This window comes from Humulus lupulus, chromosome 3, assembly GCF_963169125.1.
Source record: "Humulus lupulus chromosome 3, drHumLupu1.1, whole genome shotgun sequence".
NCBI classification, from domain to species: domain Eukaryota; kingdom Viridiplantae; phylum Streptophyta; class Magnoliopsida; order Rosales; family Cannabaceae; genus Humulus; species Humulus lupulus.
Window position 1 is genome coordinate 217,268,383 of NC_084795.1, and position 72,089 is coordinate 217,340,471.

A 72,089-nucleotide genomic window follows, 5' to 3' on the forward strand; every position below is an offset into this window, starting at 1 on the left:
ACATTTGCCACAGAAATCCAACAAACTGCTACACGTAAGCTAAGGAACAAAGAAAAGAGTGGGCCTTCCTAGTTTGTAGCTAAACCATCTAAGCTACATTCCAAAATGTTTGATAAGCATATTGAGACTTTGGGTCTCGAAGGAGTGAATGTGTTATGCCCATGCCCTGATCAAAGAGCCAATAATCCTGGTGGAGCCTACTGTGCCTGGTCTAAGTATCATATATATGCACGAGCCACAATCCCCTTGCATCCTTTCTTCAAATCAATAGCATATTACTTCAATGTGTCTCCCTTCCAGATTGCTCCTAATGGCGTAAAAGCCTTGTTTGCTCTCTACATTCTTTACCACTTCTAGGGCTGGAACCCGCCTTTCCTTATGAGGTACATTACTTGTTCGATTTTAGGACTAACCCCACCCACAAGAATACATGTTTTTTTCCACCTCTTTCATAGGCAAAAAGGGGTTAAGTACCTTCATGGTATAGCCCATAAATCGAATCCTGGGAAGTATTACACGGAATACTTCCTAACTACAGACATTAAAGCCAACAACCTGGCTTTTACACATGTCGGCCCTTTTGATCAACCTCTCCCAACCAGGGAAATGTATGCTCGAGCAGAAGAACTTGCCAACATGCCTCTAGAAGAAAAGGACGTTGAACAGTTAGTCTCCTTGGAAAATCTCCGACTAGTGGGATTGTTACCGAACAATCAAGATATTGCTACGGGTAGTACGACTGATGAAACAAACACGACTGATCAGTCCAACGTTGATACCAAAGTAGTGACTGACCAATTTTCTCCTGTTCCATCCCCTCATCCACGCCGACCAGGTGGTCCCATTATTAGAGAGCCTCCTTGTGAAAATCCTCACTGACCCGCCTTCCCTATTAGGCCTGGCAAAGGCAAAAGTATCGAGCTCGATAGAGAGGATAGCTCATCGTCGGAGGACGAAGACGAGTTTTTTAACGAAATTCTGAACTCAGGTTTTGCTGACAGTGATCGTAATTGGATTTTGTGATGAATCTATTGAATTTTATTTTTCACTGATATTTATTTATTGTTTCTGCTAACCCATCTTTTGCTTCATTTTTATGTAGATCCAACCATGTTCAAGCAATTCAACACCCTCTCTGCCCAAAAGAGGAAAACTGGTGAAGGCAGCAACTCAACTCCTCCAAGCAAGGTTATAAAGACTACACCACCTAGCCAGGGAAAATCATTCGACCAGTCAGTCATTCTCCCACGCCTGGCTCCTCCATCAATTCCCTTTTCTGCTACTCTACAGGCTACTCGGTCAACTTGCTTAAGTGAGCCTCTTCGCGTCATTGGTGAATATGACAAAGAGTTACTAGACCATACCCTTCATCATGCAACTACAATTCAGAATTTCGAGACTCTACCTGTAACGCCCTGGATAGCCAGGACCGCTACACTGTGTGTTTATAAAGTGCCAGACTCGCTAATCAAGTCATTAAAGTAAAAACGTGTTATTGAAATAGTAGAGGAACTAGGGTTAAAAACGTTTTGGTCTCAAAAGATACATTTTCATTGCTAAACATTGTTTATGTACATGGGATCCCAAAAATGACAGTTTAAAAGCCATACTACAAAAGTTACAAAGTTTATATACATTAACAGCCATACTAAGGCAAAATGAGCAGTTAGGTGATCTCTGTCCTGACACACTCCTCGATCGTGGTGATCGAACGGCTGGCTATGTACATTTCACTTCGGAGCTCTCCACCTCAGGACTGGTCCAGCTTGCTCTTGCCCTTACCTGCACCACGTAGCACCCGTGAGCCAAGGCCCAGCAAGAACACATATCAACAATAGAACATGCACATTTAGCTGTCAAGACAATCTCACATATGGCATCTCATAAACTTCAAGCATATCAATAGTCAGGTATTTCATTTACAAAGCATATCAATAGTCAAGTATTTCATATACAAAGCATATCAGCTCATATAACACAATGCACAAATGATAACCAGGGCTAGCGCTCACAAGCCGCTCCCTCTGTTATCCTTTCGTTTCTGGCTCCCAGTGGCCAATTCGCGTCCCATGCGCTAAATTCATGAACGGTACTCTTAGACCACTTACACATGTCCCTTGGCATAATACCAACGATGACACAAAACAATTCTCGGGAGCACTTAGTCCCATCACAATCATACATTCGGGTGCAGTGTTCTTACCTTTCAATTTACTGATTTCCGATGCCACGTAACCACAAGCACGGTCCTCTACCCCGAGCCTCTCCAAATTCCTAATCAAAACACAAATATAATATTCTCTGTCATTAACCAATCCAAGACTACCTCCCCGGTACCTAATCCACACTGTCGGAACCCCCAAAACCTTAGAATAACACCCCGGAGGCATCCCCCGAACCCCCAGAGCAAAGACCTAAAATTGCAAAATTTAACTCCCTGAAATTTGCCTTGTGCCGCGGCACCACATTCCTTGTGCCGCAGCACCCACCTCCAGAGACCCCTAGGCCGCGGCAAGCAAAAGCCGTGCCGCGGCACACCATCGCAGACCCAGATTTCTGGGTTTTCCTTCGCATTTTCCCGAGCCCCAACCTCACCAAATCACCCCAAACTCTATCCTAAGCCCCAAAACCAACTCTAAACCTCTAACAAACCTCACAACAACCCAAAGACATCATGCCCAAGCTCACTCACACCTTCAATCCTAAAATTCACTCTTGAATTTCCCACTTGACAACTCAAACCAGAGAAATTATGAACTGCTTGAACTCAAGCACAATCCACACTTCAAACTCCCTATACCTTAACAAAACAAACCTAATAAACATACAGAGACCTTACCTTAAGTGATAGGTTCAACCTCCAGCTCTTGATCTCCTTCCCCCTTGGTTCCCAATTCTGAAATTACATAAAACCAGCCACCAACTTATCTCAATTCACCTTCCTTAACTAAAATTCAGACTTAAAACTTGGATATAGCATAATCAAAATCTTACCTCTGAGTTTTCTTGGCCTAAGCTTGGTTGATAACTTCAAACATCCCTTGATTCTCCTTCCAAGAGTTTAGATTTCTGCTTCTCCTTTCTATCTCCTTTTTGCTCTAATTCTAGGTCTCCTCAATTCAGCATAACCAACTCCCAAAGTGTTATACGTATATGATATTCCCTCTTTAGCTGATAATCATCCATCCTACCAAAATGTCTACTCTACCCTTCCACTAAAACCCCTTCCAAACTTAACCTCAAGGCCATACTTGTCTTTTCACCAGTTTTGCAATTCTACCACTTTCCCCTTAAAACTTGTTACTCTCTAAGGTTTCTAATAGTTACGCAGGTTACCAAACCACCAGTTACCATTATCTAGTTTCCTAGGACCGTCTTGGCACGTGCATCACGTTTGTTTCACAGCACCCACACAATACAATTCACATATCATTATTATCACATAATATAATTCACATAGTCATTTAACATGCTTAAAATCATAATCATACATCTTAATCATAATAATCACACATAATTCCCATCATGCCCTCCCGGCACACTAATCAAGGCCCTTAAGCCTTATTAGTGAATTTGGGTCGTTACAACTATCCCCTCCTAATAAGAATTTCGTCCTCGAAATTTACCTGAACAACTCCGGATACTGATCTCGCATAGCCGTCTCAAGCTCCCAGGTCGCCTCCTCGACCTTGCTGTTTCTCCACAGCACTTTAACCAAAGGAATTGTCTTATTTCGCAACACCTTGTCTTTCCGATCCAAGATCTGAACTGGCCTCTCAACATAAGCCAAATCTGCCTGCAATTCCAGATCTTCATGCCTCAATACATGAGTTACATCTGAGACATATTTCCGAAGCATGGAGACATGGAATACGTTATGAACTCCAGACAATGATGGTGGCAAGGCTAACTTGTAAGCCACCTGAGCAATCCTTTCCAGGATCTCGAATGGTCCAATGAATCTAGGGCTTAACTTGCCCTTCTTACCAAACCTCCTCACCCCCCGCAGAGGTGAAACTCGAAGAAAGACGTGATCACCAACCTGGAACTCCACGTCTCTACGCCTAGGATCAGCGTAACTTTTCTGCCTGCTCTGAGATGCGAGCATCCTAGCTCGGATCTTCTCTATGGCCTCACTCGTCTTCTGGACCATGTCCGGTCCCAAGTATCTCCTCTCACCCATCTCGTCCCAATGGATGGGCGATCTACACTTCCTCCCATACAACATTTCATAGGGAGCCACTCCAATCGTTGACTGATAACTATTATTGTACGAGAACTCAATCAACGGAAGGTACTTACTCCAAGAACCCTCAAAGTCAATCACACAAGCTCTGAGCATATCCTCCAGTATCTGGATCGTCCTCTCAGACTGTCCGTCAGTCTGAGGATGAAAAGCTGTACTGAACTTCAACTGAGTTCCCAAAGCTTTCTGCAAACCTCCCCAAAACTTGGAGGTGAAAATAGGATCCCGGTCTGACACAATAGACTTAGGAACCCCATGGAGACGTACGATCTCTTTCACGTACAACTCAGCGTACTGATCTACAGTATAAGTTGACCTCACTGGAAGGAAATGGGCTGACTTGGTGTATCTATCCACTATCACCCATATTGAGTCATGAAATCCTACTATCCTGGGTAGACCTCCTACGAAATCCATAGTAATATCCTCCCATTTCCACTCAGGAATACCCAAAGGCTGAAGCAACCCTGCTGGTCGCTGATGTTCAGCTTTCACCTGTTGACAGGTTAAGCATCTGGCAACGTACTCTACCATATCCCTCTTCATCCCGGGCCACCAATACAAAGTCCGTAGATCCTGATACATTTTTGTGGTACCCGGATGAAGCGAGTACGGCGTCGTATGAGACTCATCTAGTATCTCTCGTCTGATCCCCTCGTCAGCTGGAACACAAACTCGTCCCTGATACCGTAGTAAACCAATCTCTGAAACAGAATAGTCCTTGGCTGTTCCTGCTAAAACATCCTCTCTAACCTTCTGTAACTGAGCGTCTATCAACTGCCCCTCTCTGATCCGCTCTAGCAGGGTCGACTGTAGAGTAATATTAGCCAATCGGCCCACAACCAATTCTATTCCCGCTCTAACCATCTCATCTGCTAACTCCCTCGAGATCTGAACAGAGCTGTACAACTGACCTGGACCTCTGCGGCTCAATGCATCAGCCACCACATTGGCTTTTCCTGGATGGTAAAGAATATCACAATCATAATCTTTCACCAGCTCCAGCCAACGTCTCTATCTCATATTCAGGTCCCTCTGTGTAAAGAGATATTTCAAGCTCTTATGGTCAGTGTACACCTCGCACTTCTCCCCATAAAGGTAATGCCGCCAAATCTTTAAGGCAAAAACCACTGCTGCCAGCTCTAAGTCATGAGTAGGATACCGCTGCTCATACTCCTTCAGCTGTCGTGATGCATAAGTTATCACCTTCTCATTCTGCATCAGCACACAGCCTAAACCCAACCTCGATGCATCACAATAAACAACAAACTTTCCTTCTCCTGAAGGCAAACTCAACACTGGTGCAGTAATAAGTCGTCGCTTCAACTCCTGGAAACTACCCTCACACTTGTCTGACCAAATGAACTTTAAATTCTTTCTTGTCAATTCTGTCATCGGTGCTGCTATCTTCGAGAAACCCTCTACAAATCGCCTGTAGTAGCCTGCCAAACTAAGAAAACTCCGCACCTCTGAGGCGTTCCTTGGCCTCGGCCAATCCCTAACTACCTCTATCTTAGACGGATCTACTTTAATCCCATCTGCACCTACAATGTGTCCAAGGAATGTCACTTCAGGTAACCAGAACTCGCACTTCTTAAACTTAGCATATAACTGATGCTCCCTCAACCTCTGAAGAACCAATCGAAGATGAAACTCGTGCTCTGCCTCTGAACTGGAGTACACCAGGATGTCATCGATGAAGACTATAACAAACTGATCCAGAAATTCTTTGAACACTCTATTCATTAAATCCATAAAGGCTGCTGGGGCATTGGTCAAACCAAAAGACATGACCAAGAACTCATAATGCCCATAACGCGTCCGAAAAGCTGTCTTAGGTATGTCCTCATCCTTGATCCTCAGCTGGTGATAACCAGATCGAAGATCAATCTTTGAGAACACCATCTTACCCTGCAATTGATCGAACAAGTCATCAATCCTCGGTAGGGGATACTTATTCTTAATAGTTAACTTATTCAGTTCCCGATAATCAATACACATTCTCAGAGTCCCATCCTTCTTCTTAACAAATAAGACTGGAGCACCCCATGGCGAATAGCTAGGTCTGATGAACCCTATATCCAGAAGTTCCTGCAGTTGTATCTTTAACTCTTTCAATTCCGCTGGTGCCATCCTGTATGGTGTCCTCGACACTGGCTCTGTCCCCGGTGCTAACTCAATAACAAACTCAATCTCCCTACGCGGCGGTAACCCAGGCAAATCCTCAGGGAACACATCTATGAACTCACAAACCAGTCTGGTCTCCTCCGGTCCAACTGATGAAACTTTGGTGGTATCCACCACACTAGCCAAGAAACCTATACATCCACCCTGTAGTAAATCTCTGGCTCTCAACGCAGAAATCCTGGGTACTCGGGGTCCACACACCGCTCCCACAAAAACAAAGGGATCCTCACCCTCTGGCTCAAAAGTCACCATTTTCTTTCTACAATCAATGGTAGCTCCATAACTAATAAGCCAATCCATACCTAAGATCATGTCAAAGTCCTCCATATTCAACTCAATCAAGTCCACTGACAACTCTCTACCATCAACTAACACTGGCAGTGCCCTAACCCATCTCCTAGACACCACCAGCTCTCCCGTAGGCAAAATTGTCCCAAACCCTGAAGCTCTAACCTCACTAGGTCTACACAATCTATCAATCACCCTATCAGAAACAAATGAATGCGTAGCACCAGAATCAATCAAAACAGTAAAGGAAGTGCCAGCACTAGAAAGCTGACCTGTCACTACCGAGGGGCTAGCCTCGGCCTCTGCCTGCGTCAAAGTGAACACTCGAGCTGGAGTCAAGCTGTCCACTTTTCTTGCCTCGCCCTTCTTCACTGTTGGGCAATCTTTCCTGAGGTGTCCCACCACCCCGCATACATAACAGGCCTTAGCCTGACACTCGCCCAAATGGCGTCTCCTGCACCTCGGGCATTCTGGGTAAGTCCTCCACGTTTCACCGCCTCCCCGTCGACCACCCTGAGTACCCCGACCTCCTCTATCAAACCTAGGAGCAAATGGGGCTTCTGGAGTCTTTCTCTTCAAGTCACTAACACCTCCACCTCTACTAGAACCAGAATACGGAGGCACCGGTCTACGGCCCTCCCTTCTTGCTGCATTATCCCTCCAAATCCTATTCTCTGCTTCCTCAGCAGTCAAAGCCCTTTCCACAGCCTGGGCATAGGTAGTCACTCCAGGGACTATGGTAATCCTCACATCTCGAGATACCATAACATTCAATCCTCTAACAAATCTGTCTAGCCTGGCCACATCGGTAGGCACAAGATCCGGTGCAAACTTTGCAAGTCTATCAAATTTCAAGGCATACTCCGTAACAGTCATACTGCCCTGAACGAGGCCCACAAACTCATTCACCTTTGCTGCCCTGATGGCAATGTTATAGTACTTCTGGTTAAACAAATCTTTAAACTCTTCCCAAGTCATTGTGGCAACATTTTTGGTCTGCGATACCACCTCCCACCAGATTAGGGCATCCTCTCTCAACATATAAGTGGCGTAGGCCACCCTATCCTGTCCTTCTACTTTCATAAAATCAAGTGTGGTGGTAATCAAGGTCATCCACTGCTCAGCTTTTAGTGGATCTGGCCCACCCTCAAAGATCGGGGGCTGCTGCTTCCTGAACCGCTCATACAACGGTTCCATTTTATTACCAACCTCAACAGGCTGTACCACAGGTACCAGCGCCGGTGGCCCAGCTGGGGCAACACTCCCAGATGGAGCCTGCTGCAGCATTCTGATCAACTCATCTTGGCTCTGAAGCCTAGCTTGCATTTCTGCCATTAACTGTTGCCAGTTCTCAGGGACTGGCGGAGGGGTTGGGCCCTGATCATCCTCTCTAGCCCCAGACCTGCCGGCTTGTCGTGTTGATTTCCTTGAACGCATATCTATTCAAGTCAATATGCAAACAACGACTCGACAATTAGGCTAAGATGACAGGGTGATAATCTCTCCATAATCCACCACCGAGACTCCAATCATTCACAGGCAAACACGTATAGCAATTCATTCAAATATTCATCCACATACACAGCAATGCTAATAAGCACGCCTCAATAACATCATGCAATAGTCAAGGGCCAGGCCCTATCAGAATCTCATGCTCCCTATTCATCAGACAGATATCAACATTCATATCTCACTCAAATCATTTAAACACATAATCATACATATACAGTTACCAAACCCTGAGTTGAGCTTGTCTCCCGCAGCGAATGTACATACCCAGCCAGTCTTCAGGACCCATAAACCTAGGACGCTCTGATACCAAGTTGTAACGCCCTGGATAGCCAGGACCGCTACACTGTGTGTTTATAAAGTGCCAGACTCGCTAATCAAGTCATTAAAGTAAAAACGTGTTATTGAAATAGTAGAGGAACTAGGGTTAAAAACGTTTTGGTCTCAAAAGATACATTTTCATTGCTAAACATTGTTTATGTACATGGGATCCCAAAAATGACAGTTTAAAAGCCATACTACAAAAGTTACAAAGTTTATATACATTAACAGCCATACTAAGGCAAAATGAGCAGTTAGGTGATCTCCGTCCTGACACACTCCTCGATCGTGGTGATCGAACGGCTGGCTATGTACATTTCACTTCGGAGCTCTCCACCTCAGGACTGGTCCAGCTTGCTCTTGCCCTTACCTGCACCACGTAGCACCCGTGAGCCAAGGCCCAGCAAGAACACATATCAACAATAGAACATGCACATTTAGCTGTCAAGACAATCTCACATATGGCATCTCATAAACTTCAAGCATATCAATAGTCAGGTATTTCATTTACAAAGCATATCAATAGTCAAGTATTTCATATACAAAGCATATCAGCTCATATAACACAATGCACAAATGATAACCAGGGCTAGCGCTCACAAGCCGCTCCCTCTGTTATCCTTTCGTTTCTGGCTCCCAGTGGCCAATTCGCGTCCCATGCGCTAAATTCATGAACGGTACTCTTAGACCACTTACACGTGTCCCTTGGCATAATACCAACGATGACACAAAACAATTCTCGGGAGCACTTAGTCCCATCACAATCATACATTCGGGTGCAGTGTTCTTACCTTTCAATTTACTGATTTCCGATGCCACGTAGCCACAAGCACGGTCCTCTACCCCGAGCCTCTCCAAATTCCTAATCAAAACACAAATATAATATTCTTTGTCATTAACCAATCCAAGACTACCTCCCCGGTACCTAATCCACACTGTCGGAACCCCCAAAACCTTAGAATAACACCCCGGAGGCATCCCCCGAACCCCCAGAGCAAAGACCTAAAATTGCAAAATTTAACTCCCTGAAATTTGCCTTGTGCCGCGGCACCACATTCCTTGTGCCGCGGCACCCACCTCCAGAGACCCCTAGGCCGCGGCAAGCAAAAGCCGTGCCGCGGCACACCATCGCAGACCCAGATTTCTGGGTTTTCCTTCGCATTTTCCCGAGCCCCAACCTCACCAAATCACCCCAAACTCTATCCTAAGCCCCAAAACCAACTCTAAACCTCTAACAAACCTCACAACAACCCAAAGACATCATGCCCAAGCTCACTCACACCTTCAATCCTAAAATTCACTCTTGAATTTCCCACTTGACAACTCAAACCAGAGAAATTATGAACTGCTTGAACTCAAGCACAATCCACACTTCAAACTCCCTATACCTTAACAAAACAAACCTAATAAACATACAGAGACCTTACCTTAAGTGATAGGTTCAACCTTCAGCTCTTGATCTCCTTCCCCCTTGGTTCCCAATTCTGAAATTACATAAAACCAGCCACCAACTTATCTCAATTCACCTTCCTTAACTAAAATTCAGACTTAAAACTTGGATATAGCATAATCAAAATCTTACCTCTGAGTTTTCTTGGCCTAAGCTTGGTTGATAACTTCAAACATCCCTTGATTCTCCTTCCAAGAGTTTAGATTTCTGCTTCTCCTTTCTATCTCCTTTTTGCTCTAATTCTAGGTCTCCTCAATTCAGCATAACCAACTCCCAAAGTGTTATACGTATATGATATTCCCTCTTTAGCTGATAATCATCCATCCTACCAAAATGTCTACTCTACCCTTCCACTAAAACCCCTTCCAAACTTAACCTCAAGGCCATACTTGTCTTTTCACCAGTTTTGCAATTCTACCACTTTCCCCTTAAAACTTGTTACTCTCTAAGGTTACTAATAGTTACGCAGGTTACCAAACCACCAGTTACCATTATCTAGTTTCCTAGGACCGTCTTGGCACGTGCATCACGTTTGTTTCACAGCACCCACACAATACAATTCACATATCATTATTATCACATAATATAATTCACATAGTCATTTAACATGCTTAAAATCATAATCATACATCTTAATCATAATAATCACACATAATTCCCATCATGCCCTCCCGGCACACTAATCAAGGCCCTTAAGCCTTATTAGTGAATTTGGGTCGTTACACTACCCCGTCAAAGCGTCGAAGTTGTCCTTCACAAAGGCCTTGCTCAGATCATGAGTGTAAGCATCTTATCAAAAATATTTACTTTATTATTTATCACTCGTATCTTAATATTTCCCTGTTATCTATTCCAGGGGCTTATCACTGTTAGTCATGCCCAACGCAGAGCAGTCGACTATAAAGAGTTGATCAAGGTCTTGAATGATCAGTTGGTGGAATCTCAAACGAAGATTGAAAACCTGACCAAGTTTGAGAAAGATCTTCAAGACAAGACTGAGCAGGCAGAGAAAACACTTGCTGACCGGGATAGAACCTTGAAGGAGTTGACTGATGAGAACAACAAGCACATCCAAACCATCAAGAGATTAGCCGACCAACAGGAGAAGAATATTGAAGAGATTGAAGAGTTGAAACAGGACAAGAAAACTGATATGGCTCGTTATGAAGAAATCTGCTTCAACTGCTTCTACCAGATTTGGAAGTTAAACAAGCCTCTCAACCTCAACTTTCTCTCAGAAGAGGCAAGAGTGGAAGAGCTTGCCAAATGCGAAGCCAAGGTCGCCGAGGAGGCAGCTAATCCTGCTAGTGTTGTGCCTGCTTCTCCTGGTCTATCGTTCCGACTAGAGGAGGCTCCAGACGCTGATGATGGTGTTAACCAACCATAAATTAGTTTACCTGACCAGTAATGTAGCGTCCCAAATTCACTAATAAGGCTTAGGACCTTGATTAGTGTGCCTGGAGGGAAATAAGTGATTTATTATATTAATGTGTGAATTTGATGAGTATGTGATTAGAAATGCATGTTCAGGTGAATTAAATATGCATGTGAGCCCCATTTGGTTATTAGGGGCATGTTAGTCATTTTTAGACCATTGAGGGCATAAATGAAATATTTGTGATTATTGTGATCTTTACCACGTGTGAGTGGTGATATATTTGTGATGCACGATCCAAGACAGTCCTAGGGAGAAATTTAGCTAGAAAGTCACAACGGGGTCAAATACCCAGCTTGGGAGGAGCCTAGGGGTGTTTTGGGAACGTAAAATGTGTTCTGGATTTATGGAGTAACGGGTAGTAGTTTTGTAATGATTTGGACATGTCGAGATTAATGGGGATTTATAAGGCAACTTGGGGACTTAACAGGGTATGGTAAATGACTAAATTTCCCTTGGGTTACCTAAGAGGTTAGGATAAGTTTAAGGGGCAATTGGGTCTTTTGGTGAGGATATACATGGTTTAGGTAGGCAGAGGGGTCTAAGGAAGTCACTGGAATTAAGGGATTGGAAAGAAAAAGAAACAAAAACTCTATCCTCACTCTCTTGAGGCTTAGAAGGTTTTGGGGATTTTTGAGGAGAAAGCTTTGAATTTAAGGCTGAGAGTTGGGTAATCAAAGCTAGGAGCAGGATTATAGACAGCTGAGGGTCGAAACCATCCTTGAGGTAAGGCTCTCTGCTCTGGTTTTAATGAATTCCTGCCGTCTTTTAAGTGTTTTCTTCAAGGTTCAAACTTATGTTTTGATTTTGAGTTTGATGAGGTTATGGATTAGTTTCTGGGGCTCTAGTGCAGCTTAAAGTGTATTAGGATGATTGTGGGACTCAATTCTGTTGTTGGGGTGTGTTTAGAATGATTTTCAGGAAAGTTAGCTCGTAAAATTTGCATGGGATTTCTGGGTTTTGAGCTCGCGTCGTAGCCTTGTTCATCAGCGCCGTAGCCCACTTGAGTTTTTAGGCCCGTTTACCCGAAAATGGCTCTTGATGACATGGCAAGAACTTATTACACGTGGTTGGCACATGGTAGCATCAAAGTGAAGAGGTGTTGTTCGCCTATCGACCATCTCCTTGTTGCTTCATCAAATCTCGCAATTAGATGCGACCAACCTGGTCGCATGTTTCGGTTTATTTCCTTTAATGATATGTAATTTTGTAATAACTACATTTATGATCTTTTTTCTTTATTGCCTTGATACGCTAATATTAAAGATAATTAAGGCTCATTGGCCCATGTAACCCTCTTGAGCCTATAAATATGAATGAGAAGGCTCAAGGAATGGACTTTTGACTCTTGGCACTTTTAATCTTTGTATTCAGAGAGAAAAGCATAGTGTAATTATCCACCAAAAAGTTGTAATTCTCCTAAGGCTTGTGAAACTCAAGAACCCTAGTTCTTTGATCGCGACATTGGGATTCAACATCAATAATATCACTAAGTGGACATAGGTTATTAACACACAGTTGGGGCCAAACCATTATAAATCACTTGTGTCATTTCTTTACCATTTGATTCCATTCTTGATTGCCTTCTTATTTCTTTGTCGTTATTCTGACTCCGTGTCGTTGGCCAAATTGAGGGTCAACATTCTGGTGCTTTCGTTGAGAGTTTGATAATGAAGCTTTAAGAAAATCAAATGGCGAAGACATCCAAGAGAGTTGGACAGACCGCTGGCGTTGCACCATCTCAACCTCCTCCTCCAAATGTGGCTGAAAATGAACCACATTTGGAATTCGAAGAGGAGGAATTAGATTTGGAGACGCTGAGGGTAACATTGGGGGTGTTGCAGGATGAGTTGGCCAATCTAAAGGCCAATCAGGAGAATGCAGCGGAGACCATGGCGCTGCAGCAAAGAGAGATTGAGCGTCAGCGCTAGAAGCTGAATGAGCGGCAGGCAGACATGGACCATTGGCAGAGGGATGCCATGGCCGTTCTTGAAGCAGCCATTCAATTGGCTCGAGGACAGGCTGCACCGGCTTCTCAACCGGATCAGCCATCGAGTGCGCCACCTCAGCGGGCTCCCAATCCAAGTTCTCAACTCCAGCCAGCAAGCCCTCAAAGGCCGGAGCAACCACCTGTGGCTCAGGATGATGTCCCAATTCGGGATCCTCGCAGCAATCCCCAGCGCCAGAGGCAGAATAGGGTCGGGCAGCCGCCCCGCAGCCCTAGACGCCCAGGGGACGAAGAGCCAAATCCAACGAGCAGGGGGCAACGTCCTTCTGCCAACAGAAGGCACAATGAGTCGGGCTCTGCGGTCAGGGGCCCCCCACGTCATAATAATGCACGGGGACCCCACGACCAGCGCAGGCCTCCCCCTGACGCTCGAGAGATGCCAGCCCGAGGAGAAAACAGCATGAACAACCAATCACGCCATAGCCGGCCACAGTTTAGAGACGGCCATAATTATAATGAGGCCGATTCTAGTAGAGGGAATGTTGGTCGGAAGAATGAGGAAAAAGGTGGAGACAGAAACCCCCCACCTAGAGAAAATAGGCCGGCGAGCCATAACGCTGGGGGGCAACCTCGACAAAATAACGTCTTTGATCGGCTAGGATTTAGCGAGCAGAGGCACAGGGATGATGATTTGAGGGACATGCTCAATGACCATCGCGAGAGGCATAATGAGCACGCTCCTCCAACACCGGTCGCCCCAGTGATCCCAGATGTGGTTCAGGCATAAATTGATGCTCTGAACCAAGCAGTACAGCAGCTGGTCGGGAGTTGAACATCCCACATAGAGTACGACCAGAGGAGAGGCACTCCGTTTGTGCAAAGGATTGTTGTGGCAAAAACCCCCAGCAAATTCAAAATGCCAGTACTGCCAAACTTTGATGGGTATGGAGACCCAGTATCTCATGTCAACAAACTTGAGATACAAATGGATATTCAGAAGGTGTTGGACGATGTCCGCTGCAGGATCTTCCCTGCCACACTATCTGACATTGCCCAGGAGTGGTTCTTTAAATTCCCTCCTGCTAGTATAGTATCCTGGGAGATGTTCGTGAAGGAATTTTACGGACAATTTTATGCGGGTCGCGTGCACCCCACTGATGCCAACCAGCTGGTTGAGATACGCCAAAAGGAGGGAGAGCCCTTAAAGGAGTATGTCTAGCGCTTTATGTGAGCAGCAGCTGGAGCCAAAACAGTAGGTGACGAGGGAAAGATGATGGCCCTAACTGCCGGGGTCTGACGCCATTCTCCCTTCTAGAACAGCCTAAGAAAGAACGAGGTAAAGAGTACCCAGGAGTTCTTGGATTGAGTTGATCAATACATCAAGCTTGAGGACGCAATTGCCAACGAGGGGAAATCTTCTACAAAAGATAAGGGACTGAAAGAAGAACCCGCCAAGGCTACCAATGGGTCGGATAAACCCAATGGCAACGATAAAGGCAACAGGAACGGAAATGGCAGAAATGGTGGAAAAGGGGTGGGCAATGAGCCGTGAATGTCTGACAATAAACGCCCCAAAGGCAATAGTGTACGCCCTAAATATCCGCACACTATTGGCGAGATAGGAAAGGGCCTAATTCGATCTGCCACGTGTAAATTGTCCACCCGGAGTTGTTTTGTTACGAGCCTCCATCTGTCCAGCCCGAGCTGATTAGAGAGTTAACTGCTACTCGAAGGCATCGTGTCAGCAGTATGAGTGTCACGAGCTGGTGCCACATTAAGCTCGTGATGCAGCAGAGATCTAACACCCGAATCCTTGTAAAGTCAACCACGCAATATAAACGTGCATATATCAGACATCACATGTCTATTTTATTCCTGATTTCTCGGATGCACAGTATAAACGTGCGCATTCAGACATCCCGTATCTGATATGGGCCAGGCGGCCCATTACCCATCCTTACCTGTTGATTAGACCTCACTTCCCTGTAAGGTTTAGGAATTAATCATCAGTGTCGCAGAGATGACGTGACGGATAAAGAGATCACGGGATGACCCCATTGCCAACCCAGATATCTTCTTCCTATAAATACCAAGACGCTGGGTAGTGCAAGGGGTTGGCATATTTTTGTAACGAAACACTCTGTAAGAAATAGTCAAGGGATATCAATAATATCGACTGGTTGATTAGAGGGATTTTAACCTTCGAACCACCTAAAAAGAAAGGAGTGACCATCTTCCCATGCTATTAGTTTCTCAAATCTAGAATATAATTATTTTCATGTTATGGTTCATCAATTTGCACTAATCCATCCTATTTATTCGTATAATTACCTGTTGGCGAAGAACCGCGTCAACAGTTTGGTGCTTTCATTGAGAGGATTTAGATTGGTGCTATAACAAAAACCTGATCATGGTGGTTACTCGTTCGAGGCATGGTAACGAGGTAGATCAACATGATGGGCAGGAGGCCCACCATGCCACCATATCCGACGAACCAAACCCTGAGGTCCAGCAGCGATCGGGAAAGCAGCCGATGGGCCAGGATGACACCGGGAGTTCGGCGCCTCGACCACCAAAACCGAACCCGGGTTTCCTGATGGCGATAGAGATGGAGAACATACAGTTGAGGAGTCAGCTATCCAAAGCAAGTAAGTAAATCGAAGATGTCTTGGCCTGGCTACCCCCTCTTGTAATCGACATTAACGTCGGAAAGAGGCAAAGTGGGACTCACAAGTCCCGCAGGGATAATTGGCCCAGACCCAGTCGATTAGTCAGAACCTCAACCCCGAGTTCTGTACCCATGTCACACCATAACCAGGAAACTATGTTTGAGGAGTTTCCCAGGACCAATCAGCAATTCAGCCGATCAGTCTGAACCTCGACTCCTAGCTCGATCCCACCTTCGAACGCGCCCAGAAGGGCTTGTGGCAGCTCGCAAAGGAGATCTGGGGAAGGCTCGTGCATACATCCTGCTCCGGCCAGCCCTCCCGTGCCGCGGTCAGACCGCCGGGCACAGGATGCTGGAGATGGTAGAGTAGAGCGGCCGCGAGCAAATTTGATCCGCCTGGATGGGACTAGGATCGTGTCTCCAGTTAGGCATCCCCCGTCACCAATAAGATTTCCGTCTCCTCCCCGTCCAGTTCGAGACATTCTGACGCACGGGAGCAGCAGAAGAAATCCTCCTCCCCCCGATCCTTCCCATCGCAATCGAGCACACGGGGAGGTCCTAGATCCTCACCCCCAGCAGCGGGCTCCAAGTTTTTCCAACGGGAGCTACTGGACCGAGAGCCACCAAAGTGGCAGATCCGGTGGAGACCTGCGTAATCGCTTGAGTTCAGCGCAAAGCCCTCGGGCCACCTCGAGGGCCGACCTTCGAGATCGCCTCAACTCACAGAGGGGGAATTCGGCCAGAAATGGAAGTCATACTCGCCAAGAGGGTGGTCATTCCGAAGTACGTGACATTGGGAATGTCCCACCTAACCAAGCTTAAGCTTGGAGGGACAATAACCCGCCTAACGCGTACAATGGAACTGGAGCTGTTGAACAACCCCAGAACAACCAAGGGATTAAGGACCAGACCCTAGAATGTTTAGCTCAGATGGAGGAGTTAATGAAGAAGCTCTTGTCAGAAAAGGAGAAGGACGAGTATGACTCGGGGGACGAACTCGAGCTTTTTGCCTCCAACATAGCAGCCACAACATACCTGCCGGGTTTTCGGATTCCCCACCTGTCTAAATTCGATGGAAACGGAGACCCGTTGGATCATTTGGGTATGTTCAATACCTTGATGATGGCCCATAATATCGGCCTCGAGCTGAGGTGTTTGATATTCCCTTCCACCTTGGTCGGACCAGCTAGGCAGTGGTTCAAGCAGTGTAAAAAGCATTCCATCAGCTCGTGGAAGAATTTTTCTACCGACTTCAAGAGGGCATTCCGAGCTTCTCAAGCTGCCCGCGTCAAAGTTGCACCCTGGTGAACGTGAAGCAACAGCCCGGGGAGCCTTTGAAAGCTTACCTGAGCAGGTTCGCAAACATCGCGGTTCGAGCCAGGGACGCGGACGATAGTTCCTAGCTTATGGCCTTGAGTACTGGAATCCTCGTTGGAGGTGGGCTATGGAAAGAGATACAGAGAAGAGGTGTCAACACCGTGGATGAATTCTTGAACAAGGCCCAGGAATTGATAAACCTGGAGGAGGCGCGAGCATCGGTCATAGGAACTAGCCAAACCCTTGATCAGCCCGTTGGAGTGGAAATGGATGTCGTAAAAATGACTCAAACCGTTACACATAATAACCAAGGGGGTGGAGGTAAGAGAAAAGGGAGTGGCGAGGGCGACCAGCACGGTCCTAAGAAGAATAAGCCCGTGGAAAAGTTTAAGCCAGTGTACGCGACCTATACCGAGCTCACAAACACTCGGGAACACATTTTCCTAGCAAACTCTGCCCGCCTCCCCTGGAAAAAGCCGGAGCCTTTGAAACACCAGAAGGCTAAGAGGGACCCTTCCAAGTTCTGTCGATTCCACAACGACATTGGCCACAACACTGACGATTGTAGGCATTTGAAGGATGAGATCGAGATACTCATCAGAGCTGGACCTTTGGCTTAGTATGCGCCGAACCAGGTTCCTACTAGTCAGCTAGCCCCAGAAGCTCCAATAAATCAGCCCGACCCCATGATAAGTCAGGATACCCCTCCTCCTGTAATAGGAGGAGAGATATCCACAATCTCCGGAGGCTCCCATATGGCCGGCACGAGCAGAGGTGCCCAGAAGAGATATGTTAATGAGTTAAAGGATCATAATAGAGTGGAATTCATCCCAGAGCAGCATCTACCCAAACAACAATGATTGGAAAGGCAACCAATCATTTTTTACCGAGGAGGACGCTGGTCACGTCCAGTTCCCCCATAATGATCCTCTAGTCATAACTGCCCAGCTCACCAACTGGAGAGTTAGGAGGATACTGGTCGATAATGGGAGTTCGGTGAACCTTCTGTTCCGGTTTATGCTGGAGAAAATGGGATTGTCTGTCACCGAGCTGACGGCCACCTCCATGATGCTGTATGGATTTTTCGGAGAAGGGTCGGCAGCGATAGGAACAATCGAGCTAGTAATAACCTTAGGAGTGGGGCCCCGAACTGTCTCTAAGCTCCTCGAGGTCGTGGTTATCGATTGTCCCACCGCCTACAACGCTATTCTAGGTCGGCCTACGTTGATGGCATTTGAGGCCATAACTTCTATCCGCCATCTCGCAGTCAAGTTCCCCTCCTCTACGGGGACATGTACGGTCCGAGGTGATCAGCTCCCTGCCAGGGAATGCTATAGCATTTCCATGAAGGGAAAATCACGACCCGGGCAGCAGACGATGACCATTCAAAGCGGACATGAGGAATCTTAGGAAGTAGGACCTATTCCTGAGATAGAAAAACCTCAGGAAGCTAATGGGGAAGGTATCACCTTGAATGATGATATCGACCCCAGGATAGGCAAAGATAGATCCGAGCTCCAGACCATCGAAGAACTCGAAGAGGTGAACATCGATCTGAAAGACCCCTCGAAGGTGGTGAAGCTTGGGAAAAACCTGTGTAATGAGAGGAAGGCAGAGTTACTGAGATTTCTACAAGAGAATCTAGATGTGTTCGCCTGGTCTCATGAAGACATGATAGGGATCATGTAACGCCCTACTACCTTAGAGCCGTTACTAAGTGAGTTTTTAAGACAAACCAGTGTGCAATGAACTCGCTAACCGAGGTTTTGAGACAAAAGTGTGACTAATTAAAATTTAAGGCTGTAATCTTAGAAAATGCGTCGTTTCATTTAAAACTGCTAGTATTAAACATTTGGGATCCCAAAATAAGGTTTGAAACTATTTATATCTTGAAATAAGTTTACAGTTGATAAATCATAAAATCATAGATTATTACAGCCATTTTCAAATAAACCCCCAACCAAAGCAGTCGGGCAGGCCAAACATGTACGCGCCGCTTCACGCTCTCCGTACTCATGGTTGGTTGACTCAGTCATTGCCCTTACCTGCAACACAGAGCACCCGTGAGCCGAAGCCCAGCAAGAAAACTCATGCAGAACATATCATATGCAGTTTATACAGTTTATCATAACAGATAATCCACAGATAAACAAGTCAACCATTTAGACTAAGCAAACCTGGCCAAGCCGCCCCAGAGCCTTACCGAAGCCTGGGGTACCGGTTCTCACCACGAGGATAACTCATGTATCCCTTGGGTCCCACCCTGAATATAGCATAACACATGTATCCACCGGGCCCCGCCCTGACTATAGCATCCCATGTGCTAGGTGTTACTTTCGGCCCACGGTCGCCCCGGCCCACGGCCGCCCCGGCCCACGGCCGCCCCGGCCCACGGCCGCCCCGGCCCACGGCCGCCCCGGCCCACGGCCGCCCCGGCCCACGGCCGCCCCGGCCCACGGCCGCCCCGGCCCACGGCCGCCCCGGCCCACGGCCGCCCCGGCCCACGGCCGCCCCGGCCCACGGCCGCCCCGGCCCACGGCCGCCCCGGCCCACGGCCGCCCCGGCCCACGGCCGCCCCGGCCCACGGCCGCCCCGGCCCACGGCCGCCCCGGCCCACGGCCGCCCCGGCCCACGGCCGCCCCGGCCCACGGCCGCCCCGGCCCACGGCCGCCCCGGCCCACGGCCGCCCCGGCCCACGGCCGCCCCGGCCCACGGCCGCCCCGGCCCACGGCCGCCCCGGCCCACGGCCGCCCCGGCCCACGGCCGCCCCGGCCCACGGCCGCCCCGGCCCACGGCCGCCCCGGCCCACGGCCGCCCCGGCCCACGGCCGCCCCGGCCCACGGCCGCCCCGGCCCACGGCCGCCCCGGCCCACGGCCGCCCCGGCCCACGGCCGCCCCGGCCCACGGCCGCCCCGGCCCACGGCCGCCCCGGCCCACGGCCGCCCCGGCCCACGGCCGCCCCGGCCCACGGCCGCCCCGGCCCACGGCCGCCCCGGCCCACGGCCGCCCCGGCCCACGGCCGCCCCGGCCCACGGCCGCCCCGGCCCACGGCCGCCCCGGCCCACGGCCGCCCCGGCCCACGGCCGCCCCGGCCCACGGCCGCCCCGGCCCACGGCCGCCCCGGCCCACGGCCGCCCCGGCCCACGGCCGCCCCGGCCCACGGCCGCCCCGGCCCACGGCCGCCCCGGCCCACGGCCGCCCCGGCCCACGGCCGCCCCGGCCCACGGCCGCCCCGGCCCACGGCCGCCCCGGCCCACGGCCGCCCCGGCCCACGGCCGCCCCGGCCCACGGCCGCCCCGGCCCACGGCCGCCCCGGCCCACGGCCGCCCCGGCCCACGGCCGCCCCGGCCCACGGCCGCCCCGGCCCACGGCCGCCCCGGCCCACGGCCGCCCCGGCCCACGGCCGCCCCGGCCCACGGCCGCCCCGGCCCACGGCCGCCCCGGCCCACGGCCGCCCCGGCCCACGGCCGCCCCGGCCCACGGCCGCCCCGGCCCACGGCCGCCCCGGCCCACGGCCGCCCCGGCCCACGGCCGCCCCGGCCCACGGCCGCCCCGGCCCACGGCCGCCCCGGCCCACGGCCGCCCCGGCCCACGGCCGCCCCGGCCCACGGCCGCCCCGGCCCACGGCCGCCCCGGCCTATGCCGTACTCGGCCCTTGCCGTTCATTTCATCATAATCACACATAGCATAAATCAAGCGACATTCAACAAATGCCAATTCAATTAAATCTGCACCTTAACATGTAATGCAGTATAGGGCCACGCCCGGCAATCATCTCATCATGCAACATGCAATATAGGGCCGCGCCCCGCAATCATACTATGGGCCCAAGCCCTATCCTATGGGTGTTATAGTTTTCTTACCTGCATTCCGAGCCTCCTGATGCACTAACGCCGCGAGCACGGTCCTCTAGCACGAGCCTCTCCAATAACCTAGTCACAACACACAAGAAACACCCTCAACACTAATCAAATCAAAAACCGCTTCTCGGGACCAATCCCACACTCTCGGGACTCCCAAACTCCTAAAACAAATCATCGGAAACATCCCCCAAACCCCCGGAGCAAAAGCTCAAAAATGCAAACTTTCAAGTCCTGAAAATGGCCTAGCGCCGCGGCGCTACCTAAGAGGGCCGCGGCGCCCTGCCCAATAGGGTCGCGGCGCCCAGCAAGTCAGAAGCCTCCCCTGCCCAGAAATAGCCTTGCGCCGCGGCGCCCAAGAACAGGGCCGCGGCGCTCCTACGCGAAACCCAGATTTCTGGGTTTTTCCCTGCGTTTTCCCCGAGCTAACTCCACTCCAAATCATCCCAAGCAGGTACCCAAGCCCCAAAACCAAATCAAAACCCCACATAGACCATCTAGTAACCCATAAACACTAGATTCAAGCTCAACACACAAACATATCCAACAATCCACCCTTTGATTCCTATTTTCAGCAACTCAAACCAAAAACTCAAACACACTAACTCAAGCTCTAGATTCTACAAATCAAAACAGAAATCAAAACTTAGATGTGCACAAGATCCTTACCTCAAATGGAGAATCCACTTAAAAAGCTCTCTTGATCCTCCTCCCAAGCTCCCACTTCAGCCCTTCACCTTCTTCTTCTTTTCTTTTCACTTGCCCTAGCTCTTCTTTCTCCCCCTCTTTCTTCTCTTCAATTTCTATCAATGCCACAAGTGACCCCAAATGCCCAAACCGTACCCCCTTAGATCACAGATGAAATTTTCATAATCCCCTTGCCAAAAGACCAAATTACCCCTTCCTATTAACCTTTCCAAACTAAACCTTCAAGGGCACTTAAGTCATTACTCTTCTATTTCATTTTTACCATTTTCTTTCTAAAACTTGTTACTCTCAGCAGTAACTAATGGTTACCCAGGTTACTAAATCTCCAATAACCATTACCCGCTAAATCTTGATTTAACCATAAAATTCCCGAGGTACCCCTAGGCTCCTCCCGAGCCGGGTATAGAAATCCCGTTGTGACTCTTGAGTTAACTAGCTCTCTAGGACCGTCTCGGCACGTGCATCACAATAATACAACCACACCCACGTGGTACAATTCACAGAATACAATTATCACATATCAATATAGTTATGCCCAACATGGCCAAAATTACAATTATGCCCTTCTAACACGATCCGGGCCTACATGCATACTAGTAAGCATAGCCATGCATCTCAGTTAAACAAATAGCCAAATAACATGCTTTAAATCATAATCATGCATTTAATTCATAAAATCACACATAAATCCCAACCTGCCCTCCTGGCACACTAATCAAGGCCCTTAAGCCTTATTAGCGAATTTGGGTCGTTACAGATCAGCCCAAGCGTCATCATGCACAACCTCAACTTGGAAAAAAACGTGCCTGCGAAGTCCCAGAAACAAAGGCGCCTGGGCACGACCCAAGCTGAGGCCTTAGAAGAGGGAGTAGCTCGGCTCTTAAGGTGCGGTTTTATTTGTGAGGCAAAATACTCGATCTGGGTTGCCAATCCTGTGTTGGTTCCGAAGCCCAATGGGAAGTGGCGGACCTGCATCGACTTTTCTGATCTAAATAAAGCCTGCCCCAAAGACTGCTTCCCCTTGCCGAGAATTAACCAATTGGTAGATGCCACCGCAGGGCACGAGCTCATGTCCTTTATGGATGCATACTCGGGCTATAACCAGATCGCCATGAATCCTGCAAACCGGGAACACACTAGCTTCATGAACCCAACTAACGTTTATTGTTACAAGGTCATGCCCTTCGGGCTGAAGAATGCAGGAGCTACATATCAGAGATTGGTCAACAGGATGTTTGCTAATTAGATCGGAAAAAACATGGAAGTGTACGTTGATGACATGTTGGTCAAGTCAAAATCTGTCGATAACCATGTCCCTGACCTGAAGGAGTGCTTTAAGATTCTAAGACAGTACGCCATGAGGCTGAATCCCCAAAAGTGTACCTTCGGGGTAGCGTTAGGAAAATTTCTTGGTTTCATAGTCAACACCAGAGGAATAGAGGCGAACCCCGATAAAATCAGGTCACTACTCGAGATGCCATCACCTCAGTCGCGAAAAGATGTCCAAAGTCTAACAGGAAGGGTGGCAGCCCTTAATCGGTTCATTTCCAAATCAACCGACATGTGTTTTCCATTCTATAACCTGCTCTGGGGAAATAAAAAATTTGAGTGGACTGATGAGTGTGAGCATGCTTTCCTTGACCTAAAAGCACATTTAGCTGAGCCGCCCGTGTTATCTAAGCCAACAGCAGGAGAGCCTCTTTTTCTTTACCTAGCTGTAACGGAAGACGTAGCCAGCGCCGTGCTGGTTCGTGAGGAGGACCGGTCTCAGAAGCCGGTCTACTACATTAGCAAGAGGCTTCTCAGAGCCGAGTCTAGATATCCGATAATGGAAAAAATGGCATTCTGCCTTATCACGGCCTCCTGATAAACGAGTTTTAGGCTCGTTTATGGTATAAGTTTTTAGGGTATTTTTCGTTAGTTAGGATTATTTTATTTCGGAATTATGTTCGTTTGTTCATGTTTCAGGGTGATTAATGCTCAAGTGATACAAATAGTGAAAATGAGTGAAAGTGGAACAAAATCGGGATGGATTGGTGGAATTTTGGGTACTGTAAGTAGCGCTACAGCACTACTAAGGGAGCGCCGTAGCGCTAGGAAGTATTTTTGAAGAAGTGATGCTCCTGACTTTAGCACTACAGCACCACAACAGCAGTGCTACAGCGCTTAGAGGAAGTTTTTCAGGAGGTCGGTTCTGGAAGTAGCGCTACAGCGCTACGATAAGAGCGCTACAGCGCTGGTGCCCAGATTTCTGATTGAGTTGTTTCTGACTATAGCGCTACAGCGCCAAGAACACAGCGCTATAGCGCTGGTGACGCGATTTTCACATTTCTGACCACTTTTTTAATGGCAATTTGGTCTTTTCACTTGGAACTTTAGAGGGATATTTAAGATACATGATGTTGCAAATTAGGAGAGGATTCCGATTTTCAAAAACCCTAGATTAACAAGAGGCTGTTGGATTGATCTTCTTATTTTTATTCAATTGGATTTGGAGGTTACTTTTATGAATAATTTTCACAGTTCAATTTTATCATGGTATTTATGAACTAATTTCTTTTTATCTAGGGATTAATGTAGTCACTGAGATTCTATTTAATTTTATTATGAATTTCTATTGATACTTCTTCTCTATTCTAATCTATATGATGTGTGTTTAATGCTAGTAAATAATTGATCACTATTTGCTTGATTTAATGGTTTTGATTCAAAATTCAAAAGATGAGAATTGAATATGCTATCATCATATAGACATAGGGTACATATTGGACGAAAGTACCTATATGACTTGTGTAGTAATTAGGGTTCTATGTTTAATCCCTTTTATATGTTTAAGTTTATCACAGAAATGTAGAAGACTTGCATATAAATTGAAATCTTATATCTTGAAAAAGAATAGGATTTGATTATATTAACCTGCTATTAGAATAGAAAGAAGAGATTTAGAGTTCATCATTAAAATTAATAGAAAAATCAGTTGATGAAATTAATTCCTAGATTGTTTTCATTATTGAATTTTAAGTGGTAATTTATTGCTTTGGTTCTAATTCTTTAATTTGGATTCTGTACGCCCTGATTTTCCCATGGGCTGATTAGCAGGCCGAGCTTCGGACTAATCATGGTTAGTCCATAAACATCCCCCAGGTCGGAGATCCTGTCCTGAGGTCGTATCCCCTTAGCTCGAGGAATCCTCAAGGACTCGCCAAGACTCCCAAGACTGGAGCAAGGAATCGAAAGGCCGAAGGTCGGGTCAGATGCACAGCTCGTAGTACGAGCTAGATATGGAGGCCATGACCCCTTGTAAAGTCAACACACGCAAGATAAACGTGCATATATCTGACTCATGTGTCCGATATCTCCCTGACTTCTCGGACACGCTGCAGGAACGTGCGTGTTCAGACACCCACGGCTGGGTTGGGCCGTGCGGCCCATTATCTCCTTATCTATCGATTTGACCATACTTATGTGTCAGGTTTAGGAATTAATCATGAATGTCATAGAGTTGATATGACAAATAAGAAGGTCACAAGATGACCTCCTTACCAACTTCCAGGTGCCTTCTCCTATAAATATGGAGACCCTGGGAGTTGATAAGGGTTGGAACAAATAGTCTCTGGAGAGATATACTTTGTAACAAAATACCCAGAATATATCAATAATATTGACTAGTGGAGTAGAAGGATTTTAACCTTTGAACCACTTAAAAACGTGTCTCGAGTCACCTATTTCATTCACTAAGATCTTATATCTGTTACGGTTCTATATTTGGCACTAATCCTCTTCTCTCTTTCTCTTAATTACCTGTTGGCGAAGAACCGTGTCAACAGATTCCTAGTTAATTGTTCATTTAAATTTTGATTAGCCAAATAGAATAAAAAATCAATTAGTGGTACTTGGGAGATAGTCTCTGTGGGACGATATCTGTTCTTATGGAATTTACTACTTGACACGACTACGTATACTTGCGTAGATATAAAATTTCGCAATAAGTTTTTGGCGCCGTTGCCGGGGACTTGAATTCCAATATCACAGTTATTGTTATTTTTTCTAATTTGGTTATCTTATTTTAATTAATTTCGGTTAACCTTTATTTGTATCAAGGTTTTATTGTGTTGCAGGACTGATTGGTATATGCGTAGCAATAAACAAAAGGAGATTAAACCAATCGATTTGGAAATTGAAAGAACGTGCAGAAAGAACCGGAAAACAAAGAGGAAATTAGACTTCACCATGGCTGACAACTTGGGAAATGGTGCCAACAATGTGCAAAGAGCTGCAGAAGTCCCAAATATGTAAGGAGCAAGAACATTAAGAGACTATGTGCTCCCTGTTGTCACAGGAGTGCATTCGTGCATTAGGCCGCCGACTGTTACTGCCAATAACTTTGAAATTAAGCCGGAAATGATACAAATGGTCCAGACTTCTGTCCAGTTTGGTGGTCTCCCCAATGAGGATCCTAACTTGCACATAGTGAACTTCCTTGAGCTATGTGCAACGTTCAAGTTTAATGGAGTAAGTGATGACGCGATAAGATTGAGATTGTTCCCTTTCTCACTCAGGGACAGGGCAAAAAGTTGGCTTATTTCTCTGCAGGCCAACTCAATTAATACATGGGCGGAGTTAGCACATAAGTTTCTCTCCAAGTTCTTTCCTCCTGCAAAAGCTGCCAAGTTGAGGGGAGAAATCAACAACTTTTATCAAAATGAAGGAGAGTCATTGTACGATGCATGGGAACGATTCAAAGACTTGCTCAGGAAATGCCCTCATCACGGTATTGAGAAGTGAATGTTAGTTCACAACTTTTATAACGGGTTGTGCGGTACTACTCGCACTATAATTGATGCAGCAGCAGGTGGAGCTTTCATAAGTAAAGGGGCTGATGAGGCATATGAATTGTTAGAGGAGATGGCTATGAACAATTATCAGTGGCCTGTCGAACGAGACACCTCACAGAGAAAAGTAGCTGGGGTATACGAATTGGATGCTATTACTGCTTTAACTGCTCAAGTTGCTTCATTGACAAAGCAGTTGCAACAAAACAAGATCTCAGCTCAAGCCCAGTCTATATAGATGCAAGCAGGGTGTGAATTATGTGGAGGGCCTCACTTGTATGAACAGTGTACAGCGACCAGTATGTATGGTAATATGCCAGTTGATCAGGCTCAGGTACAAGCAGTTGGTAATTTTCAGAGGCCATATCAAAACCCGGTCTCCAACTCTTACAATCCTGGGTGGAGAAATCACCCAAATTTCTCATGGAGAAACAATCAGGGTCAACAATCACAGTTTCAAGGCCAATACCAGCAGAATATGTCACAACAGCCTATGAATCAAGCCTCGTCGTCACACCAGCACAAATCACAGATTCAACCAGAAAATCCCAATGAATTGCAAGCAGCTTTGTTGACTCTTACTAATACCCAGACTCAATTCATGACTGAGACCCGATCTTCTATTCGAAACCTTGAGACACAAGTGGGGCAGTTAGCTAATATGCTTAATAACAGGCAGCAGAGGAATTTGCCTAGTAACACTGAAGTCAATCTAAAAGAGCAAGTTCAGGCAATTACTCTGAGGAGTGGGAAGCAGATTGAGCAGTCTAGATCTCCGCAAGCAGTGGTTCAGAATGGGGAAATGGGTGAACAGTCTAATCCAGCAGAACAAGGAGTTATGAAAGACCAAATTGCCCAGAGTTCAGAGAAGGGTCCGCCAGTTGTTGATAACCAGCCAATTCGAGTTCCATATCCTCAGAGGCTTAGAAAAACTACACTCGACAAACAATTTTCTAAGTTTTTAGAGGTGTTTAAAAAGCTGCATATCAATATTCCTTTTGCTGAGGCTTTAGAGAAAATGCCAAGCTATGTGAAATTCATGAAGGATATTCTGTCAAAGAAAAGGAAGATGGAGGAGTATGAGATGGTGGCACTCACTGAAGAGTGCAGTGCAATATTACAGAGGAAATTGCCCCAAAAGTTGAGAGATCCGGGGAGCTTCACCATACCTTGCACCATTGGCAAATTTGAATGTAAGCACGCTTTATGTGATCTGGGGGCAAGTATTAATCTGATGCCCTTAACTGTGTTCAGACGACTGGGTTTGGGTGAGGCAAGACCGACAACCGTCACTGTACAACTAGGAGATCGATCGGTGAAACATCCACGGGGAATTATTGAAGATGTTCTTGTGAAGGTGGATAAGTTTATTTTTCCTACTGATTTTATCATTATGGATATGGAGGAGGATATGGATGTACCTATCATTCTGGGCAGCCCATTTTTAGCTACTAGGCAGGCTTTAATTGATGTTCAAAAAGGTGAACTGACACTTCGAGTCCAGGGTGAAGAAGTGGTATTCAATGTGTTTAAGGCGTTAAAGTTTGCAAATGTAAATGATAGTTGTTTCAGAGTTGGCCTGGTAGAGAAAGCGGTGGCAGAAATTAATCTTACAGAGGATTCACTTCAGAAGAGCTTGACAATTGATGGTATAGATGCTGAGTTCGACAATGAGGTCCAAGAGTGTGTGCAGTGGATGAATTCTAAAGGGCCAATTTATAATCGAAAATATGAAGATTTGGGCCAAGGACCTGAAAGACCATTACCATCAGTTCAGAAACCTCCAGAGTTGGAATTGAAATCATTGCCTGCACATCTTCGCTATGCTTTTCTGGGTGAGAAGGAGACTTTGCCAGTTATTGTGTCTTCTTCTCTTTCTAATGAGGAGATGGAAAAACTGTTAAGGGTGTTGAGAACCCATAAGTTGGCAATTGGATGGACGTTGGCAGATATTCAGGGAATAAGTCCATCCACCGTTATGCACAAGATCTTGATGGAAGATGATAGTAAGCCCTCCATTGAAGCCCAACGTCGATTGAATCCAGCAATGAAAGAGGTGGTAAGGAAGGAGATCTTGAAGTGGTTAGATGCTGGTGTAATTTACCCTATTTCGGATAGTAGTTGGGTAAGTCCAGTTCAGGTAGTCCCTAAGAAAGGAGGGATTACAGTAGTGAAGAATGACAATAATTGTAACGCCCTACTACCTTAGAGCCGTTACTAAGTGAGTTTAAAACAGAAATTGTGCATTTAATTGACTCAAAGTGGTTTCTAAAACCAAAAGTGTGATTAAACCAGAGTTTAAGGCTGTACTCTTTTAAAAATGTTTAACTTCATTAAAAGCGTTAAGTATAGAACATCTGGGATCCCAAAATAAGGTTTGAAAACTAATTACATCTTGAAATAAGGTTACAGTTGAGAAATCATAAAATCATAGATTATTACAGCCATTTTCGAATAAACCCCCAACCAAAGCAGTCGGGCAGGCCAAACATGTACGCGTCGCTTCACGCTCTCCGTACTCATGGTTGGTTGACTCAGTCCTTGCTTCTACCTGCCACACAGAGCACCCGTGAGCCGAAGCCCAGCAAGAAAACCCAAATAATACATAGCATATGAAAATAATATCATTGGCATAACTCACTGATAAATAGGAAATCATCAATTAAACAAACACAGCCATGCCGCCCCAGAGGCCTTACCAAAGCTTGGGGTCTCGGTTCTCACCGCGAGGATAACTCATGTATCCCTTGGGTCCCAACCTGAATATAAGCATCCCATGTGCTGAGTGTTACTTTCGGCTCCACGGCCGTACCCGGCCTACGCTGCACTCGGCCCTTGCCGTTCATTTCATTATAATCACACATATAGTACATTCGAAATAATCATTCACACACATCATGATTCATTTAAGGTTAAACATTTGCACATAATACAATCTGGGGCCATGCCCTGCAATCACACAGTGGGGCCATGCCCTATTCTCGGGTGTTACGGTTTTCTTACCTGTATTCCGAGCCTCCTGATGCACTAAAGCCGCGAGCACGGTCCTCTAGCACGAGCCTCACCAACAACCTAGTCACAACACACAAGAAACATCCCTCAATACTAATCAACCCAAAACCACTTCCCGGGACCAATCCCGCACTCTCGGGACCTCTAAAACCTTAAAACAACACCCCGGAGACATCCCCCGAACCCCCGGAGCAAAGGCTTAAAATTGCCAAAAATGTCAACCTGAAATTTGCCTTGTGCCGCGGCACCCATCAGTCAGGGACTCCCTCGCCGCGGCACGAAAAACCTGTGTCACGGCACGCCTTCGCAGACCCAGAATTCTGGGTTTTTCCCTGCACTATCTCCGAGCTAAAACCTTCCAAAATCATACCAAACCAATACCCAAACCCCAAAATCAATTTAAGACTTCAAATGGACCATCTAACAACCCATAAACACTAGATTCAAGCTCAAAACACAAACATAACCAACAATCCACCCTTAGATTGCAAAAATCAGCAACTTCAAAACTCAAACTTTAAAAACTTAACTCAAGCTTTAAGTTTCACAAATCTAAACATAATCAAACTTAAATATGCATAAATCCTTACCTTAAGTAGAGAATCCCATCCTAAGCTCCCTTGATTCATCTCCTAAGTCTCCAAATTTCAGCTCCTTCACTTCTCTTCTTCTTCTTCTTCTTCTTCTTCTCATTGCCCTAACTTTCCTTCTCTTTAGTTTTTCTTCTCTTTATTTCTAACAAAACCAATCCATGACCAAAATGACTAAGCCCCCAAACCGTGTACCCCATATAACCCAGCTGCCATTTATCTAATTCCCAACCAAATGACCATTTTGCCCCTCCTTGCCTATCCTTTCCCAACTAAACCTCAAGGGCACTTAAGTCCTTTCATTTCTATTTCATATCTACCATTTTCTTTCTAAAACTTGTTACTCTCAGCAGTAACAAATGGTTACCCAGGTTACTAAATCTCCAATAACCATTACCCGCTAAATCTCAACTTAACCATAAAATTCCCGAGGTACCCCTAGGCTCCTCCCGAGCCGGGTATAGAAATCTCGTTGTGACTCTTAAGTTAACTAGCTCTCTAGGACCGTCTCGGCACGTGCATCACAATAATAAAACCACACCCGCGCGGTACAATTCACAGAATACAATTATCACATATCAATACAGTTATGCCCAACATGGCCAAAATTACAATTACGCCCTTCTAACACGATCCGGGCCTACATGCATACTAGTAAACATAGCCATGCATCTCAGTTAAACAAATAGCCAAATAACATGCTTTAAATCATAACCATGCATTTAACTCATAAAATCACACATAAATCCCAACCTGCCCTCCTGGCACACTAATCAAGGCCCTTAAGCCTTATTAGCGAATTTGGGTCGTTACAATAATGAACTGATCCCAACGCGTACAGTAACTGGTTGGAGGATCTGTATTGATTATCGCAAGCTGAACAAGGAAACTAGAAAAGATCATTTCCCACTGCCTTTCATTGATCAGATGTTAGACAGGTTGGCTGGACACCAGTATTACTATTTTCTGGATGGCTATTCAGGGTACCATCAAATAGCCATTGCTCCTGAGGATCAAGAAAAGACGACTTTCACCTATCCATATGGTACTTTTGCATTCCATCGTATGCCATTTGGTCTATGCAATGCCCCAGCCACTTTTCAAAGGTGTATGATGGCTATTTTCACTGATATGGTGGAACGAAGCATTGAGATCTTTATGGATGATTTCTCTGTTATGGGGTCTTCTTTTGATGATTGTCTAAGGAATTTGGAGGCTGTGCTGAGAAGATGTGAAGAGGCGAATTTAGTCTTGAATTGGGAAAAATGCCATTTCATGGTAAATGAAGGCATAGTACTTGGGCTCAAGGTGTCTAAGAATGGTATTGAGGTTGATAGGGCTAAGATTGCTACTATTGAGAACTTGCCACCTCCAGTTTCAGTGAAAGGGGTGAGAAGTTTCCTTGGTCATGTGGGGTTCTACAGATGATTTATAAAAGACTTCTCCAAGATTTCTAAGCCACTCTCGGCATTGTTGATGAATGGGGTGCCATTTGAGTTCGATGAGAAGTGTCTTGAAGCTTTCAAGATGCTAAAGCAGAAATTGGTGTCAGCACCTATAGTAATTTCACCGGATTGGGAGCTGCCATTTGAGTTAATGTGCGATGCAAGTGATTTTGCAGTAGGTGCAGTTCTGGGGCAGCGAGTAAACAAAGTATTTCAGACTATTTATTATGCCAGCAGAACACTAAATGGTGCTCAGTTGAATTATGCCACCACTGAGAAAGAACTTCTCGCCATTGTGTATGCATTCGATAAATTCAGGCCTTATTTGATGGGGAACAAAGTAATTGTGTATACGGATCACTCAGCGATCAGGCATCTTATTGCTAAGAAAGATGCTAAACCCAGACTTATTCGTTGGGTACTTCTTCTACAAGAGTTCGATATGGAGGTTCGGGATAAGAAGGGTACAGAGAATTTGGTGGCGGATCATTTGTCAAGACTAGAGTTGGGGGATGAATCTGAACTTGCTGCTGGGGAAATTAATGAGAGTTTCCCAGATGAACAATTATTTACAGTGGAAGATGAGTTGGAGCCATGGTTTGCCGACTATGTGAACTATCTGGCAGCCAATGTTGTGCCACCATAATTTACAGGACAAAGATTGAAAAAGTTTTATCATGATGTGAAACATTACTACTGGGATGATCCTTTTCTATTCAAACAGTGTCCGGATTTGATTATCAGAAGATGCGTCCCAGAAAGAGAAATGAAGGACATTTTGTTTCATTTCCATGCATCACCTACCGGCGGTCATTTTGGGGGAGTAAGGACTGCTGCAAAGGTCCTGGAATGTGGATTCTATTGGCCTACTATGTATAAAGACAACTATGACTTTGTGAAATGCTGTGATCGTTGTCAAAGGGTAGGTAATATCTCAAGACGTCATGAAATGCCTCTCACTAACATATTAGAGGTTGAATTATTTGACGTTTGGGGTATTGATTTCATGGGACCCTATCCGCCGTCGTTTGGTAATTTGTATATTTTGTTGGCGGTGGATTATGTAAGTAAGTGGGTTGAAGCAGTAGCTACTGCAACTAATGATGCTCAGGTGGTAGTCAAGTTTCTGAAGAAGAACATATTCTCTCATTTTGGCACACCTCAAGCGATCATAAGTGATGAAGGGACTCATTTTGCCAATAAGATCTTTAATTCTTTACTGGAGAAGTATGGTATTAAACACAAGATGGCATTGGGATATCATCCGCAGTCAAATGGGCAAGTGGAAGTGTCAAATCGTGAGATTAAGTTGATTCTAGAGAAGACGGTGCAAGTTAATAGAAAGGATTGGTCGATCAAGCTTGATGATGCATTATGGGCTTATCGTACAGCTTTTAAAATGCCAATAGGTACGTCTCCCTACCGTCTTGTATATGGTAAACACTACACCAAACACCCATTACCATAACACATCATTATAATACTATTTGAAAAGAGTTATTGTATATATAAAGTTATTGAGTAAAGTCACACGCGCGACAAATTAAAAATAAAGCGCCAAGTGAAAAAAAAAAGAGGCAAATTTTTCTCATTTTCACTATCTCGGACCGAAGTCTTATCTCTTTCTCATTTTCCCTTTTTTCCCCTTCTCCTTCTCGTCTCTCTCTTCCCTTCGCCCTAGTCGCACTCCCGTAACCACCATCATCCTCAGCTCCGACCACCTAACCACCATCCTCACACCCGTTTTTCTCCGAGCCAAGCTCCAAATCTCAGGCACCCGTGAACCCAACCCCCGAACCAAGTGACCCCAGGTGCGAGCCCACCTCTGCGTGCCTTCGACCTAGTGCAACTTCCATTCGCGGGCCACCACCAAGCTTACGCCGTTGAGGAGAAGATGAAATGTTCTTTTCATTTTCCTTACGACGTTTTATTTTTCTTTTTTGTGGAAAATATTGGTATTATGCTCAAGTATGTATTCACTGCATTAGATGTCAACCGATGGTTCCATAAGTAGTTTTCTACCCTTGAGCCTTTTACATTCCTAAAACTGTGTAGGCTTATCCAGCATTTTGATCCTCAACTAAGGCTATCATGCAATGCATCATTTGTTAGCATCAGATGAATATGCATTTGGATCCCTAGTTTGTGTTGTTTCTGCTCTTGCTTTTCAGGGTTGATTTCCTTCATTGTTTTGGCCTTGAGCTCATTGGGTAGTTTACTTCATTGGGTAGTTTACTTCATTGGGTTTTGATTGTATGCAGACACAAATTCTCACTCAAGTAGAAAGCGCTTCTATATTTTACTAATGCTTGTAGTGTGTCATCTATGAGCAGGCCCGTGAGGCTGAAATTTCTGTACAGGGGAAATTGGTAGATCCCCAACGCAAAAAGAGCAAAGGTTGGTATTTCTTTGGAGTTTTAAAAACTTGAACGATGGTGGGCTCAAATTTGTTGTGGAAGTGAGAAAAGCACTATGCAAAAACCAGAACTCTGGCTAGTATGTGACATTATTTGATTAATTGAGCTGGGAGTAGAAACAAAACGTTGCCGTTGGTGATAATAATGGTTTAAATTTTGTGTGATTAGTATTTATTTTAATTTTATTGAGAAAGTAATTTGATCACTGCTATTTTTCTAGTTGCCTCTGCTTCTTTGATGGGAATGTTGGCTCTGCTACTAATGTCGTCTTTTTTTTTTCTGCAAGTGATTTAGGTCAAGTTCTTTCGAAAAATATTTATATCTTCATTATTTTATTTTTTTCTGTAAACTGTAAGCAGTTTTATCTTCAATAACAATTTAAGTCTGAGATGTATGCCAAAGCATTTTTATACAATTGAGAATTACTTAATCTAATGTGCAACTTTAACTTGTAAGATTTCACCTACAAATAAGTAAATAAAAATTGTATTGAGGGCTGAGGCAATTGCTTTATGCGTTTTGATACTTATCTTCGTGGTGCTTTATATATTTTACTCAAGGATAAGTATACTCAGTTCTATTATTTGTGTGTTACTGCAGGCTGCAAGTTTGGATTCTATCACTTCACTCGTTAAGAATGACTTGATAACTATTGAAACACTGGTAAGAATAAATTACCTTCTTGTCAGCTATAATTAATTGATTTATGTTCTTATATCTGGTTTTCTGTAATTTAGGTCAAAGAGATGGAAATGTATCTGACCACTACAGATAATGTCATTCGAGCTAGAGGTAAGTTGAAGTTGAATTCATTAAAAATTAACAAAGATTTAGATTTTTGTTTAAATGGTGTTCACTCCACAACTATTGCAAAGTTGGAAACATAGTGGTCACATTTTGTATTGCATAGTGATTTTGGTAAATATGGCCCCATAGATTCTACTTTTAGTTTAGACTATACTAGTGAATTTTTACTCTAAACTTTAAAAGTTCATTCTTCTTACTGTTTTGGAAACTGCTGTTCTGTTTGTGCTTCTTTTTGAGTAGCATTGTTATTTTTCCTTGGTATATCTGCATTGTACAATAGGTGCTTCAATTTATTCCTAGCAGTTAACCACTTTCTTTCTTTTTTCCCATAAGTTTTTATCTATTTAATTTAATCTAAAAATCTCATAGATTATGTCCTCATCTTTAGGTACCCTTCTTCTTGCGGAAGTTCTTGGACGTCTTGCTTCAAAGCCACTAGGCAGTGCTATCATTCTTAGCTTAATTGGATTCTTCACAGATAGGCTGGTGAGTTAGTGCTCTTTCCCCTATGCAATTTGTTTGTTTTAAGTCGGTTTGATGGTGAAGCACATTGTCACAAGAGCTAATTCTTTTATTAAACTCTTAACTTTTGCTGTTAATGTATTATTTTGTAATGATATTAGGCAGATTGGAGAGCATTACGTGGGGCTCTTGTTGGGTGTTTAGCATTACTGAGGAGAAAAAGTGATGTTGGTGTAGTCTCTTCCACTGATGCAAAAGCAGTTGCTGAGGTGTACTTAAAGACCCTACAGGTGCAGTCTTTAGGTCAGCATGATAGGAAGGTAAGAATCCAAATGCATGAATTTTAATCAAGAAAAAAAAAGAACTACTTGCCTTCATGTATAGCCACTGCCCTTTTACAAAATTTAACGTCAAAGCATTGTTGCAGCTTTGTTTTCAGCTTCTGGAATGCGTCTTACAATGCTATCCCAATGAGATTGCTTCCTTGGTATTCTTTCCAAACTCACTCATTTTTAATATGTTTAATCGTTCGTTTCTTCTAGTGATATTGGATAAATTGCCAGCTGCCTTCCTTTTTATTTTTTTATTTTTTTACTTGTCAATTAAATCAATTTTCCTTTGCACGTTTGGCTAACTTTAGATGATAATTAGGCAACACAATTGCTTTCTGGTTTTGATGCTTGTTACTAATTTTCAATGTTCATGAAATTTCTAGCATTAATCTCTGAAGGTATTTATATATTAAAATGGTCTCTTTTTACAGCTACAAAATATATATTTTATTGCCTTATGTAATAATATGAAGATATTGTCATTTTTTTTTTGTTAGTTTTCACTTTCTTTGCATGCTTATTTTCCCTGTGATGGAAAATCTAATTTTCAGAAGCAGTTTCATGGTTTTGCATTGTAAGACAAATAATAAAGAAAATGTAGTATTTGTTTTAAATGGGCTTAGTGATTGGCTAATTTATTTCTGTCATTGATTTGATATCATTGACAGTTATAGGACGAATTCAATCAGTATTAGAGCCTTGACGATAATGCAAGTGATAAAACTTCAATTCACGGGCACTTAAACAGATGTTTAGAATAATATGGTCTTTCTTATTTTTGAAATTATACTGTGCATTTGGCTTGATTCCTCATTCGTTCTGTTTGGGTAGGTTCATTGGGACTACAGGAGCTTTAGTGGGTAAGGTGAGACTTTGATTTGATTAATGTTATAATATTCTCAAAATTTCAACATTATTAAATATGGTTATCTGGATCAGGACATTATTTTGAGATATTTTCGTAGTGGCATATCTTGAAAATTGTTATTGCTATTCCAATTTTGGTCAACACTTTTTGTGTTTTCTTTGCACTATGTTATATGCTGAAGGAACACAAGTCAATAGATTTTTGTAATAAAAATGATCTCTGGATAAGAATTGCAGTGTTTACTTTCACCTTGGTTTATTAGCATAATCTGAACATGGTTTTTATAACATTGATCATTCATTCAATGTATGTTAATGCAATAGAGTGGCTTAAACATATGCCAAGTTCTTTGTCATAGGTTAAAGGGTTCTGTGAAGGATGAATATGCAACCGGCTGTCCATTCCAGATCATCTGCCAATGGATTTGGCCGTCGCAGAGGCGAAAGAGATGTGGGGACCAGGCTGGAGAACATGTCACAGAGTGGGAAGTCAAATTCCAATAATAGATTAACATCTACTGGTGAAATTCGCTTACAATTTATGTTGTTTCTTGTTAGGATTTATTTTCCATTGTTAAAGAGTCTAAATTCTATGACAGGGAGCAAAACTGGTGGCCATGGGAGTCCTTCGCATGATCACTTAGTATATATAACTACTTGTTTTGTTGGTCAGCATGTGGATGTCCATGTGAAAAATGGATCCATATATTCTGGAATATTTCATGCAGCAAACGAAAAAGATTTTGGTAGGTTTTACTTTTTCTATTTTTGTTGAAGAGCTTATGTTTTACAGGTTTCAACCTTTTTTATTTATTAAAGATCCAATCTTTAATATCTTAGTCTTCATTGAGTATTTTGCATTTTTTCTGGCCTTTAGTATTACTTTAGTCAGCTGACAGTTCTAATCCTGTATTTTAGATGAGCTTTATCACATTCACCTGTTTGTTACATTCAGGAATTATATTGAGGATGGCTCGCTTGACAAAAGATGGTAGCTCTCGAGGACAAAAGTCTCCCGCGGAGTCAGTTAGCAAGCCTCCTGCAAAGACATTGATTATACCTTCTAAAGAACTTGTGCAAGTTATAGCAAAGGTTTTGCAATATTTATGTTCTGTTCTTATTTCTGATTTCAATTTGTTGCATATATTTTAAAAAGTTCCACTGCTTATGGTTTTTGTTTTAGTTATGTTATTGTTTTGTTATTACTATAACTAATAACAAAACTATTGCTACTATATTACACTAATGACACTCGTGATCCTCATTTAGCAGAGGTGAGGCTTTGTTGATGGTATTTTGAACCTATAAATACTTTTTTTTTTTACCTTCGAAGTTTTCTAGTTTTGGATGTTGATTTTTTTAAATGCAACACAGGAAAGAGGCTTTCAACTCAGTGGCAATTTAGATATTGATGAGGAGACAAGATTCTCTTCTGTCTATCGTGGTAAGATAGCTGATGACAGTGGTTATGATGAGGACGTATTAGTGGATTCACATAATAATGATACCTTTGGAGATTCCTCTACCTCTGGAAACAGACTGTTTGAATGTAACCAAGCTGTTCAAGTGTTCATTTAATTTTTGCCAATTACTTACAACTGAGCATGGTGGTATTTTTTTTTGGATTTTGACTTGTACATTCATTTTTCTTATTAATAAAAGTGCACTTAGTCATACGAGTAGATTCTTTTTTAGAAGTTCAAATGATGTTGATCGTAGCTTTGATTTATATATAAAGTGATTTTTTAATTCGATTTTACTTTTAATATATATTTTGATATGGTTTATCTCAGATTTTTCTTAGAAATAATTTAATAAAGATTGAAGAAGGGATATTGGTTTATTGCATTTATCTAACTCCTTTGATTTATCTCTCTCTCTTATTTTTTTTTTATAAAGGAAAAATTGAAAGAGAAAAAACCTGCCTCTACTGAGGCACTAAATCAAAGTCTTCAGGCAATGCATACAGCTGGGTGCTTAAGTCTAGCTGACATTGTGGAAGGCAAGTATATCTTTATCCTACGCTGTAGTTCTTTAATTCAGAATATAGTATTGTCATAGGATTCCTTACTATGTTTTTGGTTTAAGTTTTTTTTTTTATTAGAGATTAGATGACATAAATTCTTTGCATTTGAGTGTTTGTAATCGCTTTGATAGGTGGTAATTTTGATTTTGCCCAAACTGTAATGGATGTTGTCTATTGCAAATATTAAGACAGCTGTAAAAAATAAAGTTCCTCTTGTACGGTCATCAACTCTTAACTGGGTAACATTCTGTATTGAAACAAGTAACAAGGCTGTTATTTTAAAGGTGCACAAGGACTATGTGCCTATCCTTATGGAGGTAAGTGCATTTATGTTTGTAGTTGTAATATATTTCATATTTTTGAACAATCAGTTGAGTAAAATGTGTTAAACATTGCTTATTCCCATTTATTTTAGAAGACAGCTTCAGTACTGGTTTTGATGAGTTTAGAGCACTAATTCATGGTTTGGTGCTCTTACTTTCTAATTTGTAATCTAGAAGACAAAGGGAAATAAAAAAATAATGGTGCAACCTATATTTGACCATGGATTATCCTGTTCATGGTGTTTCATGGACTCTCTTATCTATATTATCGTTTCTTACTTTTTCACAGTGCCTCAATGATGGGACTCCAGATGTGAGGGATGCAGCCTTTTCAGCTTTGGCAGCGATAGCTAAGGTATTGTTTTATTTATTTATCAAATTTGTGCTTTTGCTGCTTAATTCTGAATTTTGATTATTGATGGTATGGATTTATTTCTTCTTTGACCATTTGATTTAGTTGGTTGGTATGAGACCCTTGGAGCGGTCACTTGAGAAACTTGATGATGTTAAAAGAAAGAAGCTTTCTGAAACAAAACAGAAACAGAACATCTTCCTAACCCAATAAGTAGCTTTAAAAATCGATGCTTTCTGAATGGAGCTTTTTAATTTCAGTACTTTTATATGTCAAATGCCTTTGCTTATTGCTGTCTTTGGTTTAGTTTAGTTTGCTGTTCACTTTACTTGGTTGTTTATGTGATACTCATGCTAGTTGCTTCTATCTTTTTTATTACTGGATTTTACTGGTTTCTCTTAGGATGGGGATTTTACTGGGTGGTGGATAACTTATGGCTATCTAGAAGTTGTTTTTGCTTTTTTTTTTCTTGATGCATTTACCAGTTGGGTAAGCAGGGTCTTGGATCCAGAAGGCAGTTCATCTGGAGATGTTGTTACATCAGTTAAAAGGTAGGCTCTTATATGTTATTTTTGTTTACCTATTTATGTAGTTTCTGCTTTAATAGTTGGTGTAATTTGTTTTTGTCTTTTCTGTATATATACTCTTTTGTATCATTACTTCTTTAATGAGAATTGATTCTATTAATTCAGTCAATAAGTTTGATTCTATCTGCTTTTCTGAATTCCATTGAGCAAGGAAGTTGTCTCGTTTTGCTTACCTTTATGTACATGTTTCTCTTGAAACTTTACACAAAAGTATTGTTTTCAAATTGTTTTTTTCAGCTGGTCTGTGTTTTTTGCATAATAAAAGAAAGGGAAGACATAAAGCATAGTAAGAAGAATAGCATTAGAAAAGGTGATAATTCCTCTTTGATTTTTTATTTGTAAGCTGTAAAGTTGATTTTACTGTATTTTCCTTTTTAATGTTAGTGGGTTTTACAAATGGTAGTATCCTTTGCCCTGTGATGGAAAAACTCAATGTTGGAAACAATGCCTTGGCCTGATGATTACTTTCCTTTTTTTTCCATGGTTCTTTAGTTTGTTTCTAGATTACTTTGTGCCTGATGATGAAAACTTTTATTTTTGTATTGATATGTGCATTGATTTCATTTTGAGCCTCCATCTTTTCTGCTCTCACCATCTTTGGTACTCACCATGATCCATTATTTTATTTTATTTATTTATTTATTACTATTTTCTCATGTTGGCTGTGGTGATGATGATCTGTGTTTGCTGTTGGTGGTGGTGAATGCCAAAGGTGATGGTTGAAGTGGTGGTGTTTAAACCTTGAAGATGTGATTGGTTCTTAATGAATTTTCAATGTTCATGAAATTTCTAGCATTAATCTCTGAAGGCATTTATATATTAAAATGGTCTCTTTTTACAACTACAAAATATATATTTTATTGCCTTATGTAATAATATGAAGATATTGTCATATATTTTTTGTTAGTTTTCACTTTCTTTGCATGCTTATTTGCCCTGTGATGGAAAATCTAATTTTCAGAAGCAGTTTCATGGTTTTGCATTATAAGCCTTCTCTCTCTCTCTCTCTCTATACATACATACATATATATTGCTCTCTCTCTCTCTCTCTCTCTACTTTTTCACTAGAAAAAGTCTATTTTATAGAATCTATTGTGAGTGCTCTTAAGGCTTATAATGAAAATTCTCATGTACACTGTTAATGACCATATTAGCTTATGAGATCTGAGGGCTTTTGAATATCTAAGTTTGTTATTCTCTGTTTTATAATGCTTTATTTGCTTTATCACCTGTTAATAGATGTTTAGTAATCTTTATGATGCCAGGTTGTACTGTTATGGTTCATCTCCATGGCTGCCAGATTATTGTTTAGCCGTATCCATACATAGATATATATATACATAATTTTAGACCTTATGTTATAAGCTACTGCATTCATACATATATATATTTGGATATAATTGTAGATTTTCTATCTGTTATAAGCTACTGAATTCATACTTACAACATAACCATATATAGTACATAACCAACTTACAACATAGTGACACATAAGAATTTTCTTTTTCTTTTTTATTAGGGTGTGACTATCAACACAAATGCCTGGACTGATGCTAGACATTCTGTGAATCAAATCTATGACATCCTTTACATGATGGGGCGTGATGATATTGCTGTTAGAGTTGGCGGCGAAGGTGGAATACTAAAAGATGGTACCATTCTTCCTAATGTTGGTGGATATCTTCCCATAATAGAACAGGCATGAGCTCATTGATTGCCTTCTACATGTTTGATTTTTGTTTTTCCTCATAAAAAAACTTAGTACATTGCCATAACATGTATATCATACAATCTTAGTTAAAAGCCACTCTAATTTGTGTTTAGTTTATGTATGTCAGGGTGTTACAACCATTGAGGGATGTAGATATAGACAAGCTATCCCAGCAGGTATTGGAGGTCGTCTGGATGTTGATACAAATTTTGGCATTCGAAAAGCTTTTCTTCCTCAGGTATATATAGACTTTTATTTCCACTGATCTGTTATTCTTATTCTATGTATGATAAAAGAGATGTTTGCTTGAGTTGAGTTGAGTTGCTTATTTAAACTTTATATGCTTACACGTGGAAACTAGCTTTAGTTTTATGGTCTTAATAATAAAAGGATTTTTTTTTTACAATGTGCAGGTATATTGAGATGATTTCTTTGGAGCAATTCTTGACAACATTTGTAGTTGAGGCCTTTAGAATGGAAGAATGCATTTCACTAATTTTTGTATACATTTCTTGTTTTGTATTTAGTGATAAAGGAATATGAATTGGGCATAAATTATGTTGTAATATGATTTCTTAAGCCTAGACTAGTAGACTAAATATTGCAATTACATTTGAGTAATTAATAAAAATCTATTTATGTTACCTTATTTGGCTTCAACTTTCATATTTGTTTTCCTAGTTTTGTGTAAGTAAAAAAAGATTATGTTTCTCTAAGCTAATATAACACATGTGTTATACTAAAGTTTAGTATAACACAAAAAATGTGTTATACTAAAGTGTAGTATAACACAAAAAATGTGTTATGCTAAAGTATAACATAACACAAAAAATGTGTTATACTAAAGTGTAGCATAACACAAAAAAAGTGTTATACTAAAGTGTAGTATAACACAAAAAAAGTGTTATAGTATCGACTATAAATAACATAATTCAACACTAATCTATATATTAAAATAACACAGAAATTGTGTTATCGTTGACAGTACAATAACACATCTGTATAACACTGATAAAGTGTTATGTAAAGTACCCTGACCTACGATAACATAGTCTATCTTAACACATCAGAAAGTGTTATCGTAGGTTTTGATAACACATTTTTGGTGTTATTAAAAGCATTTTTTCTTGTAGTGAAAGCTTGTCATTTGCCGTTTGAACTGGAGCATAGGGCACAGTGGGCATTAAAAAAGTTGAATTTCAATCCGGCTGCTTCGAAGGCATTAAGGCTAGCTCAAATGAATGAGTTAGATGAATTGCGTCATGATTCCTATGAGAATGCAAGGATCTACAAAGAGAAGACAAAGAAATGGCATGACAATAATATTGTCAATCGGACTTTTCAAGTGGGTGATAAGGTGCTGTTATTTAATTCTCGTCTCAAGTTATTTCTGGGAAAATTAAAGTCTCGATGGTCAGGGCCATTCACTGTTACAAAGGTTTTTCCATACGAGGCTTTGGAGATTCAACAAGGTGATTCTTCGCTGTTTAAGGTTAATGGGCAGCGGGTGAAGCATTATTTTGGAGGAGAGCTTGAGAAGAAGGTTAATATCACACTGGTGGATTGTTAAAAGAAACGAAGCGTCCGGCTAAAAGACGTTAAAGACAGCGCTTTGAGGAGGCATTTCTCAGTTTTAATTTTTAATTTTTGTATTTGTTTGGTTTGGAACAATGTTTAGGAAATTTATTTTAGCTGTTATTTTTATTTTAATGTATTGTATAAACCGTGAAAATCGTGAAAAAAACACAAGAGCTTTTAAGAAAAAGGTTGGAAATATGGTGATTGGAGGTGCAATAGCGCTACAACGCTGTATTCGTAGCGCTATGGCACTCATCTCAGAGAAGAATTTTTTTTTTTGGAGGTTATTAGCGCTACAGCGCTGGTTCCAGAGGAAAAAAACCCAGAACGGGTATTAGCGCTACAGCGCTATGTCTAGAATTTTTTTAAAAACAAAAGGGTTTCGATTTTTCCCCTCATTCCCTCTACATTTTTCCCCTCATTTCCGTGTTCTCTCCCCCATCTCCTTCATAGCCCCCATAGATTTTCCCTTTCAGCCTCTTCCCCAGAAATTTCACCACACATTCTCCCTTTCTCATTCATTTCTTCTTTTATTTCTCTCTTTTCTTTGCTTTCTTCTCCAACCCATTCCACTTTTTCCCAATCATTTTTGAAACTCTAGAAATTCATTAATTTAATTTCTTGATGAAGATGGCAATTTTCAAGGGGATGTTCTAACTCAAGCATATAGGAGTCCATTGCAAGGTTTGGTAAGTGGTTCCTTTCCCTTTTATCTTCAGATTTTTGTTGTATTTGGGATTAGATTGCTTTGATTGATTGTTGAGGGTGGATTCCATTTGTAATTTGGATTTGGGATCTTTAGTTCATTTGTTTGGAAGATTGAATACTTTGAGAGGTTATGAAATGAAAAAGGATTCATTTGAAGGGGAGGTGCTGTAAAAATTCTACCTTGTGGGTTGGTGAGAGTGTGGATAATGGCTCCTAAGAGTAGAGCGGGTGGAAATAAGGAAAAAGGGAAAGGACAAGCATTTGCTTCTCAACCAATGGATGATAGTTCAGAGCACGAGTACGATGAAACTAGATTTATCAATTTTAAGGCTCAAGAGCGCTATGAGAAATTTGTTAAAAAGCCTTTGATTCCTGAGCGTGAAGTGGAATATCAGTCTGATCCTTTTACTCATTAGATTTTTGAATTGGTTCGGGCTAATTTTATGAATAGGAAGTGGGGAAATTTTGTGACTAAATTGGCACAGGCTAATGTATCATTGGTGTATGAGTTTTATGCGAATTTAAGAGATAAACACAATGATACAGTTTTTGTTCGAGGTAAGCGTGCGCCTTTCACTGCAGAAGCTATTAATAAGGTGTTCAAAGTCCCGCACATAAAACAGGAGGAGGAGGAATATGCTCAGTTTTTGAATGGATCTATAGATTTTACTGCTGTGGTTGATAAATTATGCTTTGAAGGTGCTCCTTGGAATTTATCTGGCAGTTTACCTAAAAGCATAGCATCGTGCCAGCTAAACATTGAGGCAAGATTTTGGGCGTTTTTTGTTTGTGCTCGATTTATGCCAGTTAGTCATGTGCCTGATATGACTAAAGATCGAGTCTTATTGATGTATGCTTTGATGATGGGAATGAGTATTAATCCAGGTATATGGATTAAGGCCAATATTGATTTTATTGAAAAAGGCCATACTACTGGAGGTTTGGGCCATGGGTCTGTCATCACGATGTTGTGCTGTAAGGCTGGTGTTCCGGAATTTGGTACTGATATTTATCAGTCTTTGTAGCAACCGTTGTCCATCAATTTTATGAATGATTATCCTGAGCCTGCTCTGTATGTGCCGCAGACAAGGAAAAAGGGTAAGCGCCGTGTGGAAACTGATGTGGAGGAAGAATTTGAACCAGTATTGTTGGGTGGAGGAAGTAATTCAAGTATGCAGCAAGTCAATGCTAAGTTGGATTATCTAATCCAACAAAATCAATATGTGGTTCAACAACAGCATATGATGAATTAGTATTTGGGCCATCGTTATGACTATGAGGTGAATCATGTGGCTCAGTTAAACAATTTGGTGAGCTGCTGGTCGTTAGATGAATCGGATCGCACTTATTTTGCTCCACCACCACCCTATCCACCGTATTCTCCTTTTTACTCTCTGCCTCCACCCCCGTCATTTCCTGGTTTTCCAGAGCCTCCGCCTCCGCAGTCTCAGCCTTTTGAAGGACCTTCGTTCCAACCACCACCGCCATACTGATGTTGCGGGTCAGGTAAGTCTCTATTCTCATTCTTTCTTACTTCACATTGGGGACAATGTTCCGTTTTAAGTTTGGGGGAGAGATTTATTTCTGGTTTTCTTTGTTGCGTTTTTGATTTGTTTGTTTTTTTGTTTTTAATTTTAATCAGTTGTTCGTTTGGAGTCATGTTTTGGAGTATAAATTAAGTTGACAATAATCGCCATTTCAATATGATTGACTGTTTTGTAGTATAATCCAAAGGAAAAATTGATGTGTTTCTAAAAATAATCTGTGTGCTTGGTTAGATTGCTTTGTTTTTTCACTGTGATTTGTTGACATTAGAGATCTATTGCTCATACATTGCAAATGTTATACTTGAGTTATTTTATGCATGTAAAATTTGGATTGTGGATTGAAAAGTTTGAAAAATTCTAGAACCTGCTTGCTTACTATTTGAGATGAAATTTGAAACAGTGCACATTTAGGAAAATGATATAGGCAATTTTTGGACTGGTTGTGCCTTCCAAGCTAACCCTGTTAAATTTTCTCCTTAGTCAACCCTTTTGAGCCCTTTAACCATTTTCTTGATTAACACATTCTTTTGAGCCTAACTGTAAAATGAAATACCATTTACTCTTTTTTTTTACCCATACCATGAGCATGAAAATCATTATATGAGGGGAGTGAATGTGTAATGGGATGTTTGTATTATGTGTTATTCAGAAAATTACTTTTGATTGAGAAAGAAAAAAAAATTTAAAAAGAAAAAGAAAAAGAAAGTGAAAAATGATTATGCCCCCAAACAATTATTTATTGAAAAATCAAAGTTTGGGGGAGTTTATTGAAAAAATATATATATTCTCAATCATTGCACAAAAAAAGGGGTAACAAGGGATGAGTGGTGTGAAATTGTTGGGAGAGCTTGTTTAGTGGAATGCTTGTGGTATGATAAGCCTCAAACTGTCTCTTTGTCCACCTATACCTAAGCCTTCTATTACAACCCTTATAAAGTCCTATTGATTCTTATTTGTGCATTTTTTTTTTATATTAATGGAGAATAGTAAGTAATGCAGGCATATGGACTATTTGAGTTTGTGGTTAGTTGGTGAGAATTTGATGTGCATAAAGTGGTTCAATTATTTTATTTGCAAGTTATGAGTAAATGATCTTTGATGTTGAGAAATTGCAGTGAATTGTGAAGTGGTTAAGACTGAAAATCTAGATTAAAGTTTAAATTGCATGATTGTTTTTCCTAAGAATTATATATGCATAATAGTCTTGAGTGTTTGAATTGGTTAGTTTTGTCAACTTGGTTTGTTAAGTTTGAGTCTAGTTAGAGTATTTACTCGAGGGCGAGTACATGTTTAGTTTGGGGGAGTTTGATAAACGAGTTTTAGGCTCGTTTATGGTCTAAGTTTTTAGGGTATTTTTCGTTAGTTAGGATTATTTTATTTTGGAATTATGTTCGTTTGTTCATGTTTCAGGGTGATTAATGCTCAAGTGATACAAATAGTGAAAAGGAGTGAAAGTGGAACAAAATCGGGACGAATTTGTGGAATTTTGGGTACTGTAAGTAGCGCTACAACGCTACTAAGGGAGCGCCATAGCGCTAGGAAGGATTTTTGAAGAAGTGATGCTCCTGACTTTAGTGCTACAGCGCCACAACAGCAGCGCTATAGCGTTTGGATGAAGTTTTTCAGGAGGTTGGTTCTGGAAGTAGCGCTACAGCGCTGGTGCCCAGATTTCTGATTGAGTTGTTTCTGACTATAGCGCTACAACGCCAAGAACACAGCGCTATAGCGCTGGTGACGCGATTTTCACATTTCTGACCACTTTTTGAATGGCAATTTGGTCTTTTCACTTGGAACTTTAGAGGGATATTTAAGATACATGATGTTGCGAATTAGGAGAGGATTCCGATTTTCAAAAACCCTAGATTAACAAGAGGCTGTTGGATTGATCTTCTTATTTTTATTCAGTTGGATTTGGAGGTTACTTTTATGAATAATTTTCACAGTTCAATTTTATCATGGTGTTTATGAACTAATTTCTTTTTATCTAGGGATTAATGTAGTCACTGAGATTCTATTTAATTTTATTATGAATTTCTATTGATACTTCTTCTCTATTCTAATCTATATGATGTGTGTTTAATGCTAGTAAATAATTGGTCACTATTTGCTTGATTTAATGGTTTTGATTCAAAATTCGAAAGATGAGAATTGAATATGCTATCATCATATAGACATAGGGTACATATTGGACAAAAGTACTTATATGACTTGGGTAGTAATTAGGGTTCTATGTTTAATGCCTTTTATATGTTTAAGTTTGTTATCCAATAAATTAGCATTTGTGACGTGGCAAATAATCTCTTGACACGTGGCTGACACCTGGAGCGTCTGCTAGAGTATCGACCAGGAGACACACCAGAAGCAGGACAGACCTGTTTTTACCACGACCAGACTGGTCGGTGGTTCCGCTGGCAAAGCAACATTTATGGAAAGATCTTATGTATCCCGAATTTATTTCATGCAATCTTCTGAATATCCCATGATTCAGGGGATAATATCTGTAACAATATTGGGCAACCCTCCATGAGCCTATAAAAAGCAGGAGATGGCTCATGGGAAGGGACTTTTGGAGCCCGGAAATCATAGAGACATAGAAATTATCTGTGAAAACTTGTATTGTTTATGAGGAGTGTTGAAACTCATTGAACCCAAGTTCTCTGATCACACTTTTGTTCCCATATCAATATCATTCTAAGTGGACGTAGGTCATTACCAGATTCGGGGGCCGAACCACTATAAATTACTGTGTTTTCTTTACTTTTGTCATTACGTTATTATCTATACATATTCGTCTATATCATTCATATTTTGACTCCGTGTCAGTTGGCTAAATCGAGGGTCAACATTCTGGTGCTTTCATTGAGAGGACGACTCATCATTGTTGATAAAACTAATGGCGAAAGCAGGGAAGAAAGCTGCTCAGACCACCGCCGCTGCACCGTCGAATCCGCCACCTCCTCCTCCCCCTGCAAGCATGGCGGAAGATGAGCCGCAACTAGATTTTGAAGAGGAGGAAATGGACGATGCGACTTTGAGGAGCACCTTGGGCACGTTGCAGGAAGAGCTGGCTAGTCTGAGAGCCAATCAAGAGACTGCCGCAGAAGCTATGGCAAGGCAGCAGCAGGAACTTGATCGTCAGAGGGTGGAGTTAAGCGAGAGACAAGCGGAGGTGGATCGCCGCCAGACTGAGGCCATGGCAGCCCTTGAAGCGGCCTTGCTGTTGGCCAGAAATCAGGCCGCGCCTGCCTCACAGCCTAATCAACCTGAAACTGGGCCACCCCAGGGAGGTCCCAATCCTAGCCCACCGGTCCATCCTTCAAGTCTGCAAAGGCCTGAACAGCCCCAGATGCCCCATGACGACGTCCCACTGGACCCCGAGGCAGATCCACCATCCCACGCTGCTCGAGGTAATCCCCCGCAGCAAAGGCAGAATAGGGCCGAGTGACATCCTCGTAGTCCTAGACGCCGCGAGAATGATGGGCCACACCAAGCGAACAGGGGTCACTACCCTCCTGGTAACATGAGAGACTCGGAGTTAGGCTCTGCGGTCCGTGGATCCCAACAGCATGATAATGCACGGGGACATCGCGACCAGCGCAGGCCACCCTCTAACGCTCGGGGTGTTTCTGCCAGAGACGGGAATAGAGGGAACAACCAGTCTTACCATAGCCAGTCAAAGTTCAAAGATGGCCACGGCTACAACGAGGCTGACTCAGGCAAGAACAATGCTGATGGGAGGAACGGAAATAAAGGTAAGAGCAGGAGCCAAATACCTCAAGATGATCAACCAAATAGACAAGATGCTGGGGGGCAACCCAGGCAAAATAATGTCTTCAACCGGCTCGGAGGTAGCGAGCAACGGAGAAGAGAGGAAGATCTAAGAGACATACTCAATGATCGTCGAGAGAAGCATGGTGAGAACATCCCCCCAGCAGCAGAGACCGTAGCTATTCCTACTGCGTTGCAAGCACAGATAGACGCACTAAATCAGGCTGTGCAATAGTTGGTCGGAGGAAGGACCTCTTATATTGACCACGATAGAAGAAAAGGCACTCCATTTATCCAAAGAATAGCCAACGCAGAGACTCCCAGCAAGTTCAAGATGCCCACGCTCCCGAACTTTGATGGATACGGAGATCCCGTCTCGCATGTGAATAAGTTTGAAATCCAGATGGACATTCAGAAGGTGTCCGAAGACGCTCGGTGTAGGATCTTTCCTGCAACACTTTCTGAAGCCGCGCAGGAATGGTTCTTTAAGTTCCCACCTGCAAGCATAGTTTCCTGAGAAATGTTCGTAAGGGAGTTCTACAGACAGTTCTACGCAGGTCGTGTCCACCCGACCGAAGCAAACCAACTGGTTGAGATCCGCCAGCAAGATGGAGAATCACTGAAAGATTACATCCAGCGCTTTATGCGAGTGGCAGCCGGAGCAAAGACAGTCGGGGACGAAGGAAAAATGATGGCTATAACTGCGGGAGTGAGGCGCCGTTCGCCCCTATGGAAAAGTCTTCGTAAGGATGGGGTTAGAACCACCCAGGAATTCTTAGACCGAGCTGATCGGTATATCAAACTCGAAGAAGCCATTGCCGATGATGGAAAATCCTCGAACAAGGGCAAGAAGGCTGACGAACCCGCCAAAGCCGCCAATGGCACCAAACCAAATGGCAACGGCAAGGGCAACGGAAACGGCAACGGTAATGGCAAGAATGGTGGGAAACGGCAACACAATGAGCCTTCCACCTCCGACAATAAACGAGCCAAGGGTAATCGTTATGAACCTAGGTTCACTAACTACACTGCCCTCGTTGAGTCTCGAGGAGAGGTTTACCAGGCCACAAGCTCTAGTGTGCCCTACAAGAAGCCTGGGCCCATTCGAAAAAACATTTCAAAAAGAGACACTACCAAATTCTGTCGTTACCATAACGACTATGGACATGACACTAATGAATGCAACCAGCTAAAAGATGAAATCGAGTTCCTCATTAGACAAGGACACTTGAGAAGGTACGTACGGGCTCGGGAACTTCCCAACGAGAAGTTCCAGGTGGCAACGAGCAGACGTCCACACGCCAACGCTCGCCACCATTACAGCCTGCCCCCGTAGCCGGAACACTTTTAACCATCTGTGGAGGCCCACACCTCGCTGGAAATAGCGGAAAGGCTAGAGAACGATATGCTCGAACTCTGCGCCACGACCAGGACATCGAGATGATGACTGTGGAGGACCGAGCGCCGAAAAAGGCCCGCTCAGAGGAATGCGGGATAACCTTCTCTGAGGGCGATGCCCAACACGTCCGGTTCCCACATTCCGATCCGCTGGTCGTGGATATCCAAATGGCCAATATGATGGTAAAAAGAGTACTGGTCGATACAGGGAGTTCAGCGAATATCCTGTATAAATCAACGCTGGAACGCATGAAGCTGTCCGTGAAGGACTTGGAGCCCTGCAATCAAACCATATACGGCTTCTCTGGAGAAGGACTCGCACCAGCCGGAATGATCAAACTCCCAGTAACAACGGGTACAACGCCTGCCTCAAGGACATTACTCGCCACTTTTGTAGTGGTCGATTGTCCTTCAGCGTATAACGCCGTTATTGGAAGACCCATACTGGTTGAACTAAGGGCCATCATCTCCATGTGGCATCTAGCCATGAAATTCCCAACGGACGCAGGGGTAGGATGCGTTTTGGGAAACCAAAGGGAGGCCAGGGAGTGCTATAACGCCTCGATCACAAAGGCAAAAAGTGGAGCATCGAGGAGCGCTACTCCAGAACGATTACAGATGACGGAAGACAGACAAACCCAATCAGGTGGAAAAGTCACCAAATAGGGTGTTGCCCAAAGTGAGGATATAGATTTGGATCCTCGCTTTGGGGATTTTGAAGAAAATGTTGGACCCGTCGAGGACCTGGAGGAGGTCCATCTCGATGAAAAAGACCCGACCCGAATCGTAAGGATTGGGAAGAATTTAGAACCTACCGTGAAACAGGCGCTTGTGGAATTCTTGCAAGAGAACCAGGGAGTTTTCGCCTGGTCACATAAAGACATGGTCGGAATAGATCCTGCGGTGATCAGCCATGTCCTGAACATAAACAAAGTCTTTCCACCGGTGCAACAAAAAAGAAGGCTGCTCGATAAAGACAGATCAAGAGCCTTGAAAGAAGAAGTCGAAAGACTTAAAGAAAATGGGTTCATCAGGGTGGCGTTTTATCCATCATGGGTCTCCAATCCGGTGTTGGTCCCCAAGCCTAACGACAAATGGCGGACCTGTGTGGATTTTACAGACCTCAATAAGGCCTGCCCAAAAGACTGCTTCCCACTCCCGAGGATCGACCAGCTAGTCGATGCAACTGCTGGGCATGAGACCCTTTCGTTCATGGATGCGTATTCAGGCTACAATCAGATCAGCATGCATCCCCCTGATGAGGATCATACCAGCTTTCGGACCGATACGGGCTTATATTGTTACAAAGTAATGCCCTTTGGACTGAAAAACGCAGGTGCAACTTACCAACGATTGGTCAACCACATGTTCAAGGAGCTGATCGGAGTAAGCATGGAAGTATATGTGGATGACATGCTGGTAAAGTCCAAGAAGGCTGAAGGACATGTGAAGGATTTGAAAAGGTGCTTTGATGTGTTAAACAAGTACCATATGATGTTGAATCCCCTCAAATGTTCCTTTGGAGTCGGGTCAGTAAAGTTTTTGGGATTTATAGTGAATTCAAGGGGAATCGAGGCCAACCCCGACAAGATAAAAGCCCTGATCGATATGAAGTCGCCAGAAAAGATCAAGGATGTCCAAAGCCTGACCGGAAGGATAGCTGCCCTTAGTAGATTCATCTCAAAATCAACTGACAAGTGCGTTCCATTCTTCAATCTACTTAGGGGAAATAAAAAGTTTGAATGGACGGAAGACTGCGAGCAAGCATTCCAGACAATAAAGGCTCACATGTCGCAACCTCCTATACTATCAAAACCAATGGAAGGAGAGACTTTGTATATTTATCTGGCGATTACCGAAGTTGCTGCTAGTGCGGTACTGATACGGGATGAAGAAGGCGTGCAGAAAGCTGTTTACTACGTCAACAAAAGGCTGATCGGTGCAGAATTAAAATACCCACCGATCGAAAGATTAGCATATTGCCTAATTCTAGCCTCCCGAAAGTTGCGACCGTACTTCCAAGCCCATCCTATCACGGTTTTGACCGACCAGCCCCTTCGGCAGGTCCTCCAAAAACCTGAGGCGGCTGGACGACTGTTAAAATGGGCGGTCGAATTGGGACAGTTCGACGTGACTTATTCACCGCGAGCAGCAATAAAAGGGCAAGCCTTAGCCGATTTTATTGCGGAGTTCACCGAACTCCCCAGCAACGAGTTGTGCGAAAAACCTGAGGCGCCCATGCCTCAAGACAAGACTCCTTCGTGGAAACTATTCACAGATGGATCATCTAATGAATCTCACGCTGGAGCGGGAGTGATATTGATAACGCCCGATGGGCATCGATTTCACTGCGCAATTAGGTTTGATTTCGCAGCGTCAAACAATGAGGCGGAATACGAAGCACTCCTCGCTGGACTGAAAATGGCCAGGGAGATGAACATAAAAGCGCTCGATATTTTCAGCGACTCTCAGCTGGTCGTGAATCAAGTCCTGGGAGAATATCAAGCGCGAGGGTTAAAAATGATGGCCTACCTTAATAAAACAAAAGATTTGCTAGCACAGTTTACAAAATACACCCTCCAGCAAATTCCGCGAGACCAAAATTCGAATGCAGACGCCTTGGCCAAACTTGCAAGTGCCAAAGATGCTGACACCTTGAACATAGTCCCAGTAGAGAGATTAAGTGAACCAAGCATTGATGCGGCCGAAGCCAGCATGGAAATTCGAGTAGAAGATACATGGATGGCACCTTACCTGGAGTATCTGACAAATGGGACATTGCCAGTAGATAGAAACAAAGCCAGAACTCTGCAAAGACAAGCTGCTAGGTACATACTGCTCGACGGTGTTATGTACCGAAGAGGATATTCAATGCCACTGCTCAGGTGCATTACATCAGAAAAAGCTAAGGAACTCATGAAAGAGGTGCATGAAGGCTTCTGCGGAGATCACGCTGGGGGGCAGAGTTTGGCGAAAAAAATTCTTCGACAGGGCTATTTTTGGCCAACGATGAACGAGGATTCAATGGAGTACGTACGAAGGTGTGATAAATGTCAGAGGTTCTCCAAAATCCCACGAGCAGCTCCAAACGAGCTAAAGCAGATGCAAAGCCCGTGGCCTTTCACAATATGGGGAATAGATTTAATTGGATCACTACCGACAGGAAAAGGAGGAGTAAAGTACGCAGTTGTGGCAGTCGATTACTTTACAAAATGGGTCGAAGCTGAACCACTCGCAACCATAACGACCAAGAAAGTTCTCGACTTTGTCATCAAGAACATTGTGTGCCGGTATGGTTTGCCCAGAAAGATAGTTTCAGACAACGGAACCCAATTTGACAGCGACCTGTTCACCGATTTCTGCGAAATGCATGGGGTAATCAAGAGCTTTTCTTCAGTCGCACACCCCCAAGCGAATGGGCAAGTCGAAGCTGTAAACAAAACCCTCAAGGACACCCTGAAGAAAAGACTTGAAGAAGCGAAAGGAGCATGGCCAGAACAACTACCGAAAGTCCTCTGGTCGTATAGAACATCTCATCGAACAGCCACAGGGCGTACCCCATTTTCCTTAGCTTATGGGTATGAGGCCATGATACCCGTCGAGGTAGATCCCCCCTCACATCGGCGTTTAACGTATGATCAAGAGAAAAACAGCCAGCTAATACTGGAGTCCTTAGACTCAATTGATGAGATACGAGAAAAGTCTCAACTCCGAGTTGCTGCTTATCAACAAAAAGTCGCCCGGTACTTTAACTCCAAAGTTAAAGAAAGAAGATTCAACGTCGGAGACTTGGTGTTACAACGAGTCTTCTTGAATACCCGCGACCCCACTGCTGGCGTGCTCGGACCTAACTGGGAAGGACCTTACCAGATTGAAGAAGTCCTTCACCCAGGCACCTACAAACTTGCACGCTTAAACGGAGATCTCGTTCCACGTTACTGGAATGGAGAACACCTGCGCAAGTATTATCAATAAACAACCCTTCTTAAAGGACTGGCTTGTTCAAATTTTCCCATTAATTTTTACAAGTTTTGCAAAGAGGGTTAGCCACGGTGTATGGCTAACTGCTCGTATATGTAAGATCCTGTTTCAGAATCATTCGTAAAGACATGATTAGTCCATTTTTAATACGAAATTATAAGGGACTGTGCTCAGCCAGTCGTTCTTGCCAACCTTTGTGAATTTACATTTACAAGTATTTGTTCATTACGTGTGTTGTTTTGCTGTATTACAAGTATCATTTTTCCGCGCGAACAGGAATGTTCGGACAGGCCATGGTCAAGGCAAGTGACCAAGGACCTAAGAGCTCCTCGATCACTTGGGGGGCATATAAGGCACATCGATAGCAAAGCATACTCTCAAGGTATGTAAACACATGAACAAAATGAGTGAAAGCATGCTTCAAGTACTTAGAGTATTTTTTCAAAATATATGATGCCAAAGTACTATGCTAAGTTCGGTCATACGGACAAACGTTATAATAAGTAAAAATATTATAACACCAAGAGTCAAGCTTTTACACCGCAAGCATTGCTGCTTGGATGTAATTGTTCAAACAAAAAGAATTACTGCCCGTGCAGCAAAGTTTAAAAAGAAATTATTGTCTTTACATTGCGACCCGTGGGTCGCGTGTTTAAAAAGAAAGAAGAGCAGCTAAATAAATTAAGAGGCATGGGGGGCAGGAGGATCCTGGGCAACAACCTGGTCAGTCTCTTCCTCGATGGTTTCTTCATCCAAACCAACGACGCTTGGGGTTGCAGGAGTCGCAGCTCTCGCCTCCTCTTCAGCCAGTTGAGCAGCGCACCGAGCCAACTCCGCAACTCTGACCTCCTCTGAAAGGTAGCTAAAGTCAGCACCCTGATTGTGTTTCCAAAAGTTATAGAAACATCGGAGTGTCACCCTCTTGTACTTTTCCAGATTCTTGGAGTTGTCAAGCTCCGACTGCTGCACCTTGCCCTCGAGAGTGGCAATAGTCTCGTCCTTAGACTTGACTACCCCCTCCAGATGCTTGATCTCGCGGAGATGAGTTTTATTGTACGACCGGTACTCTTCCCTCAGCTTAACCGCTGCATCTTTAGCAGCTTCAGCCGCGGACAGTTTGGTCACCGCTGCATCCCGCTCTCGGACCACCGTCCCCAACTCCTTAGCATGTTTGGCTTCAGCAGCCGAAAGCTCCTCAGCCGCCTTCACCTGATGTTTCTCGAGAACTTTAGCCTCAATCTGCTCAAAGTAGGCCTGGGCTCGGGTACGAGCAGTAATGGCAGAAAGTAAGGCCTGTAAATGAAAGAAAAAGAAGTCAAGACTTATCACGAGAACTGAAAAAACAAAGACTCGGGAAACAAAGAAATACTTACGCTGGAGATCTCGTTCAGAGTCCTGTTCAGGATCTGATCGACTGGTAGCTCTACAGCTTGGATCATGGCGGCCCCAACACGCTCACCTCTGCCAATCCGTTCAATTCGATCCTTAGCGGATCGAATGGTATGGCTCACGAGCCTGGCCTCATGAGCCTCTTCGCGAGAAAGATGCTCCCTAGCAGGCGCAGGTGGAGGATTGGACCGACCAGGGGTGTTTTGCTGTTCAGAAGGAGCTGGAGGAGGGGTAGGAGTTCGCCTAGTTGGCGCAGGACTTTGCCCGGTTGGAGTGCCCTGAGGAAGGTCTTCTGGTCGACTCTTCTTGGCTGAAGGGCCTCGACTGGTTTCACCAGTTCGTTTCTTTGACCTCCGTTGAAGTTGAGGGACTTCCTCTTCCTCTTCGGCCTGGTACATGTCAAAGATATTGGGAGTCGACATATCTGCATGAAAATAAACACAAGAGGTTAGTAAGGGAAGAAAAAGGTGAAAATAAGTAATACAACAGAAAGAAGATAATAAAGTGAATACCCGAGCTACAACTACTGGTCGCTATACTATTGACTCTATTAATCATATACTCATTTTCTGGCATGAAGAAGTTTGGCCCTAGATTTGGAGCATATGTAAAGTTTCCATCCCCGTCAAACATGTGACAGGGGATTGGCAGACCATTTAAAAGCGAAATAACGTTACCATTGTCATCAGAAGACTCTTCCAAGTCAACAACTGGTTCTTTGGCCTTTTCTTTCCCCTTGCCTTGGGGAGCAGAAGGCCTTTCTGCAGAAGGGCTGCCCGTGGGTTCCCTGATCGTAACTCCTGTTGGCCTCCTCCTTGGAGAGGGCACAGGAAGTTGCTGCTCGGGAACCCCCCCGGCAGTGGGTTCGTCCGTTTCGGACCCTCTATTGTCATGGCGAGGAGCCAGAAGGCCAGACGACCTCAAATTCTTTTCTTGTGTCAAGGTCTTGACACATTTGGTAGCGGCAGACATCTTGGCCAGAGTGTCAGACCTCGACACCTTGTCTGGTGTTGGGGTCGGGCGCAACCAGGGGCCTGAAAAGCAAGTCGAGTTTGAGAAATGACGAAAGGAAATACTCTATGATAAAGTATCGACAAAGGCAAAGACAAAATTGTACCTCCTCTCGCGAAAGCCAAGTTGTTGCTGGATATATCCGGAGTAAAGAAGTACTCCTTGTTGTAATGTCCCACGTTTGATATGTGGGTGGTGCCACTCAAAAACGTCCGGCCAGATTCCTGATGACAGAAGTGAAAAAAGCCCGTCCCGTTGTGTTGAGGATTGGACTTAAGGTCAAAGAGGTAGTTAACCTCATGAGGTGAAGGTTCTGGCCATTTGTTAAGTTTGTACAGGACATAGAGTGCAGCCAACATCCTATATCCGTTAGGGGTTATTTGAAAGGGAGCGACGCCGAAATAATTGGCCACCCCCACAAAGAAAGGATGAAGAGGGAGATAAGCCCCCGCTTCAATGTGATACCGGGACCAGGCGCTGTTTGCCCCTCCTGGACGGTTAGCCCTCTGCTCCGCAGTAGGACGTGTAATGGTTACCCCCGTTAGGGGGTATTTTCTGAAGTAGTTCGCGACCATCCGAAGGGTCATCGAACTGGCTGGAGGAGTGTACCACTCGACATCAGGCGGATTGCGATGACGAGGACGAGCCCTAGTTTGGATATTGGGGTCAGGAGTAAGATTCTCTCGACCACTGGTCGAAGGAGCCCCCGCCTGCGAATCAGGCTGGGCAGAAGGAGAAGGGTTACTTTCAGATTCGGGCCTTTTCTTGCCAGAGGATTTTGAACGGGCCATTGAAGGAGAAGGGTGCGGTCTGGAAGAGGCTCGTGAGAAGGGTATCTGGTGGATGCGATCGGCTAGTTGTTCTTCTCCCTCGAGCAGTTGGGCAAGGAGGTCGTCGTCGATGGGTCTCTCACCTCCCCACAAATCTGGCATTAAAATCTGCAAACAGAAGAATGGGGAGGCGAGGTCAGAGGAATCTAGGAGATTCTTAAAGTAACGCTGGTCGAAGTATAAAAGCTAAGCCTTTATATAACAACATTCTAACTAAGTCTCTCTGCGCAAACAGTTTAAAAAACGGACCAACAGGGTGAAAGTGAAAAGTTTTCCTGAAAAGCTTTTTCGACTCCCCTCACAACGGGAAGAAATTATTTCCAACTGGTTTAAAAAATCGAAATGCTACTTCGATCCTACGTCCTAAAAAGCACTAATCCTGGGTTTTAAACCTACTCATAAGCCTACGTTGCCTACAAAGACATCTTATCTACAGGCGTTCAAAAAAAAAAAAAAAAACCAGAAACCAAGAGATTCAAACAGTACACCATTTAAGAGCATGCACCACAAAAGGTTAGAAGCATGGAGTTTCAGAGTAACTTACCAAGGAAAGTGGTCGTGAAGATGGAAGTGAAAGTTTCGGGAGTCAATGAGCCCACCGTCTGATCCTACAGCACAAAGGAAGGTTCGCCGGAGAGAGTAAAGCTCTGGTTTTTAGGGTTTTTCGACAAAGAGATGACATGCGTAAAAAGGAAAGAAGTGCCTCAAGTAACCTTATATAAGTTTGTCTTTGGTGTTCAAAAGGCGTGATCATTAGTTTTCCATTTTCGAAGTATGGGGAAGCGTAATGGCCGTCGTAGTTGTTTATGAGAAACTGAAAAGCCTTGATTAGACAGGAGTGGTTTGCTTTTTTCAAGAACGCACGAAGGGCTCTGACACGTCAGGAGGGGTTACCGAAGGGTCGTTCGTTCAAAGTTTATTTACTGTTCGTGGTAAATAAACTTTGGGGGGCAAATGTTATCCAATAAATTAGCATTTGTGACGTGGCAAATAATCTCTTGACACGTGGCTGACACCTGGAGCGTCTGCTAGAGTATCGACCAGGAGACACACCAGAAGCAGGACAGACCTGTTTTTACCACGACCAGACTGGTCGGTGGTTCCGCTGGCAAAGCAACATTTATGGAAAGATCTTATGTATCCCGAATTTATTTCATGCAATCTTCTGAATATCCCATGATTCAGGGGATAATATCTGTAACAATATTGGGCAACCCTCCATGAGCCTATAAAAAGCAGGAGATGGCTCATGGGAAGGGACTTTTGGAGCCCGGAAATCATAGAGATATAGAAATTATCTGTGAAAACTTGTATTGTTTATGAGGAGTGTTGAAACTCATTGAACCCAAGTTCTCTGATCACACTTTTGTTCCCATATCAATATCATTCTAAGTGGACGTAGGTCATTACCAGATTCTGGGGCCGAACCACTATAAATTACTGTGTTTTCTTTACTTTTGTCATTACGTTATTATCTATACATATTCGTCTATATCATTCATATTTTGACTCCGTGTCAGTTGGCTAAATCGAGGGTCAACAAAGTTTATCACAGAAATGTAGAAGACTTGCATATAAATTGAAATCTTATATCTTGAAAAATAATATGATTTGATTATATTAACCTGATATTAGAATAGAAAGAAGAGATTTAGAGTTCATCATTAAAATTAATAGAAAAATCAGTTGATGAAATTAATTCCTAGATTGATTTTATTATTGAATTTTAAGTGGTAATTTATTGCTTTGGTTCTAATTCTTTAATTTTGATTCCTAGTTAATTGTTCATTTAAATTTTGATTAGCCAAATAGAATAAAAAATCAATTAGTGGTACTTGGGAGATAGTCTCTGTGGGACGATATCCGTTCTTACGGAATTTACTAGTTGACACGACTACGTATACTTGCGTAGATATAAAATGTCGCAACACCTCCAGAAAGCTCAGGCTGTATTTTCAGTCCCATTCAATCCACGTCATAACTGATCAACCTTTAAGGCAGGTTTTGCAGAAACCTGAGGCATCGGGGCATCTTTTGAAGTGGGCTATCAAGCTCAGCCAATTCGAGATACTGTACGTGCCGCAAAATACGATCAAAAGCCAAGCTCTGGCTAATTTTGTAGCGAAATGCATGGGATTCCAAGAGGAACCAGTGGAGGAACTAGTACAAGCCTCGTGGAAAGTCTTTGTGGATGGTTCGTCTAACGAGAATGGATCCGGAGCTGGAGTCATTTTGATATCTCTGGAGGGACATCGTTTTCACTCTGCATTGCAATTCGGATTCGAAGCATCCAACAATGAGGCCGAGTACGAAGCTTTATTGACTGGGCTAAGGGTGGCTCAGGAGCTGAAGGCTAGCTCCGTCTAGTGCTATAGCGATTCCCAGCTCGTGGTAAATCAGGTAACAGAAGAATACCAAGCGCGGGGAACCAAGATGGCAGCCTACCTGGACAAGGTAAAAAAGGAGCTGTCCACATTTGAGCACAACCTAGTTGAACAGATACCTTGGGAGCAGAATGCCAATGCTGACGCCTTAGCAAAGCTCGCCACGTCCGGAGAGGCCGAAACCTTGGGCCTGGTACCGGTGGAATTCTTGGAAAGGCCAAGCATAGAGGAAACCAGGAGGGAGGTCGAGATGATTGATGCCAGGCCGATCTGGATGACTCCCATAGTCGAGTACCTCACAATAGGAAAGTTACCAGAGGAGCGAAACGATGCGAGGAGGATACTTTACCAAGCTCCGAGGTATACAATGGTAGACGGGACGTTGTACTGGCGTGGTCTTTCTTTACCTCTTCTGCGATGTGTTCTGCCAAGCGAAGCAAAAACTATTCTGTAGGAGATGCATGAGGGATTTTGTGGAGATCATGCTGGGGGGAAAAACCTGGCCTTGAAGATATTAAGGGAAGGATATTATTGGCACACTCTATCGAAGGACTCGATTTCTTATGTCCAAAAGTGCGACAAGTGCCAGCAGTTTGCCACGGTCGCCCGAGCCCCTCTAGTCGAGCTGAAGATGATCTCGTCCCCATGGCTGTTTGCGGTCTGGGGAATTTATTTAGTTGGTGCCCTGCCCACGGGAAACGGAGGAGTTCGCTATGCGGTGGTGGCTATTGACTACTTCACGAAATGGGCAGAAGTGGAGCCCCTGACGACGATTACATAAAAGAGAGTCCTTGACTTTGTGGTTAAGAATATTGTCTGCCGATTCGGGTTGCCAAAGAAGATAGTGTCGGATAACGGAATCCAGTTCGATGGCGACCTCTTCACCGAATTCTGTGAGAGGAACGAAATAATTAAAAGTTTATCCTCTGTGGCCTACCCCCAGGCTAATAGACAGGTTGAGGCTGTGAACAAGACACTAAAAGCGAGCCTTAAGAAGAGGTTGGATGAAGCCAAGGGAGTTTGGCCTGAACAACTCCCCCAGGTGCTGTGGGCGTACCGGACCTCGCACCGAACTTTGACGGGTCACACTCCTTTCTCCCTAACTTTTGGGAGCGAGGTCATCCTTCTTGTCGAAGCAAAGATAGCCTCACATAGAGTCCGAGCATTTGACCGAGACCAGAACGACAAATTGCTCAGCGCGTCCCTCGACCTAATTGACGAAAAACGAGAAGCTTCGCAGCTGCAGCTCGCGCATTATCAACAAAAGATCACTCGTTATTTCAACTCAAAGATCAAGAGATGCATCTTTAACTTAGGCGACCTGGTGCTCCGAAGAGTCTTCTTAGCCGGTAAGGATCCCAAGGATGGAGTCTTGGGACCAAGCTGGGAAGGACCCTATCAGATAATAGAGGTTGTGAAGGAAGGGACCTTTAAACTATCTCGGACTAATGGAGAAGTAGTCCCATGGACATGGAACGCTATACACCTAAAGAAATATTATCAATAGTCATACTTTTGTAAGGCTTAATTATGAAAGCCACCTTGTTTTATTAAAAAATGAGAAGTACTTTTGTATATCGTTGTATGTTTCTGTATGCGGGTAGTGTTAGAAGAGCGTGTTCCAAGTAACTAAGAAAGATCCCTTTCTGTTTACTTTGGGGGCATATATCCTGGATACAACCAGGTCCCAAAACTTAGAAGTTAGTTAAATTGACTAAGTAGTGTTTTTCCTAAAGAGCACGAGGTGTCGATAAAACTAACGCGAACTAAGTTTTTAAATAAATGTCCTGGGTGCAACAAGGTCCTGAAACTTAGAAGTTAGTTAAATTGACTAACCAGTGCTTTTTCTAAAGAGCACGAGGTGTCGATAAAACAAACGCAAACTAAGTTTTTAAATAAATGTCCTGGGTGCAACCAGGTCCCGAAACTTAGAAGTTAGTTAAATTGACAAACCATTGTTTTTTCTAAAGAGCACGAGGTGTCGATAAAACTAACACAAAATAAGTTTTTAAATGAATGTCCTGGACGCAACCAGGTCCCAAAACTTAGAAGTTAGTTGAATTGACTAACCAGTGTTTTTTCTAAAGAGCACGAGGTGTCGATAAAACTAACGCGAACTAAGTCTTTAAATAAATGTCCTGGGTGCAACCAGGTCCCGAAACTTAGAAGTTAGTTAAATTGACTAACCAGTGTTTTTTCTAAAGAGCACGAGGTGTCGATAAAACTAACGCAAACTAAGTTTTTAAATAAATGTCCTGGATGCAACCAGGTCCCGAAACTTAGAAGTTAGTTAAATTGACTAACCGATGTTTTTCCTAAAGAGCACGAGGTGTCAATAAAACTAACACGAACTAAGATTTTAAATAAATGTCCTAGGTGCAACCAAGTTCCGAAACTTAGAAGTTAGTTAAATTGACTAACCAATGTTTTTTCTAAAGAGCACGAGGTGTCGATAAAACTTAGAAGTTAGTTAAATTGACGAACTAGTGTTTTTTCTAAAGAGCACGAGGTGTCGATAAAACTAACACGAACTATGTTTTTAAATAAATGTCCTGGATGCAACCAGGTCCCGAAACTTAGAAGTTAGTTAAATTGACTAACCAGTGTTTTTCCTAAAGAGCACGAGGTGTCAATAAAACTATCGCGAACTAAGTTTTTAAATAAATGTCCTGGGTGCAACCAGGCCCCGAAACTTAGAAGTTAGTTAAATTGACTAACAAATGTTTTTTCTAAAGAGCACGAGATGTCGATAAAACTTAGAAGTTAGTTAAATTAACTAACCAGTGTTTTTTCTAAAGAGCACGAGGTGTCGATAAAACTAACACGAACTAAGTTTTTAAATAAATGTCCTGGATGCAACTAGGTCTCGAAACTTAGAAGTTAGTTAAATTGACTAACTAGTGTTTTTCTTAAAGAGCATGAGGTGTCAATAAAACTAACACGAACTAAGTTTTTAAATAAATATCCTAGATCCAATCAGTTCTCGAAACTTAGAAGTTAGTTAAATTGACTAACCATTGTTTTTCCTAAAGAGCACGAGGTGTCGATAAAACTAACGCGAACTAAGTTTTTAAATAAATGTCCTGGGTGCAACCAGGTCCCGAAACATAGAAGTTAGTTAAATTGACCAACCAGTATTTTTTCTAAAGAGCACGAGGTGTCGATAAAACTAACGCGAACTAAGTTTTTAAATAAATGTCCTGGGTGCAACCAGGTCCCAAAACTTAGAAGTTAGTCAAATTGACTAACCAGTGTTTTTTTCTAAAGAGCACGAGGTGTCGATAAAACTAACACGAACTAAGTTTTTAAATAAATGTCCTGGATGCATCCAGGTCCCGAAACTTAGAAGTTAGTTAAATTGACTAACCAGTGTTTTTCTTAAAGAGCACGAGGTGTCAATATAACTAACACGAACTAAGTTTTAAAATAAATATCCTGGATCCAACCAGTTCCTGAAACTTAGAAGTTAGTTATATTGACTAACCAGTGTTTTTCCTAAAGAGCACGAGGTGTCGATAAAACTAACGCGAACTAAGTTTTTAAATAAATGTTCTGGGTGCAACCAGGTCCCAAAACTTAGAAGTTAGTTAAATTGACTAACCAGTATTTTTTCTAAAGAGCACGAGGTGTCGATAAAACTAACGCGAACTAAGTTTTTAAATAAATGTCCTGGGTGCAACCAGGTCCCGAAACTTAGAAGTTATTTAAATTGACTGACCAGTGTTTTTTCTAAAGAGCACGAGGTGTCGATAAAACTAACACGAACTAAGTTTTTAAATAAATGTCCTGGATGCAACCAGGTCCCGAAACTTAGAAGTTAGTTAAATTGACTAACAGTGTTTTTCCTAAAGAGCATGAGGTGTCGATAAAACTAACGCAAACTAAGTTTTTAAATAAATGTCCTGGATACAACAAGGTCCCGAAACTTAGAAGTTAGTTAAATTGACTAACTAGTGTTTTTCCTAAAGAGCACGGGGTGTCGATAAAACTAACGCGAACTAAGTTTTTAAATAAATGTCCTGGAAACAACTAGGTCTCGAAATGGTGAAGAAACTCTTGTGGCGAGAGCGTAGGGATCTCTGGGATGAGAACCGGGAGAAGAAAAACTTTCGAGACTAAAAAGGAGAGAAAATGAGGAAATTTTTTCAAATGAAGGGTGGCTAATACGGAAGATGGCCAACCTTATATATACGTAAGAGACATAAAGGAACGAGGACCGTTCGATCAAATTAATGCGAGATACGAGGGTCATAACTCGAGAGGTGAAACGACGGTCGAAAGCAGGCTAGGCCATTTAATGCAATTCTCGTAAACCGAACAGCCGCCAACCAAGGCGCTCCACGAGTCTGATACCCACGTAGTGGGCGGGACATGAAGAGTCAAAAGGGAAACTTAAAAGCCCCTACTGTGAAGGTCACAGATGACGTCATGGGTCACGAGTAGGGGCTTGGGGGGCAAATGTATGCCCTAAATATCTGCGCACTATTGGCGAGCTAGAAAAGGGCCTAATTTGATCTGCCACATGTAAATCGTCCACTCAGAGCTGTTTTGTTATGGGCCTCCATCTGTCCAGCCCGAGCTGATTAGAGAGTTAACTGCTACTCGGAGGCATCGTGTCAGCAGTATGAGTGTCACGAGCTGGCGCCACATTAAGCTCATGATGCGGCAAAGATCTAACAACCGAATCCTTGTAAAGTCAACCACGCAATATAAACGTGCATATATCAGACATCACATGTCTGTTTTATTCCTGATTTCTCAGATGCACAGTATAAACGTGCGCATTCGGACATCCCGTATCTGATATGGGCCAGGCGGCCCATTACCCATCCTTACCTGTTGATTAGACCTCACTTCCCTGTAAGGTTTAGGAATTAATCATCAGTGTCGCAGAGATGACGTGAAGGATAAAGAGATCACGGGATGACCCCATTGCCAACCCAGATATCTTCTTCCTATAAATGCCAAGACCCTGGGTAGTGCAAGGGGTTGGCATATTTTTGTAAAGAAACACTCTGTAAGAAATAGTCAAGAGATATCAATAATATCGACTGGTGGACTAGAGGGATTTTAACCTTCGAACCACCTAAAAAGAAAGAGTGACCATCTTCCCATGCTATTAGTTTCTCAAATCTAAAATATAATTATTTTCATATTATGGTTCATCAATTTGCACTAATCCATCATATTTACAACGAAATTCTGTCGTTTTCACAACGACTACAGACATGAAACCAATGAGTGCAATCAGTTGAAGGACAAAATTGAGTTCCTGATCAGGCAGGGACATCTAAGGAGATATGTGCGAGCTCCATCAACGAAAGTTTTTCGCTCCACGACCCCTGGAAGTTGAGTACACAGGCTCTCAGCATGTCTTTTAGGGTTTGGATCGTTCGCTCACTTTGGCCATCTATTTGGGGATGGAAAGCCGTGCCAAACTTAAGTTGAGTCCCCAAACCTTCTTGCATCCTTTTCCGAAATGCCGAGGTGAAATGTCCATCTCGGTTTGAAATGATGGACTTAGGTACTCCATGTAGTTGGACAATCCCTGCTATGTATAAGTCTGCTAACTTATTTGCATAATAAGTTATCTTAATGGGTAGGAAATGCGCTGACTTGGTCAATCTATCAACAATAACCCATATTTTATATTGACCAGTGACAAAGTCCATTGTGATCATCTCCCACTTCCATTCTGGAATCTCTAGCGGTTGCAGCAATCCGGCTGGTCGCTGGTGCTCCACCTTGGTTTGTTGGTAGGTGAGGCAATGAGCGACGTATTCTGCTACTTCCTTTTTCATTTTTGACCACCAAAAGTATTTCCTTAAATCCTGGTACATTTTTGTGGCGCCGGGGTGCATTGCATAAGGGGAATTGTGTACCTCATATAAAATTTTCTTCTTAATCTCTGCATCGTCGGGAACACAAATTCTACCTTTAAATCCTAACACCCAATCTTCCGACATGTGGAATCTCGGTCGCATATCCTTCCTCACCTCGTGTTTGATCCGCTCATACAAAGGTTCCTGTAAAATCCTTTATTGGCTAACTTTATTTTAGACAAAAATATTTTAAAGTTATTAAGGAAAATCAGTAGCATATCCTTATTGATTCATGATTTCTTTATCATATTGATTTAGCCGATTTTCTAGTGTGAAAATATCTTTTAAGTGTGAATACATTTTTTTACCTTATTTATCACAAATAATCATTATTTGGTAAAAATATGTATTTCAAATATCTTGATATTATTTTCAGGGATTATGTTTATTCTGGAATAAAGAAGATGTCGAAAATGAACATGGTCAAAAGAAATAACCATGTTCGTTTTGCCAGATCAAACTGATTACATTGCTGACTCATCAGTTTTCTTTTCTGTCGACACATAATTCATCTAGCTGGCTGATTTCCTAAATCAAAGGAATTTGCAATTTGTTTTCAAAGATATCAGAAAATGATGGCCTTGGACGATTTCCTTGCCTATAAATATCTTGCCAAGGCCTTTGGAAATTTCACCTCTTCCATTTTGAATATTTGTAAACATTATGTTATTTTGAAGAGTATTTTTATTTGTAGAGATTAAGTTTGTTCACCTTAATCTTTGTAAGAGTGATGGGTGTACTTGTGGATATCTATCTAGTCCTTTGTAAACAGTTAGTGTCTATTGTGAACGTGTTAATAAGGATCTTTGGGAGATGATTCTTTCTAAGCCTCACTTTGGGAGGAAGTGAGCACTCGCTATGCTTTGAAGGGACTTCAAGAGAATCAATGTTTCATCAAAACCAGATTCATAGAGAAGAGTACAACAAGATTGCGACAATAGTTTAAGAGGGAGTCTTACATTGTTTAAGTCAATGCTTTTGTACACATTATTTCTTTACTAATTGGTTTATTCTCTGGGCATGGCCCCGTGGATGTAGGTTATCCGAAAGGATTTCTGAACCACATAAAAATTCTCGTGTGTTAAATTTTTTACCTGTTTTTCTGTTTCTGTTTAAATAGTTGCATAAGTAGTGTGAACAAAACTGAAATCTGTCTAAACAACTTAATCAATATTCTGCATTTAATTAAGTTGTTTATTTTAAATCACTTGGTAATATTAAAATACGAAATTTCAATTGGTATCAGAGCAGGTCACTAAACTCTTAGTGAGATCTTGTATTTTTCCATTTGTTTTGTGCCTTATGAAATGTCTTTCTTTGCAGAAGGTGGATCTATAAGTTACCCTCCCTTATTGAATGATTCTAACTATCCTTATTGGAAGGTTAGGATGAGAGCCTTTATTAAATCTCAAGAAGAAAAGGCGTTGAGATCAATCTTAACTGGTTGGACACCTCCATCTGACTCAAATGATGTAACAAAGGTAAAATCTGAACTTAACTGGACCGATGCTGAAGATAAATTGTCTAGTTATAACAACAAAGCCTTGCATTCTATCTTTAATGGAGTTGGTAAAGGATACATAAAATTAATATCCTCTTGTGAATCTGCCAAAGAAGCTTGGGAAGTTCTTCAAACTCAATTTGAAGGTACTGCTGATGTAAAGCGTTCTAGGCTTGTTATGCTAACTACAAGATTTGAAAATCTTAGAATGACAGAAACCGAGTCTCTCACAGATTTCTATGAAATACTATCTGATATAGCTAATGAATATTTTGTTTTGGGAGAAAAATTGGAAAATAATGTGTTAGTTCGAAAAATTGTTAGAGTGCTTCCTGACAGGTTTCAAACAAAGCTCACAGCAATTAAGGAGGCAAAAGATCTCGACACAATGAAAGTGGAGGAGTTGATGGGTTCATTGCGAACATTTGAACTCAATCAGCAAATTTGTCAAAAGAAAAAATCAAATGCTCCCAAAAAAAAATTAGTTGCTCTCAAATCATCAAAGATGAAAGATTCAGATGAAAATGATGGTGAAGAAGAAATAACCTTGTTGACCAAAAATTTTAAAAAATACATGAAAAAGATTGGTAACAAAAAATCCACGTTCAAATCTTCTAAAGGCAATCATTTCTCTAAACCTTTTGACAATAGCAATAAAAGAGGTGTGCAATGCAGGGAATGTGAAGGATTTGGTCATATTCAATCTGAATGTGCCAATACACTGAAGAAGAAGAATAAAAAGGTAATGGAAACTACTCTGAAAGTAGCGATGAATACGATAACTCAAACCTTGCCTTAACCTCTGTTGTTTCTAGATTAACTGTAAATTCGCAGGTTAATAAAAGACTTATTTGTCTGAACAACACAGTTCAGGAAGAAAACTCTGAATGTGAATCCAGTGAGTCTGATCTAGATGAGGACTCTTTGAAAGAATCATACAAAGATATGTATGATCAATGGTTAAAGGTTTTTTCTAATAATCCCTTAATGGCAAGCAATAACAAATCCTTACAGAAAAAGAATGATGAACTTGAAAACACTGTGAAGAATCTTGAGGATAAAGTTATTGCCAAAGATTGTGAAATTAAGAGATTATCAAATGAAATTAATTACATAGTAAAAGGTGTTAAAATGCTTAATCCATATTCTAGGATCTTGGATGATGTTATTGGTGCAGGACAAAAAGTTGGTAATTTTTCTGGATTAGGATCTGATGGTTTTAATTCGAAAGGCAAAACCATTTTTGTGAAATCTGGCATTCATTATGGGTCAACCACTAATGTCTCTGCAGGTACATCTGAGACAGGTGATGCTACAAAAGTACAATATGTTTCCACATCTGTTAAACATACCAAGTTTCTCAAAAGAAATAAAACAGATCAGTTCATTCCAATTTGTCATTTTTGTGGAGTGGAAAGGACATCCGGCCCAAATGTTTTACTATGATGAATTTTTTCAAAAACAATTATTTCAATCATTATATTAAAACAAAACAAGTTGTGAAAAAACCATCAAAAAGTGTTTGGATTGTAAAATGAAGAACAAATTGTCTTGCTGCTTTTACTTGTCACAAATCTCGTGCCTCTAACTCTTGGTATTTTGATAGTGGATGTTCTAGACATATGACAGGTGATGCAAATATTCTCACAAATTTCAAATCTTTATAATTTGGTGCTATAACTTTTGGTGATGGTATGTCAGGTAATATTGTTGGAAAAGGTACCCTAAGTCTTGATGGATTACCAACATTGAGAAATGTTTTGCTTGTTGAGGGCCTTAAGGCTAATTTAATTAGCGTAAGTCAAATTTGTGATCAAGGCTTCAGAGTACATTTTTCTCGTGATGATTGCAATGTTATTGATCAAAATGGTATGAGTGTATAAGGATATAAATCAATTGATAACTGTTATACACTTTCACCAACTCTCACATGTCATTCGGCTATAGGTAATACCACTGACTTATGGCATGAAAAACTAGGTCATATAAATTTCAAAAGTTTGAAAAAGATTGCAAGTGCAGGGTTAGTTCGTGGGTTACCCAAATTGGGTAAAGAATCTGCAGGTAAATGTGAACCATGTCAGTTGGGGAAACAATTAAAAAACTCCCATACAAGTATTACAGGAATTAATACTTCAAAAGTTCTTGAACTCTTGCATATGGATCTCATGGGTCCTATTCAAGTTGAAAGTATTAATGGAAAAATGTACATCTTTGTGTGTGTTGATGATTTTTCTCATTTTACTTGGGTTGACTTTTTAAGGGAAAAATCAGACACTTTTGATGCCTTTAAAAATCTTTGCATAAAATTAAGAGTTCAAAATGATTGCAATATAGGTAAGATTGTGAGAATTAGAAGTGATCATGGTAAGGAATTTGAGAATACTGTTTATGATGATTTTTGTAAATCTCTAGGTATTTCTCATGAGTTCTCAGCTCCCAAGACTCCTGAACAAAATGGGGTTGTTGAGAGAAAAAATAGAACCTTGCAGGAAATGGCCAGAGTAATGCTAAACAGTAAGAAACTATCCAAATGATTGTGGGCAGAGGCAATATTCACTGCTTGTTACACAATCAATCGAGTGTTTCTTCGCCTAGGTACATCCAAAACTCCCTACGAAATCTGGAAAGGTAAAAAGCCCAATGTAAGTTATTTTCATGTGTTTGGGTGTATATGTTATATTCTTAGAGATTGGGAGAATATTGGAAAATTTGATTCAAAAAGTGATATAGGAGTATTTCTTGGATATTCTATGAATAGTAGAGCTTATCGTGTTTATAACATGAGAACTCAAACTGTTATGGAATCATCCAATGTTGTTGTTTATGATTTAAAAGATTTTTCTGAATATTCCAATGAATAAGAAATTGATAGGTTCATTGCCGAAACCTCTCAGACGGAATCTCCTGCTGTGACAATAGGTGATGTTGTGCCTTCTTATATAGAAAAAGTTGCAACAGAAGCTGAATCTGTTCCAACATCGTCTGAACGACCAACAAAGGAAGGGCCAGAAATCATCACAGATTCAATACAGAGAGAACCTTCTGCCAGAATTAAAAAGAATCATCCTTCAGATCTCATTCTTGGTGATATTGAAGAAAGTATGATGACAAGAAAAATGTATGTGAATTTTGTTCAATTTGTTTGCTTTACATTTAGCTTTGAACCAAAAAATATGAAAGAAGCTTTGAATGATGAGTCATGGATAAAAGCAATGCAAGAGGAATTAGAACAATTCACAAGAAATGAGGTATGGACTCTTGTTCCTAGACCAAATCATACAAATGTTATTGGTACCAAATGGATCTTCAAAAATAAAACTGATGAATTTGGTACAATAATAAGAAATAAAGCTAGGCTAGTTGCCTAGGGGTATACTCAAATTGAAGGAGTTGACTTCGATGAAACTTTTGCCCTTGTCACAAGACTTGAGTCAATAAGATTGCTATTGGCTGTTGCTTGTATTGTTGGTTTAAAATTATTCCAAATGGATGTTAAATTTTCCTTTTTAAATGAGATTTTAAATGAAGAAGCATTTGTTGAACAACCAAAAGGCTTTGAAGATCCACATAATCCTGATCATGTTTTTCAACTTAAAAAGGCTCTCTACGGTTTAAAATAGGCTCCTAGAGCTTGGTATGAGAGATTGACTCAATTTCTTATTTTGAATGGTTATAAAAGATGAGGAGTCGATGAAACCCTTTTCATAAAAAATGTTGATTATGATATTGTTATTGCACAAATCTATGTTGATGATATTGTTTTTGGCTCTACTTCTAACACCTTAGTGCAGGAATTTGTCAAACAAATGACAGATGAGTTTGAAATGAGCATGGTAGGTGAGTTAAACTATTTTTCTAAGACTGCAAGTCAAATAGTCAGAAGATGGTACCTTCATCTCTCAGAGTAAGTATGTAAAAAATCTGATAAAAAAATTTGGGATGGAGTCTGCTAAACATGCCAAAACACCAATGGGAACCAAGGTCAAACTAACCAAGGATGAAAATGGTGTAAAAGTAGATCCAACATTGTACAAAAGCATGATTGGAAGTCTTCTGTATCTCACAGCTAGTTGTCCTGACATTAGCTACAGTGTTGGGGTATGCGCTCGGTATCAAGGGGATCATATGCTGTAAAGCAAATCATTCTCTATGTGAGAGGTACTCAGGAGTATGGAATTTGGTACTCAAAGGAAACAAACTCTAACCTTGTTTATTTTAGTGATGCTGATTGGGCAGTCAATGCAGATGACATAATAAGTACAAGTGGTGGATGTTTCTATCTGGGAAATAGTTTGGTTTCTTGGCATAGCAAGAAACAAAATTCAATCTCCTTGTCAATTGTTGAGGCTGAGTACATGTACTCAATTATTATGGATGAAACAAATGATGACAGATTATGAGTTTGATCT

General features: G+C 42.5%; 2 protein-coding genes, 2 long non-coding RNA genes and 1 other non-coding gene across 5 annotated transcripts; 4 read left to right on the top strand and 1 right to left on the bottom strand.

The window, feature by feature from the left end:
• Positions 1-26,605: 26,605 nt before the first annotated feature.
• On the bottom strand, positions 26,606-26,712 carry LOC133828188 (small nucleolar RNA R71). The gene has a single exon (XR_009890823.1). It is a non-coding gene; the product is annotated as a small nucleolar RNA R71 (small nucleolar RNA).
• Positions 26,713-34,599: 7,887 nt separating this feature from the next.
• LOC133821525 (uncharacterized) lies at positions 34,600-35,498 on the top strand. The gene is made up of 3 exons (XR_009887647.1): positions 34,600-34,896; positions 34,971-35,025; positions 35,429-35,498. It is a non-coding gene; the product is annotated as an uncharacterized LOC133821525 (long non-coding RNA).
• A 1,165-nt stretch (positions 35,499-36,663) lies between these two features.
• LOC133821526 (uncharacterized) lies at positions 36,664-37,442 on the top strand. The gene is made up of 3 exons (XR_009887648.1): positions 36,664-36,699; positions 37,061-37,222; positions 37,301-37,442. It is a non-coding gene; the product is annotated as an uncharacterized LOC133821526 (long non-coding RNA).
• A 1,146-nt stretch (positions 37,443-38,588) lies between these two features.
• On the top strand, positions 38,589-39,905 carry LOC133821527 (protein MOR1-like). Its single transcript, XM_062253765.1, has 3 exons — positions 38,589-39,044; positions 39,340-39,405; positions 39,508-39,905. The coding sequence occupies exons 1-3, from the start codon at positions 38,892-38,894 to the stop codon at positions 39,613-39,615; spliced, it is 327 nt and encodes a 108-aa protein (XP_062109749.1). The 5' UTR covers positions 38,589-38,891; the 3' UTR covers positions 39,616-39,905.
• Positions 39,906-42,937: 3,032 nt separating this feature from the next.
• Positions 42,938-43,270, top strand: LOC133825392 (uncharacterized). The gene has a single exon (XM_062258344.1). The coding sequence runs from the start codon at positions 42,938-42,940 to the stop codon at positions 43,268-43,270; it is 333 nt and encodes a 110-aa protein (XP_062114328.1).
• The last annotated feature ends 28,819 nt before the right edge of the window (positions 43,271-72,089 follow it).

Excerpts from the sequence above, each read along its gene's own strand:
- LOC133821527 (XM_062253765.1), top strand. The coding sequence starts at position 38,892 with ATGTTGTCTATTGCAAATATTAAGACAGCTGTAAAAAATAAAGTTCCT. Across the intron at positions 39,045-39,339 it reads ATGTGCCTATCCTTATGGAG|TGCCTCAATGATGGGACTCC; the intron begins GTAAGTGCATTT and ends ACTTTTTCACAG. Across the intron at positions 39,406-39,507 it reads CTTTGGCAGCGATAGCTAAG|TTGGTTGGTATGAGACCCTT; the intron begins GTATTGTTTTAT and ends CATTTGATTTAG.
- LOC133825392 (XM_062258344.1), top strand. The coding sequence starts at position 42,938 with ATGAATGAGTTAGATGAATTGCGTCATGATTCCTATGAGAATGCAAGG.